Raw genomic sequence first — 63,150 nt, 5'->3', positions numbered from 1 at the left:
TGTTTGGAGAGCCGCTGATGTGCCTAAACAGTGGAGACCCCCCACAAATGACACCATTTTGGAAACTAGACCCCTTAAGGAACTTATCTAGATGTGTGGTGAGCACTTTAAACCCCCAGGTGCTTCACAGAAGTTTATAACGTAGAGCCGTGAAAATAAAAAAAATCGCATTTTTTCTACAAAAATGATATTTGCCTCCAAATTTTTATTTTACCAAGGGTAACAGGAGAAAATGGACCCCAGAAGTTGTTGTACAATTTGTCTTGAGTACGCCGACACCCCATATGTGGGGGTAAACCACTGTTTGGGCGCATGGCTGAGCTCGGAAGCAAAGGAGCGCCATTTGACTTTTCAATGCAAAATTGACTGGAATTGAGATCGGACGCCATGTCGCGTTTGGAGAGCCCCTGATGTGCCTAAACAGTAGAAACCCCCCAAAAGTGACCCCATTTTGGAAACTAGACCCCCCATGGAACTTATCTAGATGTGTAGTGAGAACTGAATGCCCAAGTGCATCTCAGAAGTTTATAATGCAGAGTCGTGAAAATAAAAAATATATATTTTTTTAACAATAAAGATTTTTTAGCCCCCAAGTTTTTATTTTCACAAGGGTAACAAGAGAAATTGGACCCCAATTGTTGTCCAATTTGTCCTGAGTATGCTGGTACCCAATATGTGGGGGTAAACCACTGTTTGGGCGCACGGCAGAGCTCGGAAGGGAAGGAGCGCCATTTTGAAATGCAGGCTTTGATAGAATGGTCTGCGGGCGTTATGTTGCATTTGCAGAGCCACTGATGTACCTAAACAGTAGAAACCCCCCACAAGTGACCAAATTTTGGAAACTAGACCCCCTAAGGAACTTATCTAGATATGTGGTGAGAACTTTGAATGCTCAAGTGCTTCACAGAAGTTTATAATGCAGAGTAGTGAAAATAAAAAAATATTTTTTTTTTCCACAAAAAAGATTTTTAGCCCCCAAGTTTTTATTTTCACAAGGGTAACGGGAGAAATTGGACCCCAAAAGTTGTTGTCCAATTTATCCCGAGTACGCTGATGCCCCATAATGTGGGGGTAAACCACTGTTTGGGTGCACGGCAGAGCTCAGAAGGGAGGGAGCACCATTTGACTTTTTTAGCGCAAAATTGGCTGTTGTGTTTGGAGACCCCCTGATGTACCTAAACAGTGGAAACCCCCAAATTATAACTCCAACCCTAACTCCAACACACCCCTAACCCTAATCTCAACCCGATCCATAATCCTAATCACAACCCTAACGATAATCACAACCCTAACCCCAAAACAGCCCTAATCTCAACCCTAACCATAACCCTAATCAAAACCCTAAATCCAACACACCCCTAACCCTAATCCCAAACGTAACCCTAATCCCAAACGTAACCCTAATCCCAACCCTAATCCAAACCCTAACCCTAATCCCAACTCTAACCCTAACTTTAGCCCCAACCCTAACCCTAACTTTAGCCCCAACCCTAACCATAACTTTAGCCCCGTCGTCACAAAAAAAGTTCAATGTAACCTTTTTTTTGTACGTCGCGTCCGCCATTTCCGCGCATGCGTGGCCGTAACTCTGCCCCCTCCTCCCCAGGACATAGACTGGGCAGCGGATGCGTTGAAAAACTGCATCCGCTGCCCACGTTGTGCACAATTTTCACAACGTGCGTCGGTACGTCGGGCCGACGCATTGCGACCGCCCCGTACCGACGCAAGTGTGAAAGAAGCCTAAGGCTACTTTCACACTAGCGTCGTACTCGGCCCATCGCAGTGTGTCGGGCCGACGTACCGACGCTAGCGTTGTAAGCGCCGCACAACGGGTGCAGCGGATGCTGTTTTTTCAATGCATCCGCTGCCCCATTGTGCGGTGCGGGGAGGCGGGGGCGGAGTTCCGGCCACGCATGCGCGGTCGGAAATGGCGGATACGTCGCACAAAAAAGTTACATGTAGCTTTGTAGCATGTAGACGGATGCGACGTGTGGCAATCCGTCGCAATGCGTCGCTAATGCAAGCCAATGGAGAAAAAATGCATCCTGCAAGCACTTTTGCAGGATGCGTTTTTTCTCCAACGACGCATTGCGACGGAAGCCAAAAAACGCTAGTGTGAAAGTAGCCTAACCCTAACCCTAAATTTAGCCCCAACCCTAACCCTAGCCCTAGCCCTAACCCTAGCCCTAACCCTAATTTTAGCCCCAACTCGTCTCTCCTGCCGGCCGGCAGATGGCAGCAGATGGCGGGTGCACTGCGCATGCGCCCGCCATAAGGAAAAAGCCGGCCGGCAGGAGGAGACATAAGAGGACCCAGGGACACCGGCTGAGTATTATAGGGTCCCAGAATCCCCCTATTTCTCTGTCCTCTGATGTGCGATCACATCAGAGGACAGAGAATTACAGATCGCTTTTTTTTTTTGCGGTTGCCGGTAAACTGTTAATTACCGGCGATCGCAAAACAGGGGTCGGTGCAAACCGACCCCGACAATGTTCTTTGGGGTCTCGGCTACCCCCGGCAGCCGAGACCCCAAAGATCTTCCGGGTGCCGGGCGGCGAGTGTACTGCGCATGCGCCCGCCATCTTTTCCCCGGAAAAAAGATGGCGGCGCCCATCGGGAGCCACGAGGAGCACCGGGGGATGAGTATTGGGGGGCTATCGGAGGCCATCGGGGAGCCTATTTCTCTGTCCTCCGATGTGCGATCACATCGGAGGACAGAGAAATTAAATGGCAAATCGCGTTTTTTTGTTTTTTTTTGTTGCGACCGCCAGTAAACGGTTAATTACCGGCGATCGCAACTCGGGGGTCGGTAAAAACCCCCCGAATCATGTTCTCTGGGGTCTCGGCTACCCTCGGCAACCGAGACCCCAGAGAAAATCCGAATCTGGGGGGCGCTATTCACTTTTTCCACAGCGCCGTTAATTAACGGCGCTGTGGTTTAAGTACCATTAGCGGCCGCCGTTAAAAGGCGTATCGGCGGTCGTTAAGGGGTTAAAACAAGAAAATGATAAGGGTGCCCATACTTATGCACCTGTCAAATTTTGTTTGAGTGCAGATTGCACATTTTCTGTTAGTACAATAAACCTCATTTCAAGGCAGAAACATTACTGTGTCCAACAGTTATTAGATATATGAAACTGAAATAGCTGTTGCAAAAAAAACAATTTTTATAAAACATTAAGCTTAAGATTAATAGGGGTGCCCAAACTTTTTCATATGACTGTATGTATACAGGAACCATGATGAAAAAAAACGTGTTGTGGCACATCGCATGTTGTATTGCGGAGTAATTACTTCAGAAGGATCACATCTAGTGATGAGCGAGTATACTCGTTGCTTGGGTTTTCCCGAGCACGCTCGGGTGGTCTCCGAGTATTTGTACCTCACTGGGGCACCATAGAGGATTAAACAGTGTGTCAACAGTTTTGTACATACATAGACCTATAGGCCTTGTGCCCTCATTTCTGACTGCACCATATGGCCATATTTACAGTGCGCACATTCTTTTTACATAAGATTTGTGCACTGCTAGCAGGAATCCTCTCAGATAGGGCATGATATAGACTTTATTTTGGTATATTTACAGCAGAATTTTGTGCTACTGAAATACATTTCGAATCATCTGATCAGGTTTATTTCTCCAGCTCAGGCATGGACAGCCAAAAGATTTAGAACAGATGTAGAAATGTATGCGAAAAATCCGAGTAGATAAACCCTTACATGATGATAAAGATTCCTATTCTGATTTGAAGCATTTCCCATGAACACAGGAGCCATTTTTTAATTCCGATTTCTCTATTGGGGACTTTATCCTTTTATTATATGGTGTCATCAGTGAGTGACAGGCATTTGAGCAGGAGACAGGCTGACCATAATATCTATACTTACATGTGAAGGGATATACTGCTTCTCCTGGCAAGACATCTATTTCATTAATAAACATTACTATTATTATTTATATAGCACCATTGATTCCATGTTGCTGTACATGAGAAGCGGTTACATAACTCGTACAAATTACAGTAAACAGACTAGCAATGACAGACTGGAACACAGGGGCGAGGACCCTGCCCTTGCGGGCTTACATTCTACAGAATGGTGGGGAAGGAGACAATAGGTTGGGGGGTTGCGGCAGGTCCGGTGTTGGTGAAGGGGCAGCCAGGTCATTGCAGGCTTTATTGAAGAGGTGGGTTTTCAGGTTCTGTCTGAAGGTTCCGAATGTGGTTGACAGTTAGACATGTTGGGGCACAGAATTCCAGAGGATGGAGGATATTCTGGAGATGTCTTGGAGGCGATTGGGTGAGGAGCACATAAGTGTGGAGGAGAGAAGGTGGTCTTGGGAGGACCGGAGATTACGTGAGGGAAGATATCGGGAGATTAGGTCAGAGATATATGGAGGAGACAAGTTATGGATGGCTTTGTAGGTCATTATTAGTAATTTGAACTGGATACGCTGAGGGAATGGGAGCCAGTGAAGAGATTTGCAGAGGGGAGAAGCGGATGAGTAGCGAGGAGAGAGATTAGTTAGTCGGGCAGCAGAGTTAAGGATGGACTGGAGAGGTGTGAGAGTGTTAGCAGGGAGGCTGTTGTGAATTCCGTTCTCGGGCTCCCTCCTGTGGTCATGAGTGGTACTTTGTGAGTTCTGTTCTTGGGCTCCCTCTGGTGGCTTTGAGTGATACGGCTGGTCTGTAGCTGGGCTCCAGCTGCCTCGTTTTCTGCTATGCTGGCTGCCTATTTAACTCCACCTGGACCTTTACTTGTTGCCTGCTGTCGTTGTATTCAGTACTGGTTCAGATCTCTCTGGGAGAGACCTGTCTCCTCCTGGAGAAGCTAAGTTCATGCTAGTTCATTTTTGCTCATTGCTTTTTGAAAATGTTTCTCAGTATATGATGATTTCAGTCCAGCTTGCTTATATGCTATTTTCTTGCTTGCTGGAAGCTCTGCGGTGCAGAGTTGCGCCCCTCACATCGTGAGTCGGTGTGGGGGTTTTTTGTATTCTCTGCGTGGATAATTTTTGTAGTATTTTATACTGACCGCACAGATTCCTTGCTATCTTCTGACTATTTAGTTATTAGCGGGCCTCATTTGCTAAAACCTGTTTTCATTTCTATGTTTGTGTTTTCCCCTTATCTCACCGTTATTATTTGTGGGGGGCTGTCTATACTTTGGGGGTAAATTTCTCTGAGGCAAGTGAGGCTTTGTTTCTCTCTAGGGATAGCTAGTTCTCAGGCTGTGAAGAGGCGTCTAGGCCGAGTCAGGAACGCTCCATGGCTGCCTATAGTGTATGTTGATAGGATCAGGGTTGCGGTCAGTAAAGTTCCCACATTCCCAGAGCTTGTCCTTTATTTCTGGTTTACCTATCAGGTCATTTCATGTGTTCCTAACCACCAGGACCATAACAGTACAGCATGCCAGTAAAGTGTTAATGCATCGCAAAAGAGGGATAAGAGAAGTCCTGAGCTCATTTTTTTTTTCTCCTCTGCAGTGTGTTTAGCCTCTCTCCTCCCCTTAATCTTTGGGTGGTTCAGGACTCAGCTGCAGATATGGACATTCAAAGTCTGTCCTCTAGTGTGGATCATCTCACTGCAACGGTACAAAGCATTCAGGATTATGTAGTTCACAGTCCTATGTCAGAGCCTAAAATACCAATCCCTGAGTTGTTCTCTGGAGATAGATCTAAGTTTTTGAATTTTAAAAATAATTGCAAATTGTTTCTTTCTCTGAGACCTCGTTCCTCTGGTGACCCTGTTCAGCAAGTTAAAATTATTATTTCTTTGTTACGTGGTGACCCTCAAGATTGGGCATTCTCCCTGGCGCCAGGAGATCCTGCATTGCTAAATGTGGATGCGTTTTTTCTGGCGCTTGGATTGCTTTATGAGGAACCTAATCTAGTAGACCAGGCAGAAAAGATTTTGCTGGCTCTCTCTCAGGGTCAGGATGAAGCAGAGGTTTACTCTCAGAGGTTTAGGAAGTGGTCTGTGCTCACTCAATGGAATGAGTGTGCCCTGGCAGCGATTTTCAGAAAGGGTCTTTCTGAAGCCCTTAAGGATGTTATGGTGGGGTTCCCCACGCCTGCGGGTCTGAATGAGTCAATGTCTTTGGCCATTCAGACTGATCGGCATTTGCGGGAGCGCAAACCTGTGCACCATCTGGGGGTGTTTTCTGAGCAGAAGCCTGAGTCTATGCAATGTGACAGGATTCTGACCAGAATTGAATGGCAAAATCACAGACGTCAGAATGGGTTGTGCTTTTACTGTGGTGATTCCACTCATGTTATCTCTGATTGTTCTAAGCGCACAAAAAGGTTCGCTAAGTCTGTCACCATTGGTACTGTACAGCCTAAATTCATTTTGTCTGTTACTTTGATTTGCTCTCTGTCATCCTACTCAGTTATGGCTTTTGTGGATTCAGGCGCTGCCCTGAATTTGATGGATTTGTCATTTGCCAGGCGCTGTGGTTTTATCTTGGAGCCTTTGCAATTCCCTATACCACTAAAGGGAATTGATGCTACGCCATTGGCCAAGAATAAGCCGCAGTACTGGACTCAAGTGACCATGTGCATGACTCCTGCACATCAGGAGGTTATTCGCTTTCTGGTGTTACATAATTTGCATGACGTTGTCGTGTTGGGTCTGCCATGGCTGCAGGTTCATAATCCAGTCCTGGATTGGAAAGCAATGTCTGTGTCAAGTTGAGGTTGTCAAGGGGTACATGGCGATGTTCCTTTTGGTGTCGATTGCTTCTTCTACTCCTTCTGAAGTCCCTGAATTTTTGTCGGATTACCAGGATGTATTTGATGAGCCCAAATCCAGTGCCCTACCTCCTCATAGGGATTGTGATTGTGCTATAAATTTGATTCCTGGTAGTAAGTTCCCTAAGGGTCGACTTTTTAATTTATCTGTACCAGAACATGCCGCTATGCGGAGTTATATAAAGTAGTCTTTGGAGAAAGGGCATATTCGCCCGTCCTCGTCACCTTTGGTTGCAGGGTTCTTTTTTGTGGCCAAGAAGGATGGTTCTCTGAGACCCTGTATAGATTATCGCCTTCTAAATAAAATCACGGTCAAATTTCAGTACCCTTTGCCTCTGCTGTCCGATCTGTTTGCTCGGATAAGGGGGGCCAGTTGGTTCACCAAGATAGATCTTCGAGGAGCTTATAATCTTGTGCGTATAAAGCAGGGCGATGAATGGAAAATAGCATTTAATACGCCCGAAGGCCATTTTGAGTACTTGGTGATGCCTTTTGGGCTTTCTAATGCCCCGTCCGTGTTTCAGTCCTTCATGCACGACATCTTCCGAGAGTTTCTGGATAGATTTATGATTGTGTACCTGGATGATATTTTGGTCTTTTCTGATGATTGGGAATCTCATGTGAAGCAGGTCAGGATGGTATTTCAGGTCCTGCGTGCCAATGCCTTGTTTGTGAAGGGCTCTAAATGTCTCTTCGGAGTCCAGAAGGTTTCCTTTTTGGGCTTTATTGTTTCTCCTTCTACTATCGAGATGGATCCAGTTAAAGTCCAGGCCATTTATGACTGGACTCAACCTACATCGGTGAAGAGTCTTCAGAAGTTCTTGGGCTTTGCTAATTTTTACCGTCGCTTCATCACTAATTTTTCTAGTGTGGTTAAGCCTTTGACGGATTTGACCAAAACGGGTGCTGATGTGACGAATTGGTCTCCTGCGGCCGTTGAGGCCTTTCAGGAGCTGAAACATCGGTTTTCTTTGGCTCCTGTCTTGCGTCAGCCGGATGTCTCTCTTCCTTTCCAGGTCGAGGTTGATGCTTCTGAGATTGGAGCAGGGGCTGTCTTGTCGCAGAGAAGCTCTGATGGCTCTGTGATGAGGCCATGTGCTTTCTTTTCTAGAAAGTTTTCGCCTGCCGAGCGGAATTATGATGTTGGTAATCGGGAGTTGTTGGCAATGAAGTGGGCATTCGAGGAGTGGCGACATTGGCTGGAGGGAGCCAAACATCGCGTGGTGGTCTTGACGGATCACAAGAATTTGATTTATCTCGAGTCTGCCAAGCGGTTAAATCCTAGACAAGCTCGATGGTCGCTGTTTTTCTCCCGTTTCGATTTCCTGGTTTCGTACCTTCCGGGCTCAAAGAATGTGAAGGCTGATGCCCTTTCTAGGAGTTTTGTGCCTGACTCTCCGGGAGTTTCTGAACCGGCTGGTATCCTCAGAGAGGGGGTGATTTTGTCTGCCATCTCCCCTGATTTGCGGCGGGTGCTGCAGGAATTTCAGGCCGATAGACCTGACCGTTGTCCACCGGAGAGACTGTTTGTCCCGGATAGATGGACCAGTAGAGTTATTTCCGAGGTTCATTCTTCGGTGTTGGCGGGTCATCCTGGGATTTTTGGTACCAGGGATTTGGTGGCTAGGTCCTTTTGGTGGCCTTCCTTGTCGCGGGATGTGCGTTCCTTTGTGCAGTCCTGTGGGATTTGTGCTCGGGCTAAGCCTTGCTGTTCTCGTGCCAGTGGATTGCTTTTGCCTTTGCCTGTCCCAAAGAGGCCCTGGACGCATATTTCCATGGATTTTATTTCGGATCTTCCAGTCTCTCAGAGGATGTCTGTCATCTGGGTGGTTTGTGATCGTTTTTCTAAGATGGTCCATTTGGTGCCCTTGCCTAAGCTGCCTTCCTCCTCTGATTTGGTTCAGCTGTTTTTTCAGAATGTGGTGCGTTTGCATGGTATTCTGGAGAACATTGTGTCTGACAGAGGTCCCAGTTTGTGTCCAGATTTTGGCGGTCCTTTTGTGCTAAGATGGGCATTGATTTGTCTTTTTCTTCGGCCTTCCATCCTCAGACGAATGGCCAAACCGAACGAACTAATCAGACCTTGGAAAGTTATCTGAGATGTTTTGTTTCTGCTGATCAGGATGATTGGGTGACTTTTGCCATTGGCTGAATTCGCCCTCAATAATCGGGCTAGTTCTGCTACCTTGGTTTCACCTTTTTTTTCTAATTCTGGTTTTCATCCTCGTTTTTCCTCAGGGCAGGTTGAGCCTTCTGACTGTCCTGGGGTGGATTCTGTGGTGGATAGGTTGCAGCAGATTTGGAACCACGTAGTGGACAATTTGACGTTGTCACAGGAGAAGGCTCAGCGCTTTGCTAACCGCCGTCGCTGTGTGGGTCCCCGACTTCGTGTGGGGGATTTGGTATGGTTGTCTTCTCGTTATGTTCCTATGAAGGTTTCCTCTCCTAAGTTCAAGCCTCGTTTCATCGGTCCTTATAAGATTTCAGAAATCCTCAACCCTGTGTCATTTCGTTTGGACCTCCCAGCATCTTTTGCCATTCACAATGTGTTCCATAGGTCATTGTTGCGGAGATATGTGGTGCCTGTGGTTCCTTCTGTTGATCCTCCTCCTCCGGTGTTGGTCGAGGGAGAATTGGAGTATGTGGTGGAGAAGATCTTGGATTCTCGTATTTCGAGACGGAAGCTTCAGTACTTGGTTAAATGGAAGGGCTATGGTCAGGAGGATAATTCCTGGGTTGTTGCCTCTGATGTCCATGCTGCCGATTTGGTTCGTGCCTTTCATTTGGCCCGTCCTGATCGGCCTGGGGGCTCTGGTGAGGGTTCGGTGACCACTCCTCAAGGGGGGGGTACTGTTGTGAATTCCGTTCTCGGGCTCCCTCCTGTGGTCATGAGTGGTACTTTGTGAGTTCTGTTCTTGGGCTCCCTCTGGTGGCTTTGAGTGATACGGCTGGTCTGTAGCTGGGCTCCAGCTGCCTCGTTTTCTGCTATGCTGGCTGCCTATTTAACTCCACCTGGACCTTTACTTGTTGCCTGCTGTCGTTGTATTCAGTACTGGTTCAGATCTCTCTGGGAGAGACTTGTCTCCTCCTGGAGAAGCTAAGTTCATGCTAGTTCATTTTTGCTCATTGCTTTTTGAAAATGTTTCTCAGTATATGATGATTTCAGTCCAGCTTGCTTATATGCTATTTTCTTGCTTGCTGGAAGCTCTGCGGTGCAGAGTTGCGCCCCTCACATCGTGAGTCGGTGTGGGGGTTTTTTGTATTCTCTGCGTGGATAATTTTTGTAGTATTTTATACTGACCGCACAGATTCCTTGCTATCTTCTGACTATTTAGTTATTAGCGGGCCTCATTTGCTAAAACCTGTTTTCATTTCTATGTTTGTGTTTTCCCCTTATCTCACCGTTATTATTTGTGGGGGGCTGTCTATACTTTGGGGGTAAATTTCTCTGAGGCAAGTGAGGCTTTGTTTCTCTCTAGGGATAGCTAGTTCTAAGGCTGTGAAGAGGCGTCTAGGCCGAGTCAGGAATGCTCCACGGCTGCCTATAGTGTGTGTTGATAAGATCAGGGTTGCGGTCAGTAAAGTTCCCACATTCCCAGAGCTTGTCCTTTATTTCTGGTTTACCTATCAGGTCATTTCATGTGTTCCTAACCACCAGGACCATAACAGGAGGCCACAGAAAAGGATGTTGAAGTAGTCGAGGCGGGAGATGATGAGGGCATGCACAAGCATTTTAGATTGAGGGTTGAGGAAAGGACGGATTCTGGAGATTTTTTTGACCTGGAGGTGACAGGAGGTGGAAAGAGCTTGGATGTGCAGTTTGAAGGACAGGGTTACTCCGAGGCAGCAGACTTCCGGTATGGGGGAAAGCATGATGTCATTGTGATAGATAGATCAGATAAGGTAGATCTGTGAGATGGAGGAAAGATGATGAGTTCAGATTTGTCCACATTGAGTTTGAGGAAGCGACAGGAGAAGGAGGATATGGCTGATAGACACTCCGGGATTCTGAACAGCAGAGAGGTGAATCTGAGTGTCATCAGCATACAGGTGGTACTGGAATCCATGGGACTTTATGAGTTGTCTCGGGCCAAGTGTATAGATTGAGAAGAGTAAGGGTCCTAGAGCCTTAGGGGACTTCAACAGAGAGGATGGGATGAAGAAGTAGTGTGGGAGACGCTGAATGAGCAAATGGAATGGTATGAGGCGATCCAGGATAGGGTGAGGTCTTTGATGCCAAAGGAGGAGAGGATCTGTAGTAGGAGGCAGTGGTCAACTGTGTCAAAAGCAGAGGACAGGTCTAGAAGGAGGAGTATAGAGTACTGTCCTTTAGCTTTGGCTGTAAGTAGGTCGTTAGTAATTTTGGTCAGGGCAGTCTCAGTGGAATGATGGGGATGGAAACCAGATTGTATTGGGCGATAGCTGGACATGATTGTGGCATGTTTGAAAGCAGAAGGGAAGGTACCAGAAGTTAGTGATAGGTTGAAGAGATGGGTTAGGGATGGGATAAGTGTGGTGGTGAGGTTGGGGAGGAGGTGGGATGGGGTCTAGTGCACAAGTGGTGAGGTGTGATTTGGAGAGGAGACCATTAATCTTCCTTCAGTTATGTTGGACCCGGGAGGTTATGTGGTTCGGGCATTGGTCTGGTATACAAAGGGGTTGTGGTGTTTGAACAATAAAGACTTGCCTTGTTTGATCGATCTTATTTTTGAAGTGTGTAGCAAAGTCCTCAGCAGAGATGAGGGAGGTTGGAGGTAGCAGTGGTGGACGGAGGAGGAAGTTAAAAGTTTTGGATAACTGTTTGGAGTTGGAGGATAGGGAAGATACAAGGGTTGTGAAGTAGGCCTATTTAGCAGAGGTGAGGGCAGATTTGAAAGCGAGCGTTGTCTGTTTGAATGCAGTGAAATCATCTTGCAAATTTGTTTTCTTCCAACGCCGCTCTGCAACCCTGGACACTGGCCGGAGCTTTTTAGTCATGTTATTGTGCCAGGGTTGTCTATTGATACGTCGCACTCTGCCATGAACGAGAGGGGCGACTGTGTCCATAGCTGATGCGAGAGTGGCATTCTTGAGAGCAGAGGCACTATCTGTGTCGTGGAGTGTGGATATGGATGCCAGTAGAATAGAGTCAGAGCGTGTGTGGGTGTCTAGGTGCGGGAGGTTTTTGCTGGGGTGCGCATGTTGCTGGACATGGGTGACCGGTGAGGAGGACAGGGATGAGTAAGTGAGTAGATGATAGTCGGATAACGGGAGAGGGGAGGTGGTGAAGTTAGATAGAGAGCAGAGACGGGTGAAGACCAGGTCTAGTGTATGTCCGTCTGTAAGGGTGGCTGCGGAGGACCACTGAGTTAGTCCAAAAGATGAAGTAAGGGACAGAAGTTTGGAGGCTGTTGACTGAGGTGTATCAGTGGGAATGTTGAAGTCACCCACGATGATAGTGGGAATGTCAGTGGAAAGAAAGTGAAGAAGCCAGGTAGAGAATTGGTTAATAAAGGCAGTGGCCGGGCCTGGAGGTTGGTATATGACGGTCACTTGGAGGGATAGTAGATGCGGACAGAGTGGACTTCAAAAGAGGGGAGGATAACAAAGGGTAGAGGTGGAATTGGGTTGAAAGTGCAGTTAGTGGAAAAGAGAAGACCCACATCTCCACCATGTCTTCTGCCAGGGCGAGGCGTGTGGGTGAAGTGGAGGCCGCCATAACACAGCGCAGCAGGGGAGGCAGTGTCGAAGGGTGTCAGCCATGTTTCTGTGAGGCCGAGGAAGGCAAGATTGAAAGAGAGAAAGAGGTCGTGAATCACATGAAGCTTAGTGCAGATGGAGCAGGCAGTCCAGAGTGCTCCACAGAGAGGGAGCAGGGGGGGCGGGCATCAGGGGCGCGGGTTTTATGTTGGAAAGATTGCGCTAGTTCATATTAGATAGGGACCAATAGGAGGGGGTAGTAATCAGAGGTATGAGCTGTGAGGGTCTAGGATTGGGAGATATGTCACCAGCAGGGAAAAGCAGAAAGAGGGAGAGCAGGTGGGAGAAAGACAGTGGGCGACTTGTTTTATTAGGAGAGATCTGAGGTTGAGAAGCAGGTCAGCAGAGGAAGTCAGGTGGAGAGGAAGGAGGGAAGGGGAGATGATTATTTGGTTAGAGGGTGCAGGGGTTTGGGGATAGCGAAGAGAGTGAGGATCAATGGAGCAAACACTGTAAGGGCATATGTACACATGGTGAAGGGGTAGGATGGGTTAAAAGAAAAGCTAGGCCCAAGAAATAAGAAGTGCTTACTTGGCAGACATACCAAATAGAGAGATACATAGTGTGGGGTCCTGACTCTTGCAGTGACTAACTGCGGTTGAAATAACTGCTTCTTCTTGATGCTTAGCTGCAGGGGGGCGCGTGCCAGACCACACACTGCGTGCACCCCTTAGGATGCCACTAAATTTATAGGACTGAGTAAAGGATCAGGTGAAAGGGATTGTGGGAGCTTGTTTTGGATAAATTAGCAGCTGGCCAACACAGCAGGGGAGGTTAGATGATCAAAGGCATTGGGCCTGGCTACATCTATGTGCTATAAAAGTACCGTCACATTAAGCGACGCTGCAGCGATATAGACAACGATGCCGATCGCTGCAGCGTCGCTGTTTCGTTGTTGTGTGGGCGCTGGAGAGCTGTCACACAGACAGCAGCTCTCCAGCGACCAACGATGCCGAAGTCCCCGGGTAAACATCGGGTTACTAAGCGCAGGGCCACGCTTAGTAACCCGATGTTTACCCTGGTTACCAGTGTAAATGTAAAAAAACCCAAACACTACATACTTACATTTCGGTGCCTGTCGCGTCCCCCGGCGTCCGCTTCCCTGCACTGTGTAAGCGCCGGCCCTAAAGCAGAGCGGTGACGTCACCGCTGTGCTTTGCTTTACGGCCGGCACTGACACAGTCAGTGCAGGAAGCTCTGAGCAGCAGCGCGGACGCCGGGGGGACGTGACAGACATCAGAAGGTGAGTATGTACTGTTTTTTTATTTACTTTTACAATGGTAACCAGGGTAAATATCGGGTTACTAAGCGCAGCCCTGCGCTTAGTAACCCGATATTTACCCTGGTTACCATTGTAAAACATTGCAGGCATCGTTGCTTTTGCTGTCAAGCACAACGATACACGCCGATCTGACGACCAAATAAAGTTCTGGACTTCTAGCTCCGACCAACGACATCACAGCAGGATCCAGATCGCTGCTGCGTGTCAAACACAACGATATCGCTATCCAGGACGCTGCAACGTCACGGATCGGTTATCGTTGGAAAGTTGGTCAGTGTGAAGGTACCTTAACACTTTGCACCAGATAACATCTCTTGTGACCCCAGCATGGATATACAGTAGTGAGTATTGAGTACAATGCAACAAATTAATTTAGCAAAGATTCAGCAGGCACTGTTATATACCATTAAAGGGAATGTTGCAGGATGATAAACAGCAGATGAAAGCAATCATGGATTTTACCATTAAAGGGAGTGTTGCAGGATGATAAACAGCAGATGGCAGCAATCCGGGATTGTACCATTAACCCCTTAACGACTGACTATATGCCTTTTCACGGCAGCAATTAAGGGTACTTAAACCACAGCTCCGTTAATTAACAGCGCTGTGAAAAAAGTGTATAGCGCCCCCCCCCCACAGAGTCGGATTTTCTCTGTGGTCTCGGCTCATGACTTGGGTCGGTTTTTACTGACCCCAGGGTTGCCTTTGTTAACCGTATAACGGCGACTGCAAAAAAAAAAAAAGTCCAATTTGCCATTTAATTTCTCTCTCCTTTGATGTGATCGCACATCAGTGAAGAGAGAAATAGGGTCCCCGATCCCCCCGGTGTCCCTGGGTCCTCCCACGGCCGCCAGCGTCTTCTTCCGGTAAGAAAACGGCAGGTGCATGCGCAGTGCGCCCACCAAGACCTGCCGGCCGGCACCCGGCAACAATAGGAGATTTTTCCTATTGGTCATTTTGATCACTGTAATAGACCCTATCATAGTGATCAAAATAAAAAAATATATATTTCCTTTTTTCTATTAGGGTTAGTTAGGCTAAAGTGAGTTGCGATTAGGGTTAGGGGTGTGTTAGGGTTGGGGCTAAAGTTAGGGCTGGGGCTAAAGTTGGGGTTCGGATACATTTACAGTTGGAATTAGGGGTGTGTCAGGGTTAGGGGTGTGATTAGAGTTAAGGTTGGGATTATGGTTTGGGGTGTGCTGGGGTTAGGGCTTGAGTTAGAATTGGGGGGTTTCCACTGTTTAGGCACATCAGGGGCTCTCCAAACGCAACATGGCATCCGATCTCATTTCCAGCCAATTCTGCAATGAAAAAGTCAAACGGCGCTCCTCCACTTCTGAGCTCTGCCGTGCGCCCAAACAGTGGTTACCCCCACATATGGGGTATCAGCGTATTCAGGACAGATTGCTGTGAAGAGCTTGGGGGTTCAAAGTGCTCACCACACATCTAGATAAGTTCCTTGGGGGGGGGGGGGGTCTAGTTTCCAAAATGGTGTCACTTGGGGGGGGGGTCCAGTATTTAGGCACATCAGGGGCTCTCCAAATGCAACATTGGAGTTCGATCTCAATTCCAGCCAATTCTGCATTGAAAAAGTCAAACGATGCTCCTTCCCTCCCGAGCTCTGCCGTATGCCCAAACAGTGGTTTACCTCCACATATGGGGTATCGGCGTACTCGGGAGAAATTGCACAACAAATTTTGTGGTTCATTTTCTCTTTTTACATTTGGGAAAATAAAAAAAACTGGTTCTGAATTAAAATGTTTGTGAAAAAAAGTTAAATGTTCATTTTTTCCTTCCACATTGCTTCAGTTCCTGTGAAACACATAAAGGGTTAATTTAACTTCTTGAATGTGGTTTTGAGAACCTTGAGGGGTGCAGTTTTTAGAATGGTGTCACTTTTGGGCATTTTCTGTCATGCACACCCCTAAAAGTGACTTCAAATGTGATGTGGTCCCTAAAAATAAAAATGGTGTAAAAATCAGAAATCGCTGGTCAACTACCCTTATAACTTCCTAACAAAAAAAAAAATTTGGTTCCAAAATTGTGCTGATATAAAGTAGACATGTGGGAAATGTTATTTACTGACTATTTTGTGTGACATCTCTCTCTGATTTAAGGGAATAAAAATCAAAAATTCGAAAATTGTGAAATTTTTTAATTTTTTTGCCATATTTCCATTTTTTTCATAAATAAACGCAAGTCATATTGAAGAAATTTTACCACTAGCACGAAGCACAATATGTCACGAAAAAAATTCTCAGAATCAGCAGAATCCGTTAAAGCGTTCCAGAGTTATAACCTCAAAGTGACAGTGGTCAGAATTGTAAAAATTGGCTTGGTCATTAAGCTGCAAATTGGCTCTATCACTAAGGGGTTAAAGGGAGTGTTGCAGGATGATAAAAAGCAGATGACATCAATCAGATGATTGCACTTCAGCATGTGTATGTAGAAATTGGATTATAGAAGGGCACAAAAGACGTCCAAAGAAGTAACAACTGGAGGTCATCATAGATATTATATTACATAAATGATAGAGAGACATTACCAAATCACAGGTGATATCCAGTGATATGTCATATTCAACAAGACCTGTACTCTTACCACAAAAATCTCCTTTGGAGGTGGACCACAGAAGTTTTTTGATTTTGTAAAAGTTTTGAATAACTATTTTTTTTATTAATCCTACAGTTTGGTAGGTAAAGGACATGGTTGGCTGCATAAAACTGTAATTCCATTGACAACGCTTTCAGCATGGTTGTGACCAAATTGTGCGGTACTGTATTTGTTTTCTAACATATATATGCCAGCATAAAAGGGTACCACTGGCTAAGGCCGGGTTCACATTGCGTCAATGGCAATGCGCTGACGGCATCCGTTACACAGCGGCACTAACGCTATGTAACGGATGCGTTAGCGCACCCACTGACTGCCACTATGTAGCTCATCGCTAACGCATGTCATAATCGGCATGCGTTAGCGATGTGCCGTCATTCTGTGACAAACCCTCGGACGTGGGCTGCAGCGTTTCCGGGTCCGTCACCGATAGCGTAGGTGGAGCATCTGTGCTATCGCGATCGCATAAAGCGATCTTTAAAAGGCACTAGCGTTGGTGCAGTCCGTTTAACGCATGCGTTGAACGGACTGCACCAACGCAATGTGAACCCTGCCTAATACAAGCCGTGTTATCTTAGTCTACGTTCACATCATATCTGTGGCCTCTGTTTACTGCATATGTTCAGATGTATAAGTTAAATTGTTCCCATACAGTGGCATCTGTCACCTGTCCATCAAAATAAAAGTCATATCTGTTACCATATCTATACCACTGCATGGACTTGCTATTCCATAACCCTATGGACACGTTTAGCATATACGCTGAGTGCTTTACTGGTATACCAACCAAACATCATGTAAACATTGCCTTATTGACGATTCCTTCAATTACAGAAGCACTCAATATTTTTCTAGTAGCTAAACACTAATAAATTAGTGTTGTGTGTTAATATACTTACTGATCTCCATCTTCTCTCGTTTCCATCACTGTTCAGGTCCTCTTCCCACTCAGGTGATTTCTATTCTGATTTCCAAGCTCACATTTGGGTTTAGGTGTGAGCTTGATGTCGCTTTTACAATATAGTCCCAAGGAGCCTTGTCCTGACACTCCTTAGACTTACATTGTCAAAACTCACACACAGACCCCAGTGTGAATTGGTAAGTCGGAAGAGAAGTCAAGTGAGTGAGAAGAGGACCTGAGTGGTGATGGAAACTGGAGAACACTCTTACATTACTAACAGATTTACATAAATAAAGCAAATCAAAAAAATATTGGGTAAGTTTTTAGGCGCCACTTAACTAAAAAGAAAAAGTCACCGTACATGAAAATAATAGGAAAGCAATTTGTCAAACATCCTGTCAATCATTAAGGCACAAAGTCAGCAGTTCATAGAATTTATGATCTCCATTAAACAGAGCTCACAAAGTCAGTAGTTCATAGAATTTATGATCCCCATAAAACAGAGCTCATCCATACCAGGCTACTGAATTATCACAAACATTCCCAATAAAAGGCACAGGAATCTGGCAGTCTTTAGTTAATACGTCTTCATGCTTAACGTCTGCCTATTGGTTCAGATGAGTTTCTTTTGCATCAATTGTTATTAGTTCCTAATAACGGAACCGATAATTTTTTCATTTACGTTTCCATAATTCAGCGGCGCTTCTCTGCTCGTTCTTCCTGTGAACAGAAAAACAAACAAAAATCAATATAAATTTTATATTTCAAAAAAAGAAGCCGTAATGCAATTTATCTTAATTTAACTTTTGTATTAAAAAGTGACAAAACATCCAGATTTTTATTGGGGAGGTGGAGTGGGGATTTAAGATGCAACGTTTTTCTTTTTAAAGAGTGCCAACCTGGCATAAATAGACCTCTAGGCCATGCGATGTTTTCTGAGAAATTAAATAAGCGAATACCATATATACTCGTGTATAAGCCGAGTTTTTCAGCACATTTTTTGTGTTGAAAACACCCCCCCCTCCCCTCATACACGAGTCATTGTCCCAGAAAGCCGGTGGGGGAGGGGGAGCGGCGGGTGACAGAGGCAGGAGCCGGCGGCTGTGGCTAAAGCCTGTGCTGCTGCTAAAGAGAAATGAATATTCATTTCTCTTATAGCGCACACAGTGACGACCGCAGCCGCCGGCTTCCAGAACACATCATATTCACACTCTTCTGCGTGCCCTAGGAGCATCTCATTGGTCCCGGCGCCGGCAGCTCTTCCTGTGCCGAGCGATCACGTGGTCCGGCTCATTAAGGTAATGAATATGCAAGCCTCTCCACTCCCATAGGCGTGGAAGGAATATTCATTACCTTAATGAGCGGGCCAATGTGATTGCTCTGCACAGGAAGAGCTGCCGGCACCGGAACCAACGAGATAATGCGAGGGCGCATGGAAGGTGAGTAGGATGTTTTTTTTCTTTTATTTAAATAGGAAGCATTCATACAAGGATAGGGATCCTTGTATGAATGCTTCCTATTTAAATATAAGATAAGGAGCCATGCATATCAGGACAGGATGGGGGAGCCATGCATACCAGGACAGCAGATGGGGGAGCCATGCATACCAGGACAGCAGTTGGGGGAGCCATGCATTCCAGGACAGCAGATAGGGGAGCAATGCATACCAGGACAGGACGGGGGAGACATGCATACCAGGACAGGAGGGGGAACCATGCACACCAGGACACGGATGAGGGGACAATGCATACCCGGCTTATACTCGAGTCAATAAGTTTCCCATTTTTCCGTGTCAAAATTAGGTGCCTCGGCTTATACTTAGGTTGGCTTATACTTGAGTATATACGATAGCTTCTTCAGAGAGGAAAAGGACTAGAATTTTAGCACCAACTATTGGGGGCAGTATTCATAAAAGTCAACATCAACACGTCAATGATGTTTACTAATGTCCTTATGTGGGAAGGGATTAAACACATTTGTTCAAATGTCCTATTTTTGCCTGTACACATTATAAAATAGAGAGGTCTCTGACTTGTGAACTCTGTTTATGAGCTAAAGTGGTTTTGTAAAACTAAGGTAATTGTACTAAATGGTCACGCATTCATGTGAATGGATGCTACGTAGCAGTCGATTTAGAGACTACACACAGCAGTTACATTTTGGGGGTTATTTTAGAAGGGATCATTTAGTTGAAATTTACTTTTAGGGTTTTGTCCACAAACCAAAAATCCACAGAAAAACAGTGGAAGTAAAATCCACAAATAATCATATTTTGTTGAAGAAATACTGCAAACTGACAGCAGATTCACCATTTGCGCTGCATACATTGTTGACCTGTGCTGTGAATCTGAAATCTGCAGTTTAAGTCATGCTGTCTTTTTTCTGCAGTGTGTGTATGTTTTTAAAATCTTAGTCACACTGCTGCTATTGTAACATTGTCTGAAAAATCTACAGTATATGGGCGCCCCGTGGGGACATACCCAAAAAGAATGTATTGGAAAGTGACCTTTTGTTTAAATACAGTTTTTTATGTTAAAAATATATATTTTATTTTTATTTACAATTATATTTAAAATCTATTTAATAGATGGAGGCAGATAATACAAGATCCATCATTCACAATAGGTGATGGTCACAGGTCACCAAACATGCACACAAAACTTTACTCTAGAAGTCAAAGATCATTTCCAGTGTACAGCTTATTATTCATGTAACAGCTGTAAATCATCTCTCTGAATGCTGATAAATGCAGCTCAGGCACCTGTATAATCATTGTGGCCACCTCCATAATCATGCACAGAAAAAAAAAACAATAAAATAAAGAATGTAATTTTAATTAGTAAAAAGTATGGTGAGCGAAAATTATAAAACTTGAAAGAGAATCTACTATAAAACCACAGTCACCTTAATAACTGTCTGAAGCTGTGACAGCACCTCTTCGTATCGCTCCTCAAACTGCCTGAGCTTCTCCCTCTTCACCGGGTGCTTTTGTAGCTCTGGGACGCCAGCTTCCTGCATCATGTTCAGATATCTCTGCTCCTAAAGGAGTGGCATGTCTCAGTGAGAGGATAACATTTATATCTTCCACCCATAACAAGGGCACACGTTACAGACCTGTATTCTCAGCAGCATTGTGAACGCCAGACCAGCTGTCCCTCCTCGGGCCGTCCTTCCCACCCTACAAGTGCAAGAACAATTAAGTCTCGAACGTGAAAAACGGACTGTTTTATCCGTGCTTTTCATAGATAGAACATGTACCCATTATAGTCCATGTAGCTGTTCACGTATCTGTATTTTTTCTTGCGAACAACCGTACATTCACAAAAAAAAGCCAAAGGAGATATTTCCATTTTTGATCCAAGGCGATGAGGAAAAGGCTTTTTATTCAAAACGTGTTTCAATACCGTACCAGAATCTTCTTCAAGTGAAAAGACGCCGTATGGCATTAAAACGCGTTGTGAATAAAAAGCCTTTTCCTCATTGTCCTTTCTGAAGAATTGATTCACTCCAGCAGTGCAGTCCACCTATGTGTTCATCCAACTGGATCCAATATCTCCTGGAGGATTTATCCACCAGTCATGGGGCAGCAGCTATTTTCCTTCATGCCTACATAGGTGGTGAGCACACAACACTGTCCTACACTCCCTCCATAGGGTATCACCCTATTGTGCGCTCTGCTTCCCACTTCTAGATTTACACATTTTTGATCCAAGTCACAGATCACAATTTCCCATACAAGTCTATAGGTCCAGGTGGCACACAGGTGGCATCAGTGTGCTGCCGATATTTAACATTCATAAAAAGAAGAAAGTTGATCCAGCACTTCAGATAAAATGCAAAACTTTATTCCAAAAATCTTTCCATCAGTAAAAACACGATTCAAGGAAAAAAATCTACATTCCAAAATGGATAAATGTATCATCCGAAGAGAAAGTCCCAAGAGAAAACTAATGTCCTGGTTGACACATTTCTAAGTGATACTTCTTATTCATAACCTATAGGTTATGAATAAGAAGAAGAGGTTATGAATAATAAGTATCACTTCGAAACGCGTCAATTAGGACATTAATTTTCTCTTGTGACTTTCTCCTCGGATGTTACATTTATCCATTTCAGAATGTGGATTTTACCTTGAATCGTGTATTTACTGATTGAAAAATTTTTGGAATAAAGTTTTGCATTTTATCTGAAGTGCTGGATCAACTTTCTTCTTTTCATGGGCTGCCTTTCCTTGGATTTGGGATCCTGTGCACTCATGGATGGGTGAGCTGATCATACCAGTTTTTCTACTGCCATTGTTAACATTGCAATATGTAGGATTTTTTTTTTTGCATATGAGAAAATCAGTGATTGGAAAAACTGACACTGACCAAACAAAGATGAAAATCCTGAAAATTGGTCTATGATTTTACCTACGAGAAAAATCTGCCACAGCACTTATTTTTCACAATATGTCTTGTTTTCATGGTTTGAAAAAGAACCGTGATTTTAAGACTGACCAAGAGCGTCTTTACTTGAACACAGTAGTTTCATATATGCCCATGAGGTTGTTTTACTAGGTCAGGAGACCTGTATACTGTGACCACAAAAAAGGAGGTTTTTGTGTACTCACCGTAAAATCTCTTCCTCTTAGCCTCTAATTGGGGGACACAGGACCATGGGTGTTATGCTGCTGTCCACTAGGAGGCGACACTATGCATAATCTGAAAAAGATTAACCGTGGCTCCTCCTCTGCAGTATACACCCCTGGACGGTGTCAGCCTTCTCCAGTTTTGTGCAAAAACAGTAGGAGGAACGTAACATGAATAACATAATTATGCCTGTAAGAAGGCAACTATGTACGAGCTCAAGAAAACAATATGAGAACTCGACAGTAACAATGGCCCGGAAAGGGCAACAGGGTGGGAGTTGTGTCCCCCAATTAGAGGCTAAGAGAAAGAGATTTTACGGTGAGTACACAAAAATCTCCTTTACTCTGTCGCCTCATTGGGGGACACAGGACCATGGGACGTCCTAAAGCAGTCCCTGGGTGGGAAGCAATGGACGAATATTGTGCAGACAGGCCCCTATACTTGGGGCACTGCCGCCTGCAGAACACATCTACCCAGGCTCGCGTCCGCTGAGGACTGAGTATGAACCCTGTAGTGTTTACTAAACGTGTGTAGGCTAGTCCAAGTGGCCTTACACACTTGCTGTGCCGAAGCCTGGTGCCGAATGGCCCAGGAGGCCCCTACCGCCCGTGTAGAGTGTGCCGTAATACCGGCTGGAAGAGGAGAATTCTTAAGGCGGTAGGCCTCTTGTATGGAGGATTTGATCCACCTGGCAAGGGTAGCTTTGGAAGCTGGCAGACCCTTGCGGCCGCCTTCCGGAAGAAGGAAAAGAGAATCAGACCTCCGGAAGGACGCAGTCCTAGACACGTAAATACGCAATGCCCTGACGAGGTCAAGCGTATGCAGAGCCTTCTCCACTCTATGAGCCGGAACAAGGGATGGCAGTGAAATTTCCTCATTGAGGTGAAAGTTGGACACAACCTTCGGAAGGAAGGATGGGACCGTGCGGAGAACTACCTTGTCCTGGTGAAAAGCCAGGAAGGGCCGTCTGCAGGAGAGTGCTTAAATGTAAATAAATGCCTTCCCACAGGACGCAGGAGCGCTATCCCCCATCCACTAAGGGTACTAAGCCTACATGTCCACCAGCAAGACGCAGTTGCGCCGCTGTTACCCCACTACAAGGCTTTATCCAGAACTGGCAAATCCATTAAACCACATACAACTTACCAGCAATTTAAGGCTGATACATTGGCACCTGCAAGAAAGGTTGTCTCCAGTGACATACCAACTTTCTATTTGAATCACGTATGCAAACAGCAGCAAGACGCTGATGCACCGCAAGGTCATACTCAGAGAGAAATCAACTATCAGGCCATACTTGGTATCAAAAAGACTGTACCTGCCCCTTGACACTACAGGGATAACATCCTCACTACCATAAGAGCCACTCATAAATCCTGGATTAAGTGCGACTTTAGAGTAAGACCCGGGAGGGTCGAAACGTCAAATCACTCAGTCGCTTATACTGCCTACTATTTGATCTGTCACATTTGATTTTCTGTTTTTCACTTGAATAAATTAGCAAATTTAAAAAAATCCTTTTGTTTCTAAGATATTCCACACAGGGAGTGCGGTGGATTTCAATAATGCAGGAGAGTGCTGTCAGTTCAGACACCCTGCGTAGCGAGGTGATTGCCACCAGGAAAACCACCTTCTGTGAGAGAAGGCAGAGCGGGACCTCCTTAAGGGGTTCGAAAGGTGGTTCCTGCAATGCTGTCGGGACCAGGCTGAGGTCCCACGTTTCTAGTGGTGATCTGTAGGGGGGAACCAATCGGGAAACCCCCTGAAGAAAAGTCCTTACTTGCAGCTTGGTAGCAATGCGCCTTTGAAAAAACACTGAGAGGGCTGACACCTAGCTCTTAAGGGAGCCCAGGGACAGCCTGGTCTCCAGACCCGATTGGAGAAACCCAAGTACTTTGGGAAGGGAATAAGGGAGTGGGGTCTGGCCACGAGATTCACACCAGGTAAAGAAAGCTTTCCAGGTACGGTAATAAATCTTGGCAGAGGCTGGCTTCCGTGCCCTGATCATGGTGCCAATGACGTCCGGCGAGAGCCCTGCCTGGATTAGAACCCAAGTCCACCGTCGGACTGGGGCACCGGGACACCGGAGAATCCTCCGGTGGGCCCCGCCCCCCAGCCCCTGCCTCCTTCATTTGTGTCTGCCCTGCATGCTCATAGCTGCGGGGAGCAGGGCTCACTTTACTGTATAGCCGGCAGCGGCTGGCAGACTGCACAGGTGATGGGAAGTGCAGGCGCAGCTCCTTCACATCACCTGCTGCCGCTGCCGGCTTCTACTCTGCCAGGAGCTGTGTGTGTGTGTGCCGACCCTCACTTCAGCCAGCACAGTCAGCAGAACAGCTGACTCTGAGGCTGAGAGGAGACGAGCACTTGCACACTACAATTTGTCCCGCAGTCACCTGTCTCATCCTGTGCTCTGTCCCTCTGCTCCTCTTCCACAAAGCCCTGGGCAGCAGTGTAAACGCTGATTGGCTGCAATTCAGCCAATCAGCGTTAGTTTTCTTTGTGTGAGCTCACAGCACAGCTCAGGCAAGGAGCTGTGCTGTGATTGGTCAGCAGTCCTACCCAAGCAGCACACGGCCATGTATTGTGCAGAGGAGCAGAGGGATGGCTGCAGTCAGTGTGAGTGTAAGTAAATAAACAGTTATGATGCCTGCACCCTGAGTAGATCAATGGCCATAGAGGCAGTTAGGGGAGGGGGCCCCATGCATCCTTAAGGTAATACAGGGGAGGGGGCCCACAGTGATATTATAATTTTCTTGTGAGCCCTCTCCCCCATTGTGTCAACCACCTCTATTTTACTGTGGCTCCCCTTTCCCCCTCTCAGTAAGCCCACAGGAAATCAGAGGTGAAATAGTGGGGGAGGGGACACATAGGAAAATAGAGGTGAAACAGTGGGGGAGGGGGCCCACAGGAAAATAGAGGTGACAGTGGGGGAGGGGGCCCACAGGAAAATAGAGGTGAAACAGTGGGGGAGGGGGCCCACAGGAAAATAGAGGTGACAGTGGGGGAGGGGGCCCACAGGAAAATAGAGGTGAAACAGTGGGGGAGGGGGCCCACAGGAAAGTAGAGGTGACAGTGGGGGAGGGGGCCCACAGGATATTGGGTGACAGTGGTGAAGGGAGTCCTCAGGTAATTAACACCTTTACGACATCAGCCTTACATGTATGGCGCATGTTAAATGCCAGTGTCAATCTCTGACAGCAGCATATAACACATGCCAACATGCGTGCGCGTCATTCTCTCACCCATTGGCGCCCATGATGTGATCGTGGGTCGCCGATGGGTTGTAATGACAGCCAGGGGTCTTCTTCCTGTGGCCAGGCTTTAAAGGAGACTGTGATTTCTGCTATATACAGTGATGCTGTGGCATCACTGTATATAATAGCACATGCGATCGGATGATCGCATTTTCATGTCCTCTAAGGGGGCTAACTGTACCAGTGAAAGGAAAAAACAAAATTTTAAAAATTCCTAAAAGTTTAAATCACCCCTTTTTATCCAATTGAAAATAAATATATTTAAAAAATAAAAAACAACACATATTTGGTATTGCTGGGTTCAGAAAAGTCTGATATATCAAAATATAAAAACAATTAACTCGATCAGTAAACACCGTAAACAGAAACAACTCAAGAACGCCAAATGTCCTTTTTTCTGTTCGCCACAATTACACAAAAAAAGCTATAACAAATGATGAAAAAAATCACATCTATCCTAAAATGATACTAATAAAAACAATGTCTCGCCCCCAACAGAAAGCTTCCCTGTGTGTAATAAAATATGCAGCAGTCGCCGTCTTCTGCCGCTGTGTCGTTGCTTGTGTCTTCTTCATTGCAGTGGAATATGGCCACCGGTAAGTATTTTACTACACACAGTGGACCTACATTACTGCTGTCCTGTGTAGTGTAGTATATAGAGGATCTGTCAGCTCTCCCGTGTGGTGTATAGAGGATCTGTCAGCTCTCCCATGTGGTGTATATAGAGGATCTGTCAGCTCTCCCGTGTGGTGTAGTATATAGAGGATCTGTCAGCTCTCCCGTGTGGTGTAGTATGTAGAGGATCTGTCAGCTCTCCCGTGTGGTGTAGTATATAGAGGATCTGTCAGCTCTCCTGTGTGGTGTAGTATATAGAGGATCTGTCGGCTCTCCCGTGTGGTGTAGTATATAGAGGATCTGTCAGCTCTCCTGTGTGGTGTAGTATATACAGGATCTGTCAGCTCTCCTGTGTGGTGTAGTATATAGAGGATCTGTCAGCTCTCCCGTGTGGTGTAGTATATAGAGGATCTGTCAGCTCTCCCGTGTGGTGCAGTATATAGAGGATCTTTCAGCTCTCCTGTGTGGTGCAGTATAGAGAGGAGCCGTGAGCTCTCCTGTGTGGTGTAGTATATAGAGGATCTGTCAGCTCTCGTGCGTGGTGTGGTATATAGGATCTATCCTGTGTGGTATTTTTAAACGGTATGGTGGGCCCCAAGAAAGATTTTTCTCTGGTGGGCCCAAGGTACTCCAGTCCGACGCTGCCCAAGTCTCAAGGGCCACGCCGTCAAATTAAGAGCCCCTGAGTTCTCTGGTGGTAGAACGGGCCTTGTGATAGAAGATAGGGGCGGTCGGGGAGACGCCAGGGGGGCGTCTACTGTAAGTTGTACGATGTTGGCGTACCATGTTCGTCTGGGCCAGTCCGGTGCGATTAGGATGGTTGGAACTCCCTCTTGCTTGATCTTCCTCACCACTCTGGATATCAGGGGGAGAGGTGAAAAAATGTACAGAAGCTGGAACAGGGTCCAGTCCTGAACCAGAGCATCTGCTCCGAGCGACCGCGGATCGTGTGTTCTGGCCATGAAGTTGGAGACCTTGGCATTGAAGTGGGATGCCATTAGGTCCACATCCTGGGTCCCCCAGCGATGGCAGATCTGGCGAAAAATTTCGGGATGGAGAGACCACTCTCCCGAGTCTATTCCTTGTCGGCTGAGGAAGTCTGCTTCCCAGTTGTCCACACCTGGAATGTGGACCGCCGAGAGAACCGACCCTGTGTCCTCCGCCCAGTGGAGGATATGTGACACTTCTCGCATCGCCTGGGTACTGCGGGTCCCCCCTTGGTGATTCACATATGCCACAGCCGTGGCATTGTCCGACTGTATTCTGATGTGAGAGGCTGCCAGTAAGTGATGGAAGGCCCTCAATGCCAGGAGGATGGCATGAATTTCCAGGATGTTGATAAGCATGGTCGCTTCCACTGGGGACCACTTGCCCTGTGCCCTGTGGTGTAGGTGCACTGCACCCCAACCCGACAGGCTCGCATCGGTGGTCAGAACCTTCCATTGACCTGTGAGAAAGGATTTCCCCTATCCTAGCGAGGTTGGTTTGAGCCACCAGTGCAGGGACCTTTTGGTTGACGACATTAGCCGGAACTTACTGTCGAGAGAGAAAGGGTTCTTGTCCCAGGACTTGAGGATGGCTAGCTGGAGAGGCCTGAGGCGAAACTGGGCAAATGGGACGGCTTCTATTGCTGCCCCCATCCTGCCAAGGACTCTCATGGCAAACCGGAGAGATTGAGGGGGTTTGCGGAGGAGGGTGCGAACTCCTAGGCGGAGAGCCAGTGCCTTGTCCTTGGGAAGGAGCACTAGACCCCTGGAGGTGTTGAATAGCATTCCCAGGAAGGTCAGAGACTGACTCGGGGTTGGTGATGACTTTTGTAGGTTGACTAACCAGCCCATGCGATTCAGAGTGTCGATTGTGATTGAGACGCTGAGCTCGCAGTCCTTGAAGGTGGGAGCCTTGATGAGTAGATCGTCCAAGTATGGAACGACTACTATGCCTTTGGAGTGCAGGACATCCATGGTGGCTGCCATGACTTTGGTAAACACTCTGGGAGCCTGGCGAGTCCGAATGGGAGAGCCACAAACTGGTAGTGGTCCTGGTCGATTGCGAACCTGAGAAACCTCTGATGGGCAGGTGCAATCGGTATATGCAGGTATGTGTCTTGTATGTCTATGGAGGCGAGATATTCTCCCTTCTCCATGGACGCAATGATGGACCGAAGGGACTCCATGCGGAAGTGATGGACCCGTACATATTTGTTGAGTTGTTTTAGGTCCAGTATGGGCCGCACGCTGCCTCCTTTCTTGGTGACTACGAATAGATTGGAGTAGAACCCTCGGAAGCGCTCGGCCGTGGGGACCGGTACTATGACTCCTGCTTAAAAAAGCGAGGAAACCGCTTGTCGGAAGGCACGAGCCTTGGCTGGTGGCTTTGGGGGGACAGAGATGAAGAATCGGTCCGGTGGGTTGGAGGTGAACTCTATCTTGTATCCGGAAGACACTAGTTCCCTGACCCACCTGTCTTCTGTATTAGGCAGCCAGACTTGATGAAAGAGCAAAAGTCGGCCGCCTACGAGTGTGGTGTCTTCCGGAGTCCGTGAGTCATAATGAGGAGAAAGTCTGAGATTTGACTTAGACTGGGCTGCTTTTGACTACCAGGTCTTGTCCGATCTTTGCGTCGATCGTGACTTATCCCTGCGTGGGGAACGGTTACGATTTTGGGCTGGACGCGAGACGGACCAGCCCGAAGAGCTCCGAAAGGATCGGAATCGAGTTTGGTTACGCTTCTTGAAAGTGCGTTTGGGTTTTAGTTGGGGAAGAGAGGTACTCTTACCCCCGGTGGCCTTGGATATCATAGTGTCCAACTGTTCACCGAAAAGTAGCCCACTGAAGTAGGGGAGGTGCGTGAGGGACTTCTTTGAGGCTGCGTCCGCTTTCCATTCCCACAGCCAGAGGATACGCCGAATTGTGATGGCGTTTGATGCTATCCCCGCTACACCCCTTGCTGAATCCAGAGCTGCATGAAGCATGTAATCTGCTACGACTGCTATTTGAACCGCTTGGTCCGACAGCTCAGGAGTGGATGCTTGGAGGCCAGCTTGTAAATTTTTGGCCCAAACTGAAGCGAACGCGGGAGCCAGGGATGCCCCTGCGTCCTCGAAAATTGAACAAGCCATGCGTTCTACCTGCTGCGTCCCTGAGGGTTGAGCTATCTGGCAGTGAAAGGAGGGTCTGTGCTGCTAGTCTAGAGACTGGGGGGTCCACTTCGGGTGGGTCTGTCCATTCCTTGGTATCCTTCTGCGGGAAGAGGTACCTCGCCTCCAGATATTTGCGATTAGCTAATTTTTTCTCAGGCTGTGAGAACTGCTTTTTAAGGATCGCCTTAAACTCTGGGTGGTTAGAGAAAACCTTAGGCGGCTTCAGAGGTCCTTCAAAGGAAATCTTGTGTTCTGGAGCCTCTGGTGGCGGATCAGAAATGTCCAGCACCCGATGGATGAAAGAGATTAAGTCCTCAACTAGCGCTGTATTGCTAGGGGGGATTGGAATCAGGGACCCCTCCTTTTCCTCGTCTGAGTCACAGATGCCTTCCGAATCCTGTGCATCACTGAGGCGTCCCCTGCTGGGTGAGCTGGGGCGGAAGCCTTCTCTGGTCGGGGATTGCGGAGATCTGCATTGTCTGCCCCTGGAAGGGGACGGTCTAGATGACCTAGAACTACCGTGTCTCTCCCTAGAAGGGGATGACCGTGTGCTATGGGACGACGTAGATGAATGTGACCTGTGGGTCCGCTTGCGTCCTGACGTAGACGTGGATGTGCCAGGGTCGTAATGTCCCTGAGTCAAACTCTCCCTTTGCTGGGTAACGGTCATAGCCGAGGCATGACTCTGCAGAGCCTGAAGCAAAGTGGAGGTTAGGTTAGACTGCGTCATAGATTGCGACATCTGAGTAGCCCATTCCTGCGTGGCATTAGACACCGAAGCATTAGCAGGGGCCTCTTGGGGCTCTGACACAGTAGTCTGAGTGCAGTCCTGGCAGTGCGGGTACGTGCCGCCATTGGGGAGAGCGGTCCTGCAGGCTGTGCAGAATGCATAATAGCAGTCCTGCCTGGTTCTCTTGGACCTTGAGCCCGGTATAGTGCACAGAGTGCAGAAGGGCTACCTATGCAGAGGACCTTACAGGGGTAGCTATGCAGAGGAACCTATAGGAAAGCCTTATAGGTAATATGGATTCACAGATGAGTAAAACAACCCAGCTGTGATCTTACCCCACCAGTATGCCCCTGCGTCGAAGATCCACAGTCTTGTGCCCCCCCGTAGACTGGCTGGCCTGGTCCTGCTGACCGGGATATGCAGGGTTAATCCTTGTTGCAGTAGAAATGGCCGCCGAGGAAAAGAGGCAGGGGGAGAAGGGGGCGGAGAGCTGAGAAAAAGGCGGCAAAGCTGTGTAAAAACGTGCCCTTTCTGTCTCGATCCACCCCCTCTATGACACTGTAGAGTGTCATATTTGTCATCCGGGGGGCGGAGAGGAGGCGTCGGCTACAGCTAGGCCGAAGCCGGGGCCTAAATTAGATGCCTGATGCCCAGAAAGGCTCCAGGCCGGCGCGGAAGTCCAGGGGGGGGGGTCAGATCTGAGCCGGCTTCTCCAGTTTTTGCTTAGTGTCGCATAGGAGGCACACCTAAGATTTTTTACTCCGTTTTTTCCGACGGATTACAGATGAAGAAAAGTGAGACTCCTGGCATGGCCCCTTCCTCGGCCCCCTAATACGAGGTGCCCGGTTGAAGTAGAGATGGCTATTCCCCATGTCGCTCCTTCCCCAGTCCCTTGGGTGCTGGTTCGAAGTCGAGACTCCCCCTCCTTCCCCAATTCCTTTTGGTTTCTGGGTTGAGGTCGAGGCGAGGATAAAGGCCCCTGAAGGTGACAACAGAACCCTCCCTAATCCCCCTCTGGGGGCATTAGGTTGAGATGCCTCAGGTAGGGCCTGTACAGGCAGCATTCTATAGCTCCCAGCAATGGGCCAGCACACTGCGCCTGCATCCAGGGACCCCAGCTCAGCTGCGGGCTCCTGTTGGGGCCGGGGGGAGTGCAGGCAGGCATGGCACAATAGAGTCACGGGCTCCCTGCGCCCCTGTCTCTGCGGCAGCACCAGCTCTATGCTGCCTCAGGGGGACCCCTCACAGGGCTCCCCCTTCCACTTATAGCCCCACCGCTATCCTGCCTTTAATATCCTGGCTGACACCGTCCAGGGGTGTATACTGCAGAGGAGGAGCTACGGTTAATCTTTTTCAGATTATGCATAGTGTCGCCTCCTAGTGGACAGCAGCATAACACCCATGGTCCTGTGTCCCCCAATGAGGCGACAGAGTAAACGGATGTGTGATTCCAGCCCAAGTGTATTACACACATCAGACAGCAATTTAAATCTAGACGATTCACACAGTATACATATTTGTATACACCCAAGACGACCTTACCTGTGAACATATACCCTCATGTACTGCGGGGCATCATAATTGATCACACACTTCACGCCTGTGATGTCTATTCCTCTTGCTGTGGCATCGGTGCTTATTAGCCTGTATGGCATGAACATGTATAATACGGTTAGCAAATATGTTTAAGAACACTTTAAGAAAAAAAATCAATCTATATTTTCCTGTTATGCTAACCTCAGATGCCCACAGTACGGCTTTGTACAGGTGGCTTATATTTTGAGTCAAACTGCATTCAATTCAACTCAACTCTTGACACTAAATATACAGCTCCTATATGCAGAAGGTCAGAACCAGAGCTAAATAGACACTTGGCCAGCACTCGGCTGACCGCCCTCGCTCGGGCTTCTCTAAGCCCTGGCTGTTTCTGCTGGAGGAAGCTGGGCCTGATCATACATTTTTACATATGAAAATGAATGGCTGACCTGGTAGTACATAGACAAGCCACTTCCAACTTGGGAAAGCAGGGGACCATGCCCTAATGGGGATATTGAAATGGGTCATTGTCTTAAGACACCTGCTTTAAATGAAACAAATTACATATAAGTTATAGCCCCCTCTAATATACAAACAACATGGGTATCATTCACTGAACAGGGTCAAAGTGAAGAGTAACAAGGGGATCAGTGGGTACAAAGTTTGGAGTTTGGGAGAGTTAGACACATACTCCATGCAAAATTCTAATTTTTCTTAGAATGAGCCTTTAAAGTGAACCTTACAACTAATACATGCTGCCCGATTCAAATGCAGCAGGTATCGGTCACTGGCTGTATGATCTCAGCCACGTAAGATAGCGTAATAGCTGAGGGACAAAGCAGCATGTTAGACTAGTCAGACAGGTGGGTAGGATTACAATGTGTCAATTCAGATACATGGCTCCAGCTTCTTACAAACTTGGCTTGACAATGTTTCTCTTTTCTGACTCAGAGATGGGTCCTGAGAAGGTGACATTTTAAACCCTTTTAAGAACCAGGACATTTTTAATATTTGCACTTTTTTTTTTTTTTCACCTTCTTTCAAGAGTCATAACTTTATTTTTACATCAACATAGGCACATGACATCACTTATTTTGCCACACAATATACTGCAAAACAGGAAAAACAATTCCAAGTGGGATAAAACAGTGAAAACTTAAATTTCACCATTGTTTTCTGGGTTTTGGTTTTAATGCGTTCATTGTGAAGTACAAATTACTTGGAAAAAGGATTCACCAGGTCAGTCTGAGCACAGCAATAACAACTTGAATATTTTTTTTTTTCTATTTTAGTGATGGAAAAAAAAATCAGAACATTGTAAAAAAAAAATAAGAAAAAAAAATTATGTTTTCACTGTGATGCCGTATTCTGAAACCCGTAATATTTTATTTTTCTGTTGATGGTGCTGAGCGAGGGCTTGGTTTTTTTTTGCGGTGAGCTGATGTTTTTATCAAAAGCGATTTGGTGCACATACAATGTTTCGATTGCTTATTTTTTTTTTTAGGCATGTGAGGACTACTGTGACCAAAAAACCCAGAATCCTGGCATTTTTTATTTATCTTCTGTTTACGGTGTGTACCGCAGGGGTTAATTATTCCATATTTTGACTGATCGGACTTTGATGGATGTAGCAATACCAAATACGTTTCTTTTTCTTTAATTTTACTTTATTTTTAACTGGGAAAAATAGGGGTGATTTTAATGTTAATATTTTTTATATTTTGTTTTTATTTTTTTTTTTATATTATTGCTTAAATATTAGGGAACTTGATAGTTTGTACTATGTACTGTAATGCAGTATATAGTGTAAGTCTCAGTGATTCCTTCAGCAGACGCCTGACTGTTATATAACCCATCAGTCCCCTTGTGATCATGTTGCAGGAGGACTGATGGGAGCACCAATGCGCATTCTATTTAAATGCCGCTATCAGCCTCCCTCCACCCATTCAGGTCCTTTCCCATGACGTTACCGGATGTTCAAATGCCCTATTAGAACATTTAGAAGATGGATGATTACATAAAGAAACTAGGGGATACTGCCAGCTGACGTACTATTCCGTAGGCTGGCAGAAAGGGGTTAAAGTATTAAAGGGTTTGTCTGGTCAAAACCAATAAATCTACAGACTTAGGAAACCCCCGCAGTGCACACATGCACACGCTGTGGAGATTCGATGGTTTCAGATCTGGGAGCAGAAGATATGTATGAGTTATGAATACCCCCGGCCAGTGGGACACTTGAGTACTGAGCCGAGGCCACGTTCTGACCAGCGATGTGGACGGCCAGTGGGCGTGTCTGACTAGAGGGTGCGGCGTAGCTCCATGCAAGTGTATGGAGACTGAGGCCCCGCCCACTGGCCAGGAGTATGTATAACTCATACATACCCTCCATTTCCGGGTCTGAAACTGCCGAATCCCCGCAGCACACACTGCGAGCACCGCAGGGGGTTCATGAGTCTGAAGTTACACAGAGTGACTGCAGACTTATCGGTTTTGATCAGACAACTGCTTTAAAGGGCACCTGTCACCCCGTTTTTTCAGTATGAGATAAAAATACTGTTAAATAGGGCCTGAGCTGTGCATTACAACAGTGTATTTTGTGGACCCAGATTCCCCACCTATGCTGCCAAAATACGTTACCAAAGTAGCCGTTTTCGCCTGTCAATCAGGCTGGTCTGGTCAAAAGGGCGTGGTGTCTTCCCCCAGATCTTGCTTAGTTTTCCGTTGGTGGCGTAGTGGTGTGCGCATGCCCAAGGTCCCGAATCCACTGCACAGGGGAGTGAAAAGAGCGCGATGTGCACTATTTCATTGGTGATCGGTGGGGGCAGCCATCTTCCTTTGGCCGCGCGTGCGCAGAAGCGGCGCTCTGCTGGCCGCGTCTTTAGGAAAATGGCCGCCGCGATCTCCATCTGCGCACGCGCGGCATCCCGCGGCCATTTTCCTGAAGTCGCGGCCAGCAGAGCGCCGCTTCTGCGCACGCGCAGACAAAGGAAGATGGCCGCCCCCACCGATCACCAATGAAATAGTGCACATCGCGCTCTTTTAACTCCCCTGTGCAGTGGATTCCCAGAAGGGATTATTTAACTACAGACTCTGATTCGAGTATGAATGAAGATCCCTTTCCATCTGTGAGCAAGTCTCCTACCGAAGTACCAGCTATGGAAGTGATCCCTTTAGAAGGAAAACACGGAGGGGGGGTAGGAGACGCAGATCCCCAGAATTGGCGCAAGAGGAAGCAAGTTTCATGGAAACGCACTTACCCGCAAGCACACCGCTAAATACGGTTTTGAACTTGTCTTCTCATGAATTGAGTAAGACCCATCTGTCTGTGCTTTCTAAGGGTTTAAGTTTTTGTATACCGGAGAAATTTGATGTGGTTCAATTTAAAATAGATTTATTTAAAGCTGTGAGGAAAATGCATCTGTTTAAATTTTATTCTTCCTCCCCAGGTGCGGTAAGGGAGTCATATCCAGGGGAAACTTGTTGTTCCGTAGGTCCTTTGGGCTTTATGGTTAATTCTAGCACTGATAATGTTTTACAAGATGATGCACTGTTGCTACTTAGCCTTACAGATCCTGATGTCACCTTTACACCTAAGTCACCGACAAATGCACCCTTTATGGGCAATGTACCATCCACTTTCATGCCTCCTATTGCCTCAGGTGGACCCATAGAGGTCTTTGAAAGACAGGTTATTAAAGATGTAGAGGCTCTTGTTTATCATGATATGCCGTCAAACTTGACTACAGAGGAAAAAACGGCTTTAAAATAAATCAGCAGTTGGGATGACACAGTGATCCGCGCAGCGGACAAGGGTGGTAATTTGGTATTGTTATCAAAAGATTATTATATGTTGGAAGCCCATAGACAACTAGGTAAATCAGAAACATACCGCCCATTAAAATCAGATCCCACGGAGAAATATAAGAAAGAATTAAGGTCACTGCTGAGACCGTTTGTGGAAAATGGGACTCTATCAAGAAGACAGGCAGAGAAATTATTCATAGACTTTCCCCAAAAACCTTACTGGTAACATGTACCTAAGGTTCACAAATCACAAGTCATGCCCCCGGGACGCCCCATTGTTTCAGGGGTAGGAGGAGTCACAGAACCTCTATCACGCTACCTAGATTGACTTTTACATCCTCTCCTCACAGATATACCTTCCTACGTGCGAGATACCAAACATTTTTTAGAAATATTAAAGGGCTTTACCTGGCAGGAAAACTTTTTTCTAGCATCTATCGACGTAGAGAGTTTATATACACGTATTCCCCAGGAGCAAGGGGTGGAGGCAGTTAGAGAGGTTCTTTCATACACTCCGACTGATGCAAGGGCAGTGGGGTTTGTCTGTGAAGGTTTGCGTTTTGTGTTGTCCCATAACGCATTCAAATTTGACGCCTATTGGTATGAACAAACAGAGGGTACAGCGATGGGTACGCCCGTCGCTTGTACCCTCGCTAATTTATACCTAGCAGTGTTTGAAAAACGTTTTGTGTATACCGATAGGAACCCTTTCCTAAAACATCTAAAATTGTTTATTAGATTTGTCGACGACGTGCTGGTAGTCTGGGATGGGACAAAATCTGAATTTTTGGCTTTTGTTCAACATCTTGAGATGGTCAATGACATGAACATGAAATTCACGTCGGTCTTTGGTGGTTCACAACTCGAATTTTTGGACGTCAAAATCTGGGTGGAGGCAGGTGTGCTGCAGACAGAAGTATTTCGCAAACCTACAGCGACTAATTCACTTTTACATTTTAACAGTGCCCATCCATATTATACCAAAAAATCCCTTCCTTACAGCCAGTTCCTCAGAGTCTTAAGGGTTAACAGCAGCCAAGAGGGTTTTTTACGACAATCACAAGAGTTGTACACTAGATTCAGAGATAGAGGATATCCCCCTAATGTTTTGAATGAAGCTCTAACGAAAGCCCAAACTAAAAGTGGACCCAAGCGGGGCAATATAACGAATAATCATAATTCAGCGCAAAAAGTTCGTTTTCAGTTTTAAATTTGGTCCCATGGATCACAGTATAAGAACGGCCATAAGAAATAACTGGCATATTTTGGAGAAGGACCCCAGTCTAGCCGGTCCAGTTAGTAAAGGTCCACTATTTGCGTGTCGTCGCAGTAAAAATCTGAAAGATGTACTCGTACGCAATAGAATAAATTCAAAACAAACTAATTGGTTAAGAACTAGTATCCCCCAAGGCAATGTGAAATGCGGACATTGCAACTTTTGTTCTTTTCATTTGGTAGGCAAAACGATTCACATTGGCCCAATACGTCACACTGTTAAGGATTTCATCTCCTGCAGAACTACACATGTTGTGTACGTGTTATTTTGCCCATATGGCTTTTATTATGTGGGTAAGACAATACGCCCCCTTTTTGTCAGATTTAGAGAACATTTCAGGTCTGTCAGCACAGGCAAAGGCGTCCCTAGACTCATAAATCACATACGTACTCACCATGCAGGAGATGCGACTTGTCTGCGGTTTGCAGGCTTGGAACGAGTGACATTGCCAGAACAGGGAGGTAATCTCCATAGAATGTTATTGAGACAAGAGGGGAGATGGATACTGAGAGTGAACGCAACAGGCCCCCTAGGGCTCAATGAGCGTAATGACATGTCAGTTTTCTTATAGCGATGTATTTTGGTATTTTGTCATGCTATTTGCTACACAACACTTTTGTTAATTGTGTCAATTGTTTGTTTAGTTGTTTTTTCACTTCATTTTGTTTTTAGCAATTTTATACAAGTAGGAGTTTCATAGTATTGTGATGTTCACAGGTGTGGGTGTGCCTTTCATTAGGTTGTGCTATATACACCCCTCCTCTTGACGTCACATTCAGACCCGTAGAAGCTCAGAGGAGCGAAACGATCGTCGTCATTAGGAACCACAGTTCTCCCTGTAATATCCTGCTTTTTTAATATGAAGCCGCAATAAAGGAAGACTTTTGTACAGATGGTGAGTGCTCGTTTTCTTGCTATTACTGCTATATAGACATTGTTTCCTGTTTTCACGAGCACCCGATTCTGTTGTGGCAGTAACAACGCCTGGTTATTTGCTAGTGAAGCACAGGTGGGTCGATGCTGATAGTGCGTCAAACTTTTTTTCTTTTTTGTCTTCCCCCAGATCTTGCTTAGTTTTCCGTTGGTGGCGTAGTGGTGTGCGCATGCCCAAGGTACCGAATCCACTGCACAGGGGAGTTAAAAGAGCGCGATGTGCACTATTTCATTGGTGATCGGTGGGGGCGGCCATATTCCTTTGGCCGCGCGTGCGCAGAAGCAGCGCTCTGCTGGCCGCGTCTTCAGGAAAATGGCCGCCGCGATCTCCATCTGCGCACGCGTGGCATCCCGCGGCCATTTTCCTGAAGTCGCGGCCAGCAGAGCGCCGCTTCTGCACACGCGCGGCCAAAGGAAGATGTCCGCCCCCACGATCACCAATGAAATAGTGCACATCGCGCTCTTTTCACTCCCCTGTGCAGTGGATTCGGGACCTTGGGCATGCGCACACCACTACGCCACCAACGGAAAACTAAGCAAGATCTGGGGGAAGACACCACGCCCTTTTGACCAGACCAGCCTGATTGACAGGCGAAAACGGCTACTTTGGTAACGTATTTTGGCAGCATAGGTGGGGAATCGGGGTCCACAAAATACACTGTTGTAATGCACAGCTCAGGCCCTATTTAACAGTATTTTTATCTCATACTGAAAAAACGGGGTGACATGTGCCCTTTAACCCCTTCACCCCCAAGGGTGGTTTGCACGTTAATGACCGGGCCAATTTTTACAATTCTGACCACTGTCCCTTTATGAGGTTATAACTCTGGAACGCTTCAACGGATCCCAGTGATACTGACATTGTTTTCTCGTGACATATTGTACTTCATGATAGTGGTAAAAATTCTGTTATAGTACCTGCGTTTATTTGTGAAAAAAACGGAAATTTGGCGAAAATTTTGAAAATTTCGCAATTTTCCAACTTTGAATTTTTATGCAATTAAATCACAGAGATATGTCACACAAAATACTTAATAAGTAACATTTTCCACATGTCTACTTTACATCAGCACAATTTTGGAACCAAAATTTTTTTTTGTTAGAGAGTTATAAGGGTTAAAAGTTGACCAGCAATTTCTCATTTTTACAACACCATTTTTTTTTAGGGACCACATCACATTTGAAGTCATTTTGAGGGGTCTATATGATAGAAAATACCCAAGTGTGACACCATTCTAAAAACTGCACCCCTCAAGGTGCTCAAAACCATATTCAAGAAGTTTATTAACCCTTCTGGTGCTTCACAGGAATGTTTTGGAATGTTTAAATAAAAATGAACATTTAACTTTTTTTCACAAAAAATTTACTTCAGCTCCAATTTGTTTTATTTTACCAAGGGTAACAGGAGAAAATGGACCCAAAAAGTTGTTGTACAATTTGTCCTGAGTACGCTGATACCCCATATGTGGGGGTAAACCACTGTTTGGGCGCATGGGAGACCTCGGAAGGGAAGGAGCGCCGTTTGACTTTTCAATGCAAAATTGACAGGAATTGAGATGGGACGCCATGTTGCGTTTGGAGAGCCACTGATGTGCCTAAACATTGAAACCCCCCACAAGTGACACCATGTTGGAAAGTAGACCCCCTAAGGAACTTATCTAGATGTGTGGTGAGCGCTTTGACCCACCAAGGGCTTCACAGAAGTTTATAATGCAGAGCCGTAAAAATAAAACAAAAATTTTTTCCCACAAAAATTATTTTTTAGCCCCCAGTTTTGTATTTTCCCGAGGGTAACAGGAGAAATTGGACCCCAAAAGTTGTTGTCCAATTTGTCCTGAGTGCGCTGATACCCCATATGTGGGGGGAACCACCGTTTGGACGCATGGAAGGGCTCGGAAGGGAAGGAGCGCCATTTGGAATGCAGACTTAGATGGAATGGTCTGCAGGCGTCACATTGCGTTTGCAGAGCCCCTAATGTACCTAAACAGTAGAAGCCCCGCACAAGTGACCCCATTTTGGAAACTAGACCCCCCAAGGAACTTATCTAGATGTGTTGTAAGAACTTTGAACCCCCAAGTGTTTCACTACAGTTTATAACGCAGAACCGTGAAAATAAAAATTCTTTTTTTTTTCCCACAAAAATTATTTTTTAGCCCCCAGTTTTGTATTTTCCCAGGGGTAACAGGAGAAATTGGACCCCTCAGGTTGTTGTCCTATTTGTCCTGAGTACGCTGATACCCCATATGTTGGGGTAAACCGCTGTTTGGGCACACGGGAGAGCTCGGAAGGGAAGGAGCACTGTTTTACTTTTTCAACGCAGAATTGGCTGGAATTGAGATCGGACGCCATGTCGCGTTTGGAGAGCCCCTGATGTGCCGAAACAGTGGAAAACCCCCAATTATAACTGAAACCCTAATCCAAACACACCCCTAACCCTAATCCCAACAGTAACCCTAACCACACCTCTAACCCTGACACACCCCTAACCCTAATCCCAACCCTATTCCCAACCGTAAATGTAATCTAAACCCTAACCGTAACTTTAGCCCCAACCCTAGCCCTAACCCTAGCCCCAACCCTAACCCTAGCCCTAATCCTAGCCCTAACCCTAGACCTAGCCCTAACCTTAGCCCTAACCCTAGCCCTAACCCTAGCCCTAACCCTAGCCCAAGCCCTAACCCTAGACCTAACCATAACCCTAGTCCTAACCCTAGCCCTAACCCTAATGGGAAAATGGAAATAAATACATTTTTTTTATTTTTCCCTATTTCCCTAACTAAGGGGGTGATGAAGGGGGGTTTGATTTACTTTTATAGCGGGTTTTTTAGCGGATTTTTATGATTGGCAGCCGTCACACACTGAAAGATGCTTTTTATTGCAAAAATATTTTTTGCGTTACCACATTTTGAGAGCTATAAATTTTCCATATTTTGGTCCACAGAGTCATGTGAGGTCTTGTTTTTTGCGGGACGAGTTGACGTTTTTATTGGTAACATTTTTGGGCACGCCACATTTTTTGATCGCTTTTTATTCCGTTTTTTGTGAGGCAGAATGACCAAAAACCAGCTATTCATGAATTTCTTTTGGGGGAGGCGTTTATACCGTTCCGCGTTTGGTAAAATTGATAAAGCAGTTTTATTCTTCGGGTCAGTACGATTACAGCGATACCTCATTTATATTATTTTTTTATGTTTTGGCGCTTTTATACGGTAAAAACTATTTTATGGAAAAAATAATTATTTTTGCATCGCTTTATTCTCAGGACTATAACTTTTTTATTTTTTTGCTGATCATGCTGTATGGCGGCTCGTTATTTGCGGGACAAGATGACGCTTTCAGCGGTACCATGGTTATTTATATCTGTCTTTTTGATCGCGTGTTATTCCACTTTTTGTTCGGCGGTATGATAATAAAGCGTTGTTTTTTGCCTCTTTTTTTTTTTTTTTTCTTACGGTGTTTACTGAAGGGGTTAACTAGTGGGCCAGTTTTATAGGTCGGGTCGTTACGGACGCGGCGATACTAAATATGTGTACTTTTATTGTTTTTTTTTATTATTTAGATAAAGAAATGTATTTATGGGAATAATATATTTTTTTTTTTTCCATTATTTTGGAATATTTTTTTTTTTTTTTTTTTACACATTTGGAATTTTTTTTTTTTACTTTTTTACTTTGCCCCAGGGGGGGACAATACAGATCGGTGATCTGCCAGTTTGCATAGCACTCTGACAGATCACCGATCTGAGAGAAGTGCAGGCTGCTTCACAGTGCCTGCTCTGAGCAGGCTTCTGTGAAGCCACCTCCCTCCCTGCAGGACCCGGATCCGCGGCCATCTTGGATCCGGGTCTGGAGCAGGCAGGGAGGGAGGTAAGACCCTCGCAGCAACGCGATCACATCGCGTTGCTGCGGGGGGCTCAGGGAAGCCCGCAGGGAGCCCCCTCCCTGCGCGATGCTTCCCTGCACCGCCGGCACATCGCGATCATGTTTGATCGCGGTGTGCCGGGGGTTAATGTGCCGGGAGCGGTCCGTGACCGCTCCTGGCACATAGTGCCGGATGTCAGCTGCGATAGGCAGCTGACACCCGGCCGCGATCGGCCGCGCTCCCCCCGTGAGCGTCGCCGATCGCGCTGGACGTACTATCCCGTCCGTGGTCATGGGGGCCCACCCCACCTCGACGGGATAGTACGTCCGATGTCAGAAAGGGGTTAAGGGACACCCCTTGATAAATTTTAGGCATCTTACTCTACAGCATGTCAGTTTTAGACTGGCCTAAAACAGAAATAAACAATAAAAACGCCAGTCTAACTAAATCTCTCCACTGTGTTTTGCAGTCTCACACACCACACAGAACTGTAATGCATAGATATCTTTCTTTAGAAGTAAAAGGTTTGTATCAAGATATAAAGATATCCCCAATCCATGAAATAAGGGATAATTTTATGATCACTGGGACCTCCAGTGATACTGGGAATGCTCCATAGAGACGTGAATGTAGGGGGGGAAGTCGAGCACGCTGACCTCCGACACCTTCATTCTCAATGGGAGTATCTGCCATGTGACTTATCCCAATAAGAAAGCTTCCTTTTTCCTACTTAGAGGAAATCCGCGCATGGCCTGCTGTACATCTTACATTTTTACCAAGATCAAAACAAAAACCAATCTTACGAATGCATACACAAAAGGTATTGCTCCCAAATAGCAAGAGTGCCCATAGCACTCTACCAAGGAGCAGGAGGGGCAAAACTCCCAAAATAGGTAAACCTATCAACTAATCAAGAGCATATTGCCCCATGAAAAGACATGAACGTCATGAATAGTACAAAAAAGATAATTTTATTAATAACAACATAGACAATTACAAAATATCAGTAAAAAACTGTGATGATCAGGAATTGGTGAATGACTACATGGACAGACACAGACTACCAATCCCACCATAACAAAAGTAAAGGTGCAGACTATCTCCAGGCATATACATAGAAAGCTTCAGGCATAGTAAAAAAGCGTGTACTAATATGCAATAGGGAAAAAGACAATGAGGTACGGGAGTATATCATATAAGACCAATATAGTAAGTTTGTACTCCAAGAAGTGGAGCCTCCCGCTGCCTCACCATACAGCCCCCATATTGCACCATGCCCATAAAATGCATACTGTCAAAACCGTCAAGTGAACTGCTTACCCATGGAAGGTTTGATGCTGTGTGTGTCCATGAAATGAGCCCCGACGCGCGTTTCGCGTGGTGAGCTTCCTCGGGGGGCCGTGTCACGTGTAAGCAGTTCACTTGACGGTTTTGACAGTATGCATTTTATGGGCATGGTGCAATATGGGGGCTGTATGGTGAGGCAGCGGGAGGCTCCACTTCTTGGAGTACAAACTTACTATATTGGTCTTATATGATATACTCCCGTACCTCATTGTCTTTTTCCCTATTGCATATTAGTACACGCTTTTTTACTATGCCTGAAGCTTTCTATGTATATGCCTGGAGATAGTCTGCACCTTTACTTTTGTTATGGTGGGATTGGTAGTCTGTGTCTGTCCATGTAGTCATTCACCAATTCCTGATCATCACAGTTTTTTACTGATATTTTGTAATTGTCTATGTTGTTATTAATAAAATTATCTTTTTTGTACTATTCATGACGTTCATGTCTTTTCATGGGGCAATATGCTCTTGATTAGTTGATATTTTTACCAAGATCGTATCGTTTTCTCAACACTGCAATAAAAACAAACTAATTCCTAAGCTCTCACGCCATTACACAGAGTGCAAGAATGCTATCTTCCCTCTAAATCACCAGGATATTATTCCAACTTACAACTGTAGCTTTCCTTGCTCAAATTCCTTCAGGGTTTTCTTCCTCTCCCCAGCTTTAAGACGAGAGGAGAATTCGGCTACATTGATTCCACCAAAAAGCTTTATAAGCAGGAACAGGCTGTAAAATACAATGCATCCCATAGTATAGTTATAAGGTTATATATTTATGTAAAAATGTGATTAACCAGCATGCAAATCAAGTCTAAATGGGCACAGCAGTAGAATAATAATCCCAGACTGTGCAATGTGCAGGACGCATAACAAAAACCACAACAAATAACAACATTCTATAAAGGACCAAAAGATAAATATACGAACAGGTCGCTAAAGAACATGAAAGGATTGTGGGTCACAAGGGCCCAGAAGAAACGACGACTACGTCCATTTTAGAACAATGTATAAATATATAGTCTTTATTCACATGTAAACATTACAGATCCAATAAAAAATACAAAATACATTATAACAGGAACAGATGAGGTGCGGTCCCACATGGTGTATAAAGACACCGCATGAACATAAAAACACCTGCCCCCTGAGGAAGGCGTTTTTAGCCGAAACGTGCGTTGGGGAGGACGCACGGAGCCTGTGACTACTTTGCCCGCCCTGTACTGAGAGGTAATTACCATTTATACAAGATCAGTATTTGTAATGGTCCTAGTGTGGGGGTGATATTTATGCCAATATAGATTATACGGGTGTGTACTTGTGATTGGGATATCCTCTTGTGGATTAGATTCTATTATTCATTCACCCCTTATTGGCTATGACATGTATGGGTAGATGTGTTTCAGGCTCCGGGCGCCCCTATTGTGTTTTTATGTTCATGCGGTGTCTTTATACACCATGTGGGACCGCACCTCATCTGTTCCTGTTATAATGTATTTTGTATTTTTTATTGGATCTGTAATGTTTACATGTGAATAAAGACTATATATTTATACATTGTTCTAAAACGGACGTAGTTGTCGTTTCTTCTGGGCCCTTGTGACCCACAATCCTTTAATGTGCAGGACGCAACCAATCAAAATTGCCTATGGGACCAGCCACCTCTGTGGTCTAGCAAGGACACTGGAACATGCACAGGGCTACAAATTCTCTGAGCTAGTAAGCACTGCACTGCATTGAAGCTGGCCAGGATAACTGCAGCTTACTGGTAGTTCCTGATCTCAGCCAGCTTCACCGTTTCTGATGCTGCAGAGACAACACACTACCTCATATAGCGCACAGTTTTGGCCTAGCAACAAGACGATGCTGCTGATCTGAACTGTCAATCAGGATCAACCCCTCCATCAATCAGGTAGGCAGATAACTATGTAGCAGGGAGCTGTCAAAGAGAGAAGATGGGACATCCCATTTAAGGTGAACCTATGGGCAGGATTTTGTGAAGCGAATTACAGGCATTGTCAGGTTGCCGCTGTTACACTAATTAAAATGATACCTGAGGTGCAGAAATCCGTCTTGTGGTTCTTGTGTAATTAGTGTTAGAGGTTTTCAGTTAATGAGATGCCCGTGCTCCGGACTGTAGGCAGAGTCTTATCTTCCAGGCCGCCCTGCTGAAGCACAAACATTTTCCTCATCATAGAGACAGGACAGACCATTTGTGCTTCGGGGCGGCCTGTGGGCAGGTCTTTCCTTGGTTTCTCGGGTTTAGAGCAAGAATATAAGACTCTGCCTACAGTCACGCCCCGAAGCGCGAGCATCTCATTAACAGAAAACTTCTAACACTGATTACACAAGAACCACAAGACTGATTTCTTCACCCCATGTTTCATTTTAATCAGTATAATAGCAGCAACCCGACAGTGTCTGTAGTTTACTAAGCAAAATCTTGCTGACAGGTTAGCTTTAACAAGCATATCTCACCAAAAATTCAGCTACCCTTCTGCTTTAGTCACATAGCTCATTTTGTATTTTAGTGAAATAATGCTTTTTTTATTATTATTATTTTGGAACTTATTGTATGGATTTAAAAGATTTTGTTATGACAACTAATTGTGAATATGTTTAAGGGTAGTCTCTTACCGGTGTGAAGACTCTCTTGAGTTGGTGAAGCAAAGCACACGGGAAAAGCGTAGGGTGAGTAAGAAGTGGAGGAGGATGAGCGGCTTGGAGCTTAGGTTGCATGGAATATAGTAGTGCTGTAAGACATAACAGTCATTTCTAACAACCCAGAATATATACCTAATACACATTACACACACGTTAGTTTTCAAAAGCAATCGGTCAACAGGTCTTTGCCACCTCATCTGAAAGTACCATGATGTAGATATAGAGATCACAATTTCAACAATATTTCACTTACTGGTATGTTCAATGTAGGTTTTATAAAATCAGAATGATATTATCACTACAGGACTAGTAGTAAATCTGCCGTCATTAAGTCCTCCATATTTAATGAGCTCTGTATAACTCTGGCCCCTCCACTAATAGAAGCTTTCTATGTGCACTGTGCATAGGCAGAAAACTGCCAATCATTGGTGTGGGAGGGGTTAAACACAGCTCAGCATTCAGATAAAACAGTGATTTTATTAATACTGCAGCCTTCAGACCAGCAAGTGACACATTGCTGGAATAAGTGTCTCTTCCCCCGCATCATGCTGCTCTCAGATGTGGTAGTAAAAACCTGATGACAATCTCCTTAGGATATGTGCACATGTCAGCATTTTGTGCAGAAATTTCTGCATGTCTTGACAGGAAAAACGCAGAGTAAAATATGTTCATTTTTTGCCTCGTTTTCTGTGCAGATTTTTCCCCGCTCATTGGTATGGGTGAAATCTGCAGCAAAAACGCTAAAAGAATTGACAAGCTGAAGATTTGTATCTGCACCAAATCTGCAGCGTGTGCATGAGACCTCAGGATTCTCAATGTTTTCTGACAAATGTGAGCAGAAGAAAAGCGACAATTCTGCAATATATGCACAGACCCTTAAATACTGCATACCGTAAGCTCCTTGGGGAGAGAGAATTTTTCAGAAGTGGGGGGCTCGGCCTCTTCTCCAGTAGTGTGTAACGTTGGCTGCTTGTATAAAGATGTATAGAGCCGTGGTTGGTACAAGCCGAGCTTCTGAAGTGTTTCTGGATTGTGCGTCAGCGTAGCGGAGAAAAGCAGCTTCTGCAGCGGTAACTGCATCTGGCCATAACTAGAAAATAGTAAGTGTGAAGTGACATATTCCAAGCTACCCCTGAATGTATACAGAGGACGTTCGATATGTAGGAAAGAAGATTATTAACAGTTAGTTACTTTGCTGCCGTGGGCACTCCGGGCATCTTGCGAGCAAAAAGCTTGCTACGATCTTGTGGTTCCACCTTATATACAGCATTGATCACTTGGGTGAGCCAGTCTTGATTCATAGTGTTAATCATGCGATCTGCCTCATCAATAACCTGTAATATGGAAAAGATGCAGCTATATAAAATAAGGAAAACTCAACATACAACCTTTATAGCTTACTGAAGCTTACCAGAAATCGTAGATGCCTCAAGGTGAAGCCTTCTGTCATCTGTATGTGATCAACAAGCCTACCAGGAGTGCACACAAGAATGTCCGCCAGACTGCAGAACCCAAAGATCCTATGGTAAAAAGTAATGGAATATAAGCAGTACATCATAAAAACGCAATAACGTTCACATCACACAGGGTACTCTGTGCAAAGGAGAAAAGGTCAGATGCCGTATAAAGGTATTCCTACAAGTGCCAATTCTGGCACATCCATAGGTCGGAGCTTGTCCTCTGAGGCGCAACGTTTCAAGTAAATATAGGATTGGCTGTTTCCCTATCTGTTTTATGCACTGCAGGCCCGTACAGTCATGGGACACTCATAAATTATACATTTATGGCACATTTTCTGGATAGCCTCCAATACCTCTTACTGGGGTATGCCTTTAAACGGAACCTGTCACCCCCAAAATCGATGGTGAGCTAAGCCCACCAGCATCAGGGGCTTATTTACAGCATTCTGTAATGCTGTAGATATCATTCATTATACATTGGGAGCTTGAGAAAAAGAGGTTATATTATATTCACCCAGGGGCGGTCCCCCTGCGGTCCGGGGCCTCCTATCTTCTTACGATGACGTCCTCTTCATGTATTCATGCTGCGACTCCGGCGTACTTTGTCGGCCCTGTTGAGGGCAGAGCAAAGTACTGCAGTGCGCAGGCGCCGGGAAAGGTCAGAGAGGCCCAGCGCACTGCAGTACACTGCTCTGCCATCAACAGGACAGACAAAGTACTGCAGTGCGCAGGCGCTGAGCCTCTCTGACCTTTCCCAGCGCCTGCGCACTGCAGTACTTTGCTCTGCCCTCAACAGGACAGACAAAGTACGCCTGCGCCGGAGAGCAGCGTGACTACAAGAAGAGGAAGTCATCGTAAGAAGGTGGGAGGCCCCGGACCGGACCGCGACACCCATCGTGCCGGACCGCAGCGGGACCGCTCCTGGGTGAGTATAATCTAACCTCTTTTTTTCATCATTCAGGATACATCGGGGGCTTATCTACAGCATTACAGAATGCTGTAGATAAGCCCCTGATGCTGGTGGGCTTAGCGGACCTTCAATTTTGGGGGTGACAGGTTCCCTTTAAAAGGGATGACCACTACCAGACCCCAGTTTAACCAATTCAGGACACCATATAAAATAAAAACAGTGTATACTCACCTCCTACCGCAGCATCAGCGCTGCTATTCTTAGTGGTGACGAGACTTATTGTATCACATGCAGGCTGCAGCTCAGCAATATTCTGATATTCCAATAGGGCAATAAATAACAAAAAAGCTTGGGCACTCAAATGAAAATTTATTGTCCAATGTAGACCAATGAGGCAAATACCACCACCATACAACAAAGAAAAAATACAGGATGACCCGATTGAAAGACAGATTACCTTTTGCCAGAGTGGTCGGCGCCCTCACACCATTCAGGCATGAAAGGAGACTAGGTCCCATTACCTTTGACCCCCTTCTACAGCAGATTGACCTTGAGAAAGGCATGTTCGTGACGAAACGTCGGGTCATCCTGTATTTTTTCTTTGTTGCATTGGATAATAAATTTTCATTTGAGTGCCCAAGCTTTTTTGTTATTTATTGCTAACTAATACCTTGGAGCACTGTTGTGAATTCTGCTCTTGGGTTCCCTCCGGTGGTTGTTGATAGTAATGCAGTTGTCCCTGGGTTGCAATCCTGGGCAGGTGTCCCTGCTGATTGCAGCTCTGACTGGGATATTTAGGTGTGCAGGATTCATTAGCCCTTGCCAGTTGTCCATTGTTCTTGGAGGTTTTGCATCTCTGTCTGGTTCCTCCTGCCCTGTTGCTAATTTAGCAAAGATAAGTGTCTGGTTTTTGTTTCTACAGCACACATGCTGTGTGCTTTACAATTCAGTGCTATTCATGGTTTTTTCTTGTCCAGCTTAGACTGTGTTTGGATATTTTCAGTCAAGTTGGATTCTCAGGAGATGCAGATATACATTCCATGTCTTTAGTTAGATGGTGGAATTTTTGTATTCTCTGCTGTGGATATTTTTAGGGTTTTAATACTGACCGCTTAGTATTCTGTCCTATCCTTTCCTATTTAGCTAGCGTGGCCTCTTTTGCTAAATCCTGATTTCTGCCTGCGTGTGTCTTTTCCTCTAATACTCACAGTCAATATTTGTGGGGGGCTGCCTATCCTTTGGGGTTCTGCTCTGAGGCAAGATAGAATTACCATTTCCATCTATAGGGGTATTTAGTCCTCCGGCTGTGTCGAGGTGTCTAGGATGTGTTAGGTACACCCGACGGCTACTTCTAGTTGCGGTGTCAGTTTAGGGTTTGCGGTCAGTACAGGTTCCACCTACTCCTGAGAAAGTCTCATGCGGCTCCAAGGTCACCAGATCATAACAGAGCACCACCTCGTACGCGCAGTGAGCACCCCCTATATTCTCTAAAATTCCAATAGGGCAGATGTCTGCTCTGACTAAATAGTAAAGGCAGCAAATAACGAGCTCATTGGCTGCAGCCGGGATGTAATGCCGAACATCAGGTATACACTGTTTCTATTTATTAAGGTCCTGGACTAACTAAGCTAGGGTAATCCTGTAGTAAACAACCCCTTTAAGAGATATAGAAATATATATACATACACACTTACTTTTTAGTGACCAGAGTCTCCTGCTCTTTAGAGAAAGATTTATGTCCAGATATCAGGACAACCTTGAGACCCGTACCGTCTGCATAGACATTAAACACCTTGCAGACCTGATAACAGAAATGAAAAACAAATGAATAAATAATGCAGCGTAATGGTAGTAAAAAATGAGAAGACAAATCATGCCTTTGTTACATACCTGTTGTGCCAGTTCCTTGGTGGGCAGTACTACAAGAGCTCGAACTTCACATACATTACGTTCCGTCAAAGCCTAAGGGCAAAAGTGAATCTAGCTTATTAATCCAGAAAAACAAACATTCTGCCTAGAAAACCACTTCTCTAACCCCAAGAAATTAACAGTTATTGCCATGGACTGCCCCATCTGGCCAGACGGGACAAATCTAGAACTACACGGGGACCATTCAAATGTTTGGCTGTCAATGTAAACCATGGGCAGGCCGGGACCACCACAGTGGTTAGCCATTATGAACAGTGGACTGCACTCTATGATGTTTGTATGTTCGGAAAGGGCACAGGTAGAAGAGTCATTCGTACGAGGTAACATAATCCAGACATCTCGAAAACATGTGAGCGCAAGTTGGGTACGGGTGTATCGAGGGGGCTCGGGAGGGGAGCCTGCGCCACACTCAGCATATGATGGCTGTGTTACACAGCCAGCATTTGCCTCTAACAGGAGTGCTCCGATCACTGCTATGAACTCCACAGTCACTCATCAATGCGTCCGTCAATGCATGTGATGTGATCATGGCGTGCCAATGGGTTGCTATGGCAGCAGTAGGCCTGCTATGTCAGTACTCCTATGAAGCCCATCCAAAGGCCTAGCTTCATGTGACTAAATTTTTCTCTATATACTATAATATAGCAGTGTTGCACTGTTGCTGTATATAGAACAAGTGATTTGATAATTGATAATATAAAAAAAAAAAGTTCACAAAACCGCCAGAATTGCCAAACACCAGATTGCTCCGCTAAAAACAAGCCTTCACACAGCTCGATTGATGCAAAAATTTATGGGTGTCAAAAAACGACAACACAAACCATTTTTTTCTTTACCAATTTCAAAAAATTATCTCAACACAAAAATAGAAAAAAAAATACCGTAAGTTCGATATCAGCGTAATCATACCGATCTGTAAAGTCATGTTACTATGTAGTTTTTACCACAGATTGAATGTTGTAAAAACAAAACCCCAAAATCAAGGTGGAATCGGAATTTTGTTGCGATTTTCACCACACTTGGATTCGTTTTTTCCCATGTTGTCTATCAAAACTACAACTCACTCCGCAAGAAAAAAAAATTCAGCTCATATGGCTATATCGATTAAAAAATAAAAAAAGTTATAGGTCTTGGAAGAAAGAAATGAAAAAAATAAATTGCAAAAATGAAAAGTGGCTGCGGTGTGAAGAGTGCTATACAGTAAAGCAAATACTAATTGTCACATTCCATTTTTGGATTCGTGGCAGCTCTGGTTCCACTATAATTTAAATGTAGCTTTTTTTCCTTTCAGGCCAGCAGGGGTTAATGTCAGTTTTCCTTGCTGGCAGTTTGCTGCAGCTGCTGAGTTGCTAGGTCAGCTGATGCGGGTGGTGACAACTCCCACCATCCTTTAAATAGTCACCTGATGCATCAACTGATTGTTGGCCATAGAGTTACTGTAGACCAGCCCTGGAGTATGCAGATCTCTGGTGTTAGCCCTGTATCAGCTACTTCTGGACTTGGGGTCCTGTTTCTGTGTCCATCAGTGTGAAGCTTGGCAGCGGTTCCTGGAGCTAAGTTTTTTTGTTTCTTACCTTGTCTATCTCGTGTTGTCACCACCCCCTGTGTTTGAACCATCTGCAGTGGTGAGGCTAGCGCCCTTGCCAGTCAGCGCACTAGCCAGGGAATAGAGAGGTGACAGCAAGGGACGACGTTCGTGACAGCGCGGGGGGGAGGACCCACTTAGGGTGTTAGGGGAGTGCAGGGATAGGCTCAGGAGGTGTCCCATCCCTCATTCCCTATTTGTTAGGGCCTTCCTCTCCCATTTACCATCCCGTTTAGTGTGTTATGCCGTCCACTGACCAACCACGCCTGTGGTGGTGACACTAATTTTGCCAAACTGACCTGTACTATTGGAACGACAAATGCCAAAGTCTTCCCACTTCCAGTAGGTGCAGAAACACAAATGTCATTTGGGCGATACCCGCCTCTGCCCACAAGAAATCCATGGGCACAGCTATCCAAAATAGCTGGGATGACTTCAGCTTGAACTAAACATGAGTGAGAAGAAAAAACCAAAACTCATTAAAAGGGAAAATAGTTATTTGGACACTTTTTATTATTTTTTTTAATAACACTACGGAGATGCCCCTCCTCCCCCCAAAAATAAATCTGTGCTCATCTCTACTTTTATCCCCAATATTTCCACTGCTGTAATTTTTACCTGTCCAACACAATATATATACATATATAACCTTTATTGATACTCAATATGACCAAAGTGCAAGGAGGGAAAGTGACAATAGCAGAATCACACTGAAAAAAGCAGGAGGCGCGCGCCCAGGGCCATGTCTATAGACCAAATAGTTACCTAGTAAATGGGCCTTTGACAGAAAAACCAAGCAAAAATGCAAAACAATCAATAAAAAATGAAAAAAATGAAAAAAACACACAACGCAAAAGCCCAGTACCAATAGGTACAAATATATTGCGGCAATAAAGTAAATTGGTCTGTAATACTCAATAGACCATCATTAATATGATGGTGCACAGACAAGGCTGCAGGTAATATAACAAGCGGTAGCTGGCCATAAATGCGGCACTAGTAAACCTACAGTCCTTCCCATAGCATACCACCAACCAAAGATCAATAAGCTTGCTTACCGCACTGGAAGACAATGGAGCCTGGGACCGCGCCTCCGCCCCAACGCGCGTTTCGGCGGGAACACCTTCGTCAGGGGGCAGAGATACGGTGTGCACAACATGTTTAAAAAGCGCTGACAACGGAAATGACGTTACCCGGTAGCCGGAAGTGACGATGCGGTAGCTAGGAGACCCGAGCGTCGGCCGCGCCCGAGTATTGCCGAGGGACTCCGAGAACACAGGGGCCCCATGTGACCCGGAGTACCCAACAGCAGCAACAAGGGCGCGCAGGCGCACCACGACCTCACCACATCCGCATCAACGCTAAACCGGTAAGTATAAGGGGGAGCGTTTATAAGTACAAGAAGAAACTTCTACAGATCAGAATGATGCGATGGAGAGCAATGTACCTTATATTAAAGACACAACATAATACAAATTGGTGATTAGCCCATACATGGTTTCTCTTACATATACCTATAGCATAGTATTCATTCATGGAAATAATTAAATACGCAAACTGAGCTATATGTACACAAAAAGGCAAAGGTATATAATAATAAAATAGAATAGAATAAAGGGCTATACAATAGATACAAATGCACTCATATAATCTACAAAGTCCACATAACTAATAATACATAATAGTATGCTTAGAAAAATTATCTTTACAAAATCCAATCAAATTAGAACACTCTTCACACGCTCCTCTTCATGTGGTGATCTTGATGAGAAGAAAAAGATGGCAAACTTTCAAATACGCCATTCCGGTGCCAAAAGCACTAAACAGACAATTAAAAAAGATAAATTAAAACCACAATAAAAACAATCAGCATAATCCTGGTAATGTCAAAGCCAGGCCAAGACCAGCAAGCTGATGGAATAGGACACAGAACGAGTCACTTATACGGTTGCAAAAATTATTCAAGAATTATTCAAGAAAGGGGGCATAGCTAATATTTTCATTTAATCCAGCAGGCTGGACCGTACCCAAGGTCCAAATCCATCTGGACTCCATACGGGCCAGCCTCTGGAATGTGCCCCCCCCACGAATCCCAACCTCCAAAAGATCGATACCCCTGGCTCTAAGAAGACCAGCATTACAGTCATGAAACAACTTAAAATGTCGTGGTAGTGTTTTCAGGGTGGAGATGTCCTCCACTGTCGCCGCTGCGTCAATGCCCAGAACATGTTCACGAATCCGCGTTTTTAAATAGCGAGTTGTCATGCCCACATACATTTTAGGACATGGGCATGTAACAATATAGATTACATTTTTACTTGTACAAGATATTCTTTTCTTAATCTTGAATTCACGTGACCCATCAAATTTGTGGAACACGTCAATTCTCTCAATGTTCGGGCAGGCAACGCAGCGGCCACATGGGACACACCCCACCCTGGCTGTCATAGAATCAAGAAAGGTGGAAACTCGTCCACCAGTATAATGACTATGGACCAAATAGTCTCTAAGATTTCTGGATCTCCTGACTGCAATGCCGGCCCTCTCCGGTAGATATCGTGCGAGAATAGGATCAGCTCGCAATAAATGCCAGGATTTTTGCAAGATGTCTCTCATTTTTGGAAACTGGGAATGGTACTTTGTAGTAAACCGGACTATCTCATGGTTTGATCTCTTATTGGTATTATATAACAGCATATCTCTGGAAGAATGTTTGGCTCTATTAAATGCCTTTTTAATACTTCGCTTGCTGTGTCCACGAATTATTAACCTATCCTTTAGATCCTCAGCTTGGCTCAAAAAATCCGTATCCGTGGAACACAGTCTACGTAAACGAAGAAATTGGCCAGTTGGTATGGCCTGAATGACGTGACTAGGATGGGAGGAGGAGGCGTGTAATAAAAGATTAGTTGAGGTGGGCTTCCTGTGTAGGGTAGTCTGAATATCCCCACATGCATCACGTTTCAACCTGACATCTAAAAATTCAATTGATTTATCATCAAACTTATACGTCAGAGTTATATTATTATCATTGTTGTTAAGGGAAGTCATGAAGGTCTCAAGACTGCCAACCGATCCCCGCCAGACCATCATAATGTCGTCAATGTACCGCGTCCAGAGAAGGACGCGGCACATTGACTCCGGAAGGTCAGGCGGGGGGAGGTCCCTCTCCCACAGCCCCAAGAACAGGTTGGCGTACGCAGGGGCGAAAGGAGCCCCCATCGCTGTTCCTTGGAGCTGTAGGAAGAAGGACCCCTTGAAAATGAAAAAATTGTGTGTTAAAGAGAATTCCAATAATTGGCAGATGAGATCCCTCATTTCCCCAGACAAACTAGACATGTTAAGGAAGAATTGCACTGCTCTAAGACCGTCCTGATGACGAATACTGGTGTACAGAGATTCTACATCAGCTGTCACCAATAATTCGTCTTTATCAAGATGTATACCGTTCACCAATCTCAAGAATTCACCAGTATCTTTCAAATAGGATGGTAAATTTAGCACCAATGGTTGAAGTTTCGAATCTATCCACTGATTTACCCTCTCTAAATAATTTCCTCTCCCTGATATTATTGGACGACCCGGGGGCGTCCTCATGTCCTTGTGGATCTTGGGAAGCAGGTAGAAGGTAGGGATTGTAGGTTCACTAACCACTAGTGCCGAGGCCAATTCACCAGTAATAACACCCGCATCCCTAGCCCCCTTATTTGCCTATGTTAAGCAGCTTACTGACATAATTAAGGGGGCTAGGGATGCGGGTGTTATTACTGGTGAATTGGCCTCGGCACTAGTGGTTAGTGAACCTACAATCCCTACCTTCTACCTGCTTCCCAAGATCCACAAGGACATGAGGACGCCCCCGGGTCGTCCAATAATATCAGGGAGAGGAAATTATTTAGAGAGGGTAAATCAGTGGATAGATTCGAAACTTCAACCATTGGTGCTAAATTTACCATCCTATTTGAAAGATACTGGTGAATTCTTGAGATTGGTGAACGGTATACATCTTGATAAAGACGAATTATTGGTGACAGCTGATGTAGAATCTCTGTACACCAGTATTCGTCATCAGGACGGTCTTAGAGCAGTGCAATTCTTCCTTAACATGTCTAGTTTGTCTGGGGAAATGAGGGATCTCATCTGCCAATTATTGGAATTCTCTTTAACACACAATTTTTTCATTTTCAAGGGGTCCTTCTTCCTACAGCTCCAAGGAACAGCGATGGGGGCTCCTTTCGCCCCTGCGTACGCCAACCTGTTCTTGGGGCTGTGGGAGAGGGACCTCCCCCCGCCTGACCTTCCGGAGTCAATGTGCCGCGTCCTTCTCTGGACGCGGTACATTGACGACATTATGATGGTCTGGCGGGGATCGGTTGGCAGTCTTGAGACCTTCATGACTTCCCTTAACAACAATGATAATAATATAACTCTGACGTATAAGTTTGATGATAAATCAATTGAATTTTTAGATGTCAGGTTGAAACGTGATGCATGTGGGGATATTCAGACTACCCTACACAGGAAGCCCACCTCAACTAATCTTTTATTACACGCCTCCTCCTCCCATCCTAGTCACGTCATTCAGGCCATACCAACTGGCCAATTTCTTCGTTTACGTAGACTGTGTTCCACGGATACGGATTTTTTGAGCCAAGCTGAGGATCTAAAGGATAGGTTAATAATTCGTGGACACAGCAAGCGAAGTATTAAAAAGGCATTTAATAGAGCCAAACATTCTTCCAGAGATATGCTGTTATATAATACCAATAAGAGATCAAACCATGAGATAGTCCGGTTTACTACAAAGTACCATTCCCAGTTTCCAAAAATGAGAGACATCTTGCAAAAATCCTGGCATTTATTGCGAGCTGATCCTATTCTCGCACGATATCTACCGGAGAGGGCCGGCATTGCAGTCAGGAGATCCAGAAATCTTAGAGACTATTTGGTCCATAGTCATTATACTGGTGGACGAGTTTCCACCTTTCTTGATTCTATGACAGCCAGGGTGGGGTGTGTCCCATGTGGCCGCTGCGTTGCCTGCCCGAACATTGAGAGAATTGACGTGTTCCACAAATTTGATGGGTCACGTGAATTCAAGATTAAGAAAAGAATATCTTGTACAAGTAAAAATGTAATCTATATTGTTACATGCCCATGTCCTAAAATGTATGTGGGCATGACAACTCGCTATTTAAAAACGCGGATTCGTGAACATGTTCTGGGCATTGACGCAGCGGCGACAGTGGAGGACATCTCCACCCTGAAAACACTACCACGACATTTTAAGTTGTTTCATGACTGTAATGCTGGTCTTCTTAGAGCCAGGGGTATCGATCTTTTGGAGGTTGGGATTCGTGGGGGGGGCACATTCCAGAGGCTGGCCCGTATGGAGTCCAGATGGATTTGGACCTTGGGTACGGTCCAGCCTGCTGGATTAAATGAAAATATTAGCTATGCCCCCTTTCTTGAATAATTCTTGAATAATTTTTGCAACCGTATAAGTGACTCGTTCTGTGTCCTATTCCATCAGCTTGCTGGTCTTGGCCTGGCTTTGACATTACCAGGATTATGCTGATTGTTTTTATTGTGGTTTTAATTTATCTTTTTTAATTGTCTGTTTAGTGCTTTTGGCACCGGAATGGCGTATTTGAAAGTTTGCCATCTTTTTCTTCTCATCAAGATCACCACATGAAGAGGAGCGTGTGAAGAGTGTTCTAATTTGATTGGATTTTGTAAAGATAATTTTTCTAAGCATACTATTATGTATTATTAGTTATGTGGACTTTGTAGATTATATGAGTGCATTTGTATCTATTGTATAGCCCTTTATTCTATTCTATTTTATTATTATATACCTTTGCCTTTTTGTGTACATATAGCTCAGTTTGCGTATTTAATTATTTCCATGAATGAATACTATGCTATAGGTATATGTAAGAGAAACCATGTATGGGCTAATCACCAATTTGTATTATGTTGTGTCTTTAATATAAGGTACATTGCTCTCCATCGCATCATTCTGATCTGTAGAAGTTTCTTCTTGTACTTATAAACGCTCCCCCTTATACTTACCGGTTTAGCGTTGATGCGGATGTGGTGAGGTCGTGGTGCGCCTGCGCGCCCTTGTTGCTGCTGTTGGGTACTCCGGGTCACATGGGGCCCCTGTGTTCTCGGAGTCCCTCGGCAATACTCGGGCGCGGCCGACGCTCGGGTCTCCTAGCTACCGCATCGTCACTTCCGGCTACCGGGTAACGTCATTTCCGTTGTCAGCGCTTTTTAAACATGTTGTGCACACCGTATCTCTGCCCCCTGACGAAGGTGTTCCCGCCGAAACGCGCGTTGGGGCGGAGGCGCGGTCCCAGGCTCCATTGTCTTCCAGTGCGGTAAGCTAGCTTATTGATCTTTGGTTGGTGGTATGCTATGGGAAGGACTGTAGGTTTACTAGTGCCGCATTTATGGCCAGCTACCGCTTGTTATATTACCTGCAGCCTTGTCTGTGCACCATCATATTAATGATGGTCTATTGAGTATTACAGACCAATTTACTTTATTGCCGCAATATATTTGTACCTATTGGTACTGGGCTTTTGCGTTGTGTGTTTTTTTCATTTTTTTCATTTTTTATTGATTGTTTTGCATTTTTGCTTGGTTTTTCTGTCAAAGGCCCATTTACTAGGTAACTATTTGGTCTATAGACATGGCCCTGGGCGCGCGCCTCCTGCTTTTTTCAGTGTGATTCTGCTATTGTCACTTTCCCTCCTTGCACTTTGGTCATATTGAGTATCAATAAAGGTTATATATGTATATATATTGTGTTGGACCGTTATTTCATCGCTTTTTTTGTTGTGGTATATGTAATTGATGATAGGCCCTAAGGGTCTTTTTTTGCACTATTGGTACGGATGGTCGTTTTATTATGTGGTACCATGGTGACTAAATCTATAAGGTGTTATTTATGTAATTTTTACCTACATAGTGTGAATTATTTACCATTTCATATACCTTACTTTACGTTGCTGCAGACTTCTGAATCCTGACAGCGTGTGCACCATATGCTGTCCTGATTCTCTGATCTTGTCGGCAAGAGAGGACGGTAACGTGACCGCAAATGTGTGATCTGCATACATGCAGTCACATGCTGACTATGACTAGACGTGTGCAGCCTCGCTGAGCACAAGTGAATACATGTCTAGTCAGAATGTGGCCGGAAATGTGCAAATTGCATTCTTGCGGTCACATGGCAACATCATACTTGACTACAGACTTTTATAAAATGATCGAACAACCCCATAAGTCATTTAAAGGCACACATTTTTTCTAGGATATGGTTCCCCTTCCCCCAGTGTCAAAAGGATCTCCACAACATCATATTAAATAGACCTGAGTAAAAACTGTAAGTTGGTATTACTACCTGGAAAGAAAGATTTCACTTTGTTGGACTCCAGTCTCTTTAGCATGCTCGGGGCTAAACATGGAATATCATGGATGGGGACAAGGTTCTGCTTAATATCTTTCTGAACCAGATTAGGTTTTGCTAACCACTGTGGTAGAACTGGAAGCACCTACAAGAGAAAGCAATCAAGGTGTCAGTTTACAAATTAATCATACTTTATAACCTTCAAGGGTTTGTATGTCTGCTGAACGGTCTTACCTTCTGAACTGGTTTGGCCTTAAAGCCTCCAAGAAGTAGAAAGTCTTTTTTCCCTCCACTCTTCTGTTCCGGCTCAGCCTCGTCACTTTTTGCTGTGCTCCCTTCTAATTCAGTGTTATCCTCCTTTGTGCACGCTACTTTTGTATCTTCCATTACATCCCCCAATTCTTTGTCAGAGTTCTCATCTCCTTGTTTGGGTTCCTTCTTATGAGCAGTCTTTGAGTCTTCACTAAGGGCGGATTCGGAGTTAGATCTCATTCCTGCCTCACATTTACTGACTTTCTTCTTATGCTTCCTTTTTTCATCTGGTGCATCCAGACCTTTGATCTTTTCTTGCTCCTCATCACTGACGTTTTGCTTGCGAGACTTCTTTACCTTCACATTTCCTACATCCTTTGCCTCAACATCAAGACAAGGATTCTCCACCTCAGTAGGTGACTCATCGAGAGTTTTCTTCCGTTTCTTAGGTTTCTTCTCTTTTTCTGACACCTTGGATTCCCGTACCTCCTCTACACTGTAGGACTTTGAAATTCCCTTCACATTTTTCTCCAGACATTTTAGTTGTGACTGCCGTTCCTTGGCTTGTTGATGTAGCTTCTTTAGCAAATCTTTGGCCCTATCTTTAGTTGAATCTACCTCATCACCAAGGTACCTAACAAGGAGAAGGATAATGGTTACATAATATGTAGGGAGCACCAACATTTTACCCGTTAGGCAACTATACATTTAAATATAGAGATGGGAAAAGATGGCCACAGTTATGGCAGTGGCACAGAAGCTGCGCCTGCCTCATTATTCGGAGATTGTAGGGTGCCGATAGGTGGCTGATGCAGCCAGGAACCTTGCAAAGGTGACTAACTCTGCCATGGCCTACGTCTAACAGGTTGTCAATAAAGCACTTAAAAACAATAGTGCATTGCAGTATAGAAACATTGCAGTGTATTATATCGTGTTCAGAGGTTAACATGTGGCCTTGACGAAATCACCTCACAAAAAAATGAGCCAAAGTAGAGCTATGTTGATAGGTACATTAAAAAATGGTTTTAGAAATGTGGAAGTGGGAAAAACAAGCTGTGTTTAAAATAGATCACACCATTAAAAGGTTCCAGTGCACCAATCATTGGCGGCATATACAGTGCCTACAAGTAGTATTCAACCCCCTGCAGATTTAGCAGGTTTACACAGTTGGAATTAACTTGGCATTGTGACATTTGGACTGTAGATCAGCCTGGAAGTGTGAAATGCACTGCAGCAAAAAAGAATGTTATTTCTTTGTTTATTTTTTTTTTTAAATTGTGAAAAGTTTTTTCAGAGGGTCAGTTATTATTCAACCCCTCAACCCCCCAGAATTCTGTTTGGTTCCCCTAAAGTATTAAGAAGTAGTTCAGGCACAAAGAACAATGAGCTTCACATGTTTGGATTAATTATTTCTTTTTCCAGCCTTTTCTGACTATTTAAGACCCTCCCCAAACTTGTGAACAGCACTCATACATGGTCAACATGGGAAAGACAAAGGAGCATTCCAAGGCCATCAGAGACAAGATCGTGGAGGGTCACAAGGCTGGCAAGGGGTACAAAACCCTTTCCAAGGAGTTGGGCCTACCTGTCTCCACTGTTGGGAGCATCATCCGGAAGTGGAAGGCTTATGGAACTACTGTTAGCCTTCCACGGCCTGGACAGCCTTTGAAAGTTTCCTCCTGTGCCGAGGCCAGGCTTGTCCGAAGAGTCAAGGCTAACCCAAGGACAACAAGGAAGGAGCTCCGGGAAGATCTCATGGCAGTGGGGACATTGGTTTCAGTCAATACCATAAGTAACGTACTCCACCGCAATGGTCTCCGTTCCAGACGAGCCCGTAAGGTACCTTTACTTTCAAAGTGTCATGTCAAGGCTCGTCTACAGTTTGCTCATGATCACTTGGAGGACTCTGAGACTGACTGGTTCAAGGTTCTCTGGTCTGATGAGACCAAGATCGAGATCTTTGGTGCCAACCACACACGTGACGTTTGGAGACTGGATGGCACTGCATACGACCCCAAGAATACCATCCCTACAGTCAAGCATGGTGGTGGCAGCATCATGCTGTGGGGCTGTTTCTCAGCCAAGGGGCCTGGCCATCTGGTCTGCATCCGTGGGAAGATGGATAGCACGGCCTACCTGGATATTTTGGCCAAGAACCTCCGCTCCTCCATCAAGGATCTTAAGATGGGTCGTCATTTCATCTTCCAACAAGACAACGACCCAAAGCACACAGCCAAGAAAACCAAGGCCTGGTTCAAGAGGCAAAAAATCAAGGTGTTGCAGTGGCCTAGTCAGTCTCCTGACCTTAACCCAATTGAAAACTTGTGGAAGGAGCTCAAGATTAAAGTCCACATGAGACACCCAAAGAACCTAGATAACTTGGAGAAGATCTGCATGGAGGAGTGGGCCAAGATAACTCCAGAGACCTGTGCCGGCCTGATCAGGTCTTATAAAAGACGATTATTAGCTGTAATTGCAAACAAAGGTTATTCCACAAAATATTAAACCTAGGGGTTGAAGAAAAATTGACCCACACTTTTATGTTTAAAATTTATAAAAATTTAACTGAGCAACAAAACTTTTTGGTTTGTAAGATTTATGCATCTGTTAATAAATCCTGCTCTTGTTTGAAGTTTGAAGTTTGAAGGCTCTAACTTATTTGCATCTTATTAAACCTGCTAAATCTGCAGGGGGTTGAATACTACTTTTAGGCACTGTATATGGCCGAGGTTGCACTTGCAATGAGCCATAAACCACTGAAGACAACTCTAGTATTATAAGGGGCTCATGGTAGATGGAAGGAGCCCTACTATGTATTTTACATGGGGTCCCAAGAGCAGCGAGTTATGAGAAAATATATATTATAAACAGGGGATCAGGATCTTTTCTCTTTATCAGAAAAATATATAATTTCTCATAACTCACTGCTCTAATATACATACAGTAGTGAGTTATGAGAAATTATATATATTTCTGATAAAGAGAAAAGATCCTGATCCCCTGTTACCTAGAATGAGGGGGCACAGGTCTTCTGCCCAGATACACTTTTGGCTAACGTCGCTATTCTTTGCCAACACAAACCGCTGAAGATGAACCATGGTACAGTGCCGCCAAGGAAAACTGACAGGAGCCAAAGGAATAGGGGATTAAAGGGAAAATGTCATCAGAAAATAACTTATTGTTTCCAGTTTGTGTTTCACGTATTTGTCAAAATGTCTGACAATTTTTTATCTTTTACTTTTGATCGGCATTAAAAATAAAAATGAGAAATCCTGCAATTTTTACATTAGCCAGTAGGGTTTTTTTTTTTTTTTTTTTAGACTATCTCCCTGTTCTTTCAGAAAACTTACATGTACATTAGCAGCAATGTCACTTTTGTATTTAAGAATCTAATGAGCCTGTGAAAGACGATTGTGAAGCGGGGGCTCAGGGTCGCTGTGACATCACCTATTGTGCGTGGTGGATCCTGTGTTACCAGCGGTGTATAGAGCTGTTACCCATCACTGTAATCCTCCCTCTGATAATGACACCTTACTATAAAGTCTTCCTTGAAGGACAAAGTAGGAGACTAAAACAGCCCCAGTGGCCAATGTGAGAAATATAAAAAATGCCAAAATTAAGAAAACACAGATTTGGCACAAAAACCTGATTTAAACAACAGATCATTTTCTGTTGACACCTTCCCTTTAAGGTGTTATTTATGTCTGTAACTTATCATAACTAAGGGGGTCATTGGTTACCGACCACCATCAATAATAACACAAGTCAAAGTAAACTTCCCACAGGTGGAAACTAATATGGAAGCTGTAGAGAACGACACAGAGATTCCAGCAATGAACTACAAGGAGACCATGTTGCTTGCTGCAGGGGGAGATCAGCAACCCCCATTATGGGGAGAAAGGCTCATCATGGAGATCCCACAGGAAGAGGTCGCCATACACCACCATTATACGGCTCTCAGCTGCTGAAGCTGCCGCCGCAGGTCAGTGATCTGCTGGCGCTTTCCCGTCCGATCACGGTGCTGTAAGGACACAGACCGGAAGCAATATCAAATACGAGCACCTGTTTATGACAAAGAGCGACATCCCGAGCGAGGTTCTCCGGTGATCCCAGCAACACAGCGGCAGATCACATGGGGGGACACGGCATGACCTGTCGCATGTTAGTGACGTCGGCAGCGGCCATGTGCACAGGATGTCTGGAGCGGATTCTTGTTGTTATTGAGCGCCCTCTGCTGTCTCGGAATATGTTGACATCGGGATGGGCGGCTGTCCCTCGTTAGGCCGCACAGCAATCATCGGTCCTCCGGCCCCAGTTCTGTTATATCAATTTATTAGTATAAAATGGAGCAGGAATTCTTTTTGATGTCATGTAAACTGTGTTTGCTACAAAGTATTTCACAGGTTTAAAATAGCTGTAAACCATACCTCCCAACTTTTGAAGATGGGAAAGAGGGACAAAGGTTGTGGCGCGCGCGTGCGCGCCGCTGAAAATTTTAGGCCACGCCTCTGACCA

The 63,150-nt window shown here is 45.2% G+C and overlaps 1 protein-coding gene across 1 annotated transcript; it reads right to left on the bottom strand.

Annotated features, from left to right (window-relative positions):
• Nucleotides 1–15,908: 15,908 nt before the first annotated feature.
• Nucleotides 15,909–62,853, bottom strand: DDX51 (DEAD-box helicase 51). Its single transcript, XM_077293465.1, has 15 exons — nt 62,698–62,853; nt 58,618–59,269; nt 58,378–58,528; nt 51,263–51,408; nt 49,340–49,411; nt 49,144–49,250; nt 46,491–46,599; nt 46,271–46,413; nt 45,971–46,169; nt 45,053–45,168; nt 43,029–43,145; nt 31,201–31,302; nt 20,401–20,464; nt 20,191–20,325; nt 15,909–18,006 (listed from the first exon to the last, which is right to left on the bottom strand). Exons 1-15 carry the CDS (start codon nt 62,718–62,720, stop codon nt 17,980–17,982), a joined length of 2,163 nt encoding a protein of 720 aa, XP_077149580.1. The 5' UTR covers nt 62,721–62,853; the 3' UTR covers nt 15,909–17,979.
• Between the last annotated feature and the right edge of the window lie 297 nt (nt 62,854–63,150).

This window comes from Ranitomeya variabilis, chromosome 1 (assembly GCF_051348905.1).
Source record: "Ranitomeya variabilis isolate aRanVar5 chromosome 1, aRanVar5.hap1, whole genome shotgun sequence".
NCBI classification, from domain to species: Eukaryota; Metazoa; Chordata; class Amphibia; order Anura; family Dendrobatidae; genus Ranitomeya; species Ranitomeya variabilis.
Note: the sequence above shows the minus strand (reverse complement) of the source record. Positions and strands in the feature narration are given on the sequence as shown.

Coding starts and splice junctions, on each gene's coding strand:
- DDX51 (XM_077293465.1), bottom strand. CDS start 62,720: ATGTCGCTCTTTGTCATAAACAG. Junction 51,409..58,377: donor AGTGAAATCTTTCTTTCCAG/GTAGTAATACCA, acceptor ACTCATGTTTAG/TTCAAGCTGAAGTCATCCCA. Junction 49,412..51,262: donor TTGTCGTTCCAATAGTACAG/GTCAGTTTGGCA, acceptor TTTTGCCCTTAG/GCTTTGACGGAACGTAATGT.